The sequence below is a fragment of the Meriones unguiculatus genome, chromosome 3, assembly GCF_030254825.1.
Source record: "Meriones unguiculatus strain TT.TT164.6M chromosome 3, Bangor_MerUng_6.1, whole genome shotgun sequence".
Classification (NCBI taxonomy): domain Eukaryota; kingdom Metazoa; phylum Chordata; class Mammalia; order Rodentia; family Muridae; genus Meriones; species Meriones unguiculatus.
Window position 1 is genome coordinate 180,859,749 of NC_083351.1, and position 70,104 is coordinate 180,929,852.

Here is a 70,104-nt window from a genome sequence, read left to right on the forward strand (position 1 = left end):
TGAATCTAGTGTCTTTTTGATTTGCAAGCTCCAAGCTGGGTCCAGTTAGCCAGGTATGGTGGTATACACCTGCAAACCCAACAAGGAAGCTAAGGCAGAAGGATCACTCCAAGTTTCAGGCCAGCCTTGGCTATGAAGCATGATCCTGTTTCAGACAAACAGCCTTGGCTAGGTACAATTTAATGAATATGTTTTTCATCCCGTAACTAAATTAGAAAATCCTCTGACGGTTTCATCCCTTGGTCCATCCTATGGCCCCTGGCTCCCTACTATTCAGTTCCTAGCTTGGGGTGTTTTCGCTTTGGGAAGTGAAGTCATTCATTCATTCATTCTGTCTGTCTCTCTCTCATTTGTTTCTTTGGGACAGGGTTTCTGAGTGCTAGGATAAAAGGCATCCACCATCATCACCCTACCACTGGGGAATCGTTCCTTAACTGAAGCATTTTCCCTCCTTGAGTTTCCTGTTGAAGGCACTAAGGAAATCCAGGCAGGTGCAACCTGCCAGTTATACATCTCTTATTACTTTTAGTCTTTCATTTACTTTTTAAACGTTTTCAGCTAAAACACACAGAAAGAAATGTACATAGGGCTGGAGAGATGGTGAGTGTTTTAAGAGCACTATCAGCAATCCCAGAGGTCATGAAGTTCAATTCCCAGTTAGCTGCGTGGTGGCTCACAACCATCTAGAATGGGATGTGATGCCCTCTTCTGGCAAGCAGGTGTATAAGAAGATAGAGCACTCATACAAAAAATAAATACTTTGATCCCAGTACTCAGGGACGCAGAGGCAGGCAGATCTCTGTGAGTTTGAGACCAGCCTGGTCTACAAAGTGAGTCCAGGACAGCCAAGGCTACACAGAAAAGCCCTGTCTCAAAAAACCTAAATAAATAAATAAGTCTATATTAAAAATTTTAAATGTACATGTTGAGTGTGGTAGTGTCTTTACCCCAGCACTTCATAGGCAGAGGCCAGTCTACATAGCAAGTCCCAGGCAAGCCAGGGTTATGCTGGTAAGGCTCCATTGCCCTGTCTGTTGCTGTGCGATTGGCCTGTGAGGGGACTGGTGTTACCTGATAGGGAAAGTGAAGCAGGAATGACTGGGTTGGAAGAGACCTCGGGCAGCTGTGAGCTAGGTGAGACCAGAATCTCAGGGGCAGCTTTAGTGAGACAGCACCTTTAATGGGGAGTTGGGGTGGGGTGGGGGCAAAGGCTACTTAAACCTTGCAGGGTGGGTAGGAGCTTTCAGAGTGAGTGCCTCATTTGCAGAAGGAGGAATTCCAGGTGCTGCCTGATGTGATCTTAGAAGGGAGAGGAAGTTTAACCTGGCTACCTGGCTATGTGACTCCTTGGGAGGGGGTCAATAGCAGGGCCAAAGGGCTTCATGCTGTGTGTGCAGGCTGGGCGGGGGTGGGGGGAGGAAGGGAAAGAGAATAGTCCTACTCCTACTCTTCCAGATCTGTGAATAAGATTTCTGGGTTTTGGACACACCTAGACCCCACTCTTGTTCCAGGTTGGCTTACTCCAGTCCCATGGCTCCCTGGGCCCCACAGGGAGCTACATAAGACCACATTAAAAAAAATTAAATAAAAAGTATGTTTATTGAATTTTCACAATATGTATACCCTTGCAACTGCTACCTAGACCCCCCATCCAGTCTAGATGCCTACAGCATGTCTGCTTTTAGTTTCTTATCCCCCAAATGGTAGCAAGAATGCCCACCTTGCCTCTTCTTTTTGCCACAGGATCTAATATAGTAGCCCAGAACTATGGGGTTGCCCTATTTCATTCATAGCAATCCTCTTGCCTCAGCCTCTGAGTTCTGAGATACAAGCATGAGCCATCATGGCCCACTTCTTTGTGTGTGTGTAGGTGATGCTGGAACTGAACCAGGACCAGGCAAGTACCCTTTCTACCACTGACCTATATTCCATCCTTCTTCCGGTTTTTCATTGTAGTTTGTGAGCTCTGTGAACAGGACAATCCACCAGATACATTGTCTTTTTTTTTTTTTTTTGTTTCTGTGTTTTATTGAGGTCAGTCCACACCTCCCTGTGTGGCTGTCCTGTCTCATTCTCAGAATTGGAACATTCCATAATCTGAATGGAGCGCATCTCACTGCCGACAGACATTTGGGATGGTCACACATATCAGAAACTGTTATGTTCAGTTTCTCTTGGGTTGTTTTCCAACCTCTGGGCTTGTGAAGCTTCCATCTCAGTAGCTGAGGACAGCAGGCATGTGTGAACCTTCTGAATGTGTCCCAGAATACATCAGTATACATCACTGATAAGTAACAAGGTGTGGAGAGCAGGATGCCATCAGTATGTTTCATTTCACTACACAGCCAGTTCCCATGTTCCCCATTCTCAACAGGCATCATCTAACTTTCAGTCTTAGGGCTTAGGATATCTCAATGCCTCCCACCCCATTGGTGCAGAGTTTAATTTTGTCAGCTGTTGCTATGTTGCCTAGGATGACATTAACTCATGATCCTCCTACCCTCAGCCATCCAGCACTGGAATTGTAAGAATGTGCCACCACACTCAGCTAAGACTACCATCTTTGATTATGAGATGAAAAATGAGATATAACAGAGTAAGACAGCAGCTGAGATCAATCTCCCTGCCTGCACGAACTGGCAAACCAGCTGCGGGTTGCTTGGAGAGGTTATATATAAATGTATCAGAGCAGACACACAGCGGTCAGGAATTTTACAAGTTGATTCTTCCCACAATGGGTTCCATGGGTTAAGTTCAGGTCTGGGTTAGGTTCAGGTCAGGCTTGCAAGGCCCTTCTACCTGCTGAATCATCGCACCAGCCCCAAGAAGTAAATCTTTAAAACTACTGTTATTCTGGCTTCTTATATTCACTAATCCAAATAGAGGATGAGTTTACAGAGACTGTTGGGTCAGGCTTGAGGAAGCAACAGGTCAGCTGAGATCAGAACATAAAAGGAGAGATTTAGGGGAAAAGCATTCCAGGCAAAGAGGACATTGGTATGAGAGCCAAGGCTTTGTCAGCCTTTTATGTAATGGGGCAGGTGAACCGTGTCACTCATCTCTGTCCAGTTCAGTGGGTGAGCCAAATGGTGGACATGTGACCTGCACAGAGCCATCACAGATCTCCAGAGCTGTTATGGTAGGGATGAGGGAGAATGGGTTTTTTGCCAGAATTACAAATCATAGGGGTCATTTCAGCAGCTATGAGGATCATATTGTTGGCTGGGAAGGCTTATCTAAAGTCTACCCAAGGCCAAGAGATAAAAAAGCCTTTGACCTGTGGACACACACACCAGACATCATCAAGATCTTGGCTTGAAAATCAGTTGAGTTTCTTTTTCCTATTGAACTGGGTTTTAGACCCTGCAGGCAAGAGCACCCACAATCAGGCTTGCCAGTCACAGGCTCTTCCTGTGGCAGAACTGGCAGTCTGTGGGACAAGGAGCTGGAACCAGTGTTCTTCACTCCTAGGGAGTTAAAGGGACAAGCTACAGCCTAAACCCGCACATTTGAGGGGAATGAAAACACCAAGTCTCACTCATTTAGGGTTCCTGGACCACCACCCAGCTCAGATGTCTCGCCAGACTGTGAAAGTCTAAATTCTCTATCCCGGGATGGGGTACAGATCCACAGGCTGACTTCAACCCTTCCAGATAACTCTGTCCCTTCCTGCTTTTAAGAAATGATGTTCCTCTGCAGCTCAGGTTAGTCCTGAAAATCCTGCTTTAACCTCCTAGGTGTGATCCATGTTTGCCTGTGCCTGCTTTGTAAAGATGTATATGGCTGCCACCAAGTGGACACTTCAGAAGACAAGACCCTGGGGCGGGGGGGGGGGGGGGCGCGACCCACTCATACTATGATGCCTGAAGGAAAATGGGTGCCAAGGCCTTCCTCCCATACCAGTTAATCACACAGGACAGGGCAGCCATACTCTCGCTGTTGGTTAAAGACAGAGGCTTTGGAGTTGGGTTAGAATGCCACATCTGTTTTTATAGCTGTGGTTTAACCCAGTTCTGCCACAGATATAAGCCAAGCTAAAATAGCATTCTGGTCTATCTTGAATCTGCTTTCTCCACTAAATGGTCCACTTGCCACCCAGACAAGCAGTTCACCTCTCATGTCTAATTTACCTTCTAATTATATCCTAAATACATGTCCTTTTCTGCATCCCTACAGTCACTCTAGCCCATGCAATTCAAACATCTCATTTGTACCATGCCATGGTGTTACTAAGAGAAAAGAAACACAATATAGTCCTTCCTCTGCTGACATCCTTGAAGTACCCCTTGATCTTGGAATAAAGTTAGAGAAATGTGGTGTCAAAGCCCCTGCATGTTTTGGATTGAAACTCCAGTCTTCGGACCACTCATTCTTGTATCTTTCCTGTTGTGCCAGCCACACCAGCCCTGTGCTCATCTAGCTCCTTTTTGGCCCCAGGAACTTTGCACAATGGTTTTTTTTCTGGGACATTCCTGGTCAATTATGTCTCAGCTTAGTTGCTCATCCAACACTGATCCTTCAAAGGTCAGGACATGGTGACCTTTACATTTGCCATTGTGTCTGCTCAATGTCTACCATTTGTCCCTGGACACGTCTGATCTGTGGTCCCCGCAGGGCAGCATGTCTCCTGCATCTCTGAACTGGCTTAGAGATGATGGTTCTGATGGTCTAGAAAAGCCTTCTGTAACACATGAACCATTTCAACTGGAGAGCTCAGAGGCTGTGGAAGAGGTCTGGGAAGCCAAGACAGTTCATTTCTAGTCTGGTATACTCCTGGCCTGACGATGGCATGTCTTAAACCAGTGACCTGGGCTCTAGATGTTAGATTTATGCTCAGCCTCCCAGAAAGGGACGGTTTAGGACTGATTTGATTCTGGTAGAGACCTTTCAGAAGTCTGAGAAACCAGGAAGATCAGCTCTTAAGGTGAATTAGTCACAGCTCTAAAGCCACCAAGAGTTGGAACCAGTCTGATTGCAGGAGCTGCCAGTTAGTAACTCTAATTCTGCAGTTTAAAAATGACACTGTTCAGAGTCTGAGCTAAACTTGCTTTGGGGCTAAAGTAGGGAGTCTAACGTCAGGTGGGCTTGCAAACTGGCCCTAACTTATATGAGTGGCGGTATGGGTGTGGAATGTCAGATGAAGGAACTGAAACCAGATGGGCAACTTCAGAAACCCACAAAGACAACCTTACTCCATCTTGTTCCCTTACTCCCCTCCAGCAAAATCTCTAGTCTTGTCTCTGTAACATCTCTTGAAGGACTAGAGGTGTAGCTCAGTGGCAGAGTGCTTGCCTGGATGCGTGAGGCCAGGGGTTTAGAACTTAGTGGAGAAAACCAAACCAAACAATCCAAAATCTTTAAGATGGCTGCCTCTCAGATGCAAAACAAAACCTCAGTTTCTGCCAGGATGGGGAACTAACCATCCCAACCTCCAAACTGTTACCACCTTCCTTTTGCCTGTCTCCAGCCCTGCCAAGCTCCTCCTACCAAAGGGGTCTCTGAGCATGTCTCCTTGTCCTCTTTGTCCCTGAGGTCTCAACTCAGGGGCAGCTTCTCTGTCTTGGACCTTTCCAAGACACTTCAACTGCCTTGTTACATCTTATCTGACTCCCTTTTCTCCATATAAATTCTATAGAGACAAGCTGCTACATGTCCTACTGTCCAAACTGCCCTGGACAGAGGTTCTCAGGAACTTTCTTATTCAAAAAGACTTTTTGATGCTGACATCTCCTGCAGGCAGGATTTCCTGCTGCTTCTGGGTTTTGATCCTCATTAACAAATAAGTCTTTGAGGATCAAGATCTAACTGTTCTCTTGTCCCAAAGCCCTAGGCCTGCCCTTAGGGCTCTTGGCTTCTGCCAAGCTGAAGCTACACCTCAGAAGAGCAGGGAGGTGGGCCTCTGGGCTGAGCCAGGGTGGGAAACTTGGAGGGCCTGTGAGGATGCAGCTGTGAGTGGGAGTTTAGCATACTGGCAGAAACCACCCAGGGCGCTGCACCCTGCCAGCAACGTGGGCAGGAAGAGGGCACAGGGCACAGTTCTAACAGCAGCATTTACTTTGGTTTTCACTTCTACAAGGCCTAGAGAGCTTTGTCAAGATCAAGTCCTATACACTTTTCCATCACTCTTCCTTCAGCCACTTCAACAGCTGGGGTGCAAAGTAGGTGATGATAATGTCAGCACCTATGTGGAAAAGAGAAGGGGGAAGGATGTGACATCAGCTACCAGCGCAATTGGAAAATGGGGGCCAGACAGGGAAAGACCACTATGGAGAGGCACAGCCTGGTGCCACAGCCGATGGTGCTACAAAGCCTGTCTGTAGCTAGCTCCAGACACTGAACAAGTCATTCTCTTGTTCTGGCCCGTGATTTGCTGGTGTATGACATGTGCAGAGAAAGAAGGCAGCAAACACAACCTCAATGCCCTGCTGGTCTGGCACCAAGGCCCCATGATGCACTGAGACCAGACTATAAACTCTACTTCTGAGCTGAGGTCCTTTCTTCTCCTGCCATGTCACTGTGGAGACCCAGCCAGCGCTGACTTAATTTAGACCCCATCTCCCCACAGGTTTCAGTGCTGCACTACAGTGTCCAATTTACTTGTTTCTATGGACCTTTCTGGGGAGTGGGGATTACAGGTGTCTACTGTTAAATCCCTGGCCCTGGTTTCTGAACCACCCGACAACCAGGATATTAACAAAATCTGCTCCTGTTTATGGAGTGGTAAGCAGACATTGCATACTGTCTCAGGTAATCCTCAGGACATATGGACCAGCTATCTTGTCCCAGTTGATGGACAAGGACCCTGAGATTGACAGCAGTGGCTTGCTCAGCTTCTCACAACCAAAAAGCTATATGGGGGTCCTGTTTTTGTCATTGCTGTACATTTATTCTGTCCTTCTACATACTCTTTTCTGTCTGTGCCTAGAGATTAGAACTTCCAGGCAGAGAATCCAGGCCTCTCAGACCTTTGCTTTCCTACTTGGGCAGAGTTCCCATCAGTCCCTGTGACACAGGTCATGAACCCCACCCCTGCTTACCGGCTCTGCGGAAGGCCGTCATGGCCTCCAGTACAGCAGTCCTGAGATCAAAGGCCCCGGCCTGGGCTCCATGCCATAACATGGCAAACTCTCCAGACACCTGGTATACTGCAAGGGGGCGCTCAGGGTGCTGCGGAGATGACACATGTGTTCAAGTGACTGTCCCTTCCTCCCTGCCCAGTCTGAATATTCAGGGCCCCATTCTGAAGTGCTACTGCTGACAGCCCAGCTCATTCAAAAAGTGTCCAGCCAGAACTGTTCAAAGGTGCCTGTGTGCCAGAGCAGAAGAGACAAGCTAGCACCTAGGCAGGGATGGGAGGAGAGGGCCCTGTTCAGGGGCATACTGTTTCTGGCTCAGAGACAGAGTCTCAAGTCCCTCCCTTAGGGTCCAGTGTCGGGACAAACTCTCCCACCCTCCATTCTGTGCTCACCTTGTCCTTCACTTCCCGCACCACATCCAGGTAGGGCAATCCCGGCTTCACCATGAGTATGTCAGCTCCTTCCTGAATGTCCCGGGCCTATGAATGAGGGTGAAGTGTGGGCAGTGCTGAGACAGGAGCAGGACAGCTCAGGGAGTGTAGATATGGGGCTTAAGTTCTCTCTCTCACCACTGCGCGGAGGGCCAGACCACGGGCTCCAGGAGGCAGCTGGTAACAGCGGCGGTCTCCGAAGGCTGGGCTTGACTGAGCAGCATCCCTGCAACAGAGTATCACAATGCTGGGGGCCAGCTCCAGGTGAATGGACCAGCACCGTCACAGACCACTGCAGGCACCACTCACCGGAAAGGGCCATAGTAACAGGAGGCAAATTTGGCACTATAGCTCATCACCGACACCTATGGGGAAGACAGTGGAGTCTAGGCTGAGTTAGCCCTTCCCAAATCCCAGGGTGAAGTGACAGGGATAGGTCCCAGGCAGGAAGCAGAGGGCTTATGATCCAGTCTCCTCCAACACTTGGCCTTAATCGCTCTGAGGTTGGGATGGTCCTCAAAGGCCTCATCCAGTGTTGCTCTCAATGTTGTGAGTGTGCAAACTGGGCTCATGTGCGCATGCAGGTGTGCGCGAATGCACATGGAGCTTAGATCTCCAGCATCACTCCTCAGATCCACCTGCCTTTTGTTGGTGACAGGCATCTCACACTGGCCTAGAACTTTACCAAGGGTAGGCCGGCTTGCCAGCAAGCTCCACCTCAGCAACACTGGATTACAAGCATTTACCACCATGCCTGCTTTTCCCATCGACTTGTGGGATCCAAACTCAGGTCCTTACACTTCCAAGCAAGTGCTTAGCGGACTAGCCATATTGCTAGGGTTGGCCAAGGCACTCTCCTCCCATCCATCCTCACGCCCCTCCCTGCCCCCATCCATACCCTGTTGCCAAGTCCATGTTTTAGCAGGGTAGCCTTGATGGCCTCAACACGTCCATCCATCATGTCTGACGGAGCTACAACCTGACATCCTGAGGAATGAAGGGTGGCCTTCAGAGATCCGATCTCTCCTGCCCAATTATCGCACCTCCCATCCCTGCTACTAAGGGCCCGCTCACCTGCCTTGGCGTAGGCCAGTGCCACCTCTGCCAACCGCTGTCGGCTTTCCTCTGCTAGGAATGCTCCATTCTCACTCAGGAGGCCTGGGGGACAAGATGGACGGATTTGGGAGTGCACCTTGGGTTCTTGCCTGTGCCCACCCTGGGGAAAGCGGGGCTTGGGGATGAGGGCGGGAGGCAGCTCACCACAGTGACCGTGGGAGGTGTAGGGGCACAAGCAGACATCACAGGCCACCAGGAGGGTAGGGAAGGTTTTCCTCAACAGACGGACAGCCTCAATGGCTGGGGAGTCCTCCGAGTCAGCTGCAGAGCCCTGCTCATCCTAGAGGCAGGGGAAGGACGGGGTGGTGTGTTTATTACAGACGCTGTTCAGAAGGCATGCTGGTTGCCACTGAAGACCACAGCCCAGATCTCTCTTCCACCTCACTGCAGACTCTGGATGAGGATGTACTGGCCTGGCCCCATTTTCAGAGAAGAGCAGAAGCCTGGAGAGGGGGCTTGGCTCACCCAGTTAGGGTGTTGCAGTCCTACCTATGAACTTCCTGACTTCGAGTCAAAGGCAGAGCAAACCCAAAGACAGTACTGGCCCTCAAAGCCTGCACAGGGCAGAACAAAAAAGCAGTAAGCATGGCATGTTGGTCCTTTCTCACTTTGTCTTCCTTTTTATTTCCTTCATTAACATGTATACATGTGTTCATGTGTGTGTGTGCACATGTGTGTGCATAAAAACCATATGTCAAAAAAAAAACCTGAATGTCTTCCTCAATTACTCCCCATCTTATATTAAGTGCTTTGGAAACAAGGTCTCACTGTGTAGCTCTGGCTGGCCTAGAACATGCTGACTTTGAACTCAAGAGACATCTGCCTGAACCACCCCCAATTCCACACCGGGATTAAAGTTATATACCACCATGCTGTAAAAGGAACTTTTATTGGCCTGAGGTAATTGTTGTCTAGGAGACTTACTGCCTCTATCTGATTACCTAGGCCTAGTCCTGGATGCTTCCAGCCTCCTTACAATCTAACGTAGGCCTAGAATGTTTTCAGCCTCTGAGACTTACTGCTGATAAGCTCACCCTTGTTCTTACTGAGCTCTGGGCTGGCTGGTTCAACTCAGCTGTTCTGGCTCAACCTCCTGCTCTAACCTCTTGGCTCCTCATTCTCTGGCTCATTTGGTTTTCACCTGAGTTCTCAGTCTCTCTCGGAAACCTGGCTCTCTATACTGTCCTGATAAAAACTGCCTCTTTACTCTCTGCATTGCCTCTTAAGTAGCTTCCCTTTCCTCTCTCTTCTCCTGAGAGTTGGGTATATCCTAATCTGTCAAATCTTTCTCTGATTCATCACTGTTTTTGCCACTCAATCAGACATCACTTTCAAACATGAGTACTTCTTTCTACAAACTATCTTTACCTTCATTGTTTGGGATTAAAGGCATGTACCACCACACCTGGATATAAGCTTTTACCTGAAACTCAGATCTGCTTGCTTCCGTTTCCTGGATTAAAAGTGTGTTTGTATTCTAGACAGACCTCACAGACCTAGAAGGTCTCTGGATGTGAGCTCTTGCCCGGAATAGCCATGTTCTGAATTGACATTCCTCTACACCATGCCACAGGCCCTCACTTAGTGTGGAGCTCCCCAATTCAAACAGACCGGCTGTTCAGCAAACTCCAGGGATCCATCCCTGCATTTCTGCCTCAACACTGGGATCACAGGTGTGTAGTGCTCTGCCCAGCTTTTCACTATGGGTCTTAGGACTGAGCTTAGGTCTGAAATCGAGCCGTCTGCCAGTCCTCATCTTTCCTTCTCAACCTTTCCATTTTTCACCTTGGGAACTCTGCTGGGGACACCAAAGATCAGGACACAGCGCAGGCCTGCTTCCACCAGGGGTCTCAGCATCTCCTCCAGTTGGTTTACGCCATACCTGGGGGAGGTCAAGGAAGTGCGTATTGCTGAGGTAATAGGTTCCCTTGCCCAGGCCTCCACCCCTTCAAAACAATGCTTCTATTAAAAGCTAAGCTACAGGCTGGTATATAGCTCTGTGGTAACATACTTGCTAGCAGGTGAAAGGTCTTCAGTGCGATCCTCAGTGAGGAGCCAAGCTGTGCAGGTACCAGGAGGGCACAAGGACCACAGTCCAGGGGCAAGTATAATATACCCACCACAGAGGTGGGCAAACTGGGTCACAAACAGCAGAGCTATGGAGTTAGCTGCAGCCGACTCCTCCATGGCTTTTTCTCAAGTCCCACCTCAAGCTCCATTCTTACCTAGAACAGCCTCTGCCATGAAGTCACCCTGATGGGATGTCTGTTACTTTCTGAGGTTGCCTGCCATACTGAACTGGCTAAACAGCTTAGCACATGCTTCTATCCCCTAGCATTTGCATCATGAAATCTCTCCTTGCACCATGTCCTCGCCACCCACCATGCCTACCTGGCCACTCCCGGGAGGCTGGCAATAGGCTGGACATCATCGGGAACATCCCTGCAAGAGCGGAGAAGGGCTATGGATCGGTGGCAGTGGGAAGGGCCAGTAATGAGTGACTAGGAAGGACAGATGGGAAGTTGGGAAGGGATATGGGAGGAGAGATGGAGGGAGGGGGTAGGATCCCATGACTGGGTCCCCTGCCTGGCCAAGCCCAGGGTCTGAAATCATAACAAGAACAGTAATAGTGTGACAATAAGAGCCACTGTACCAAGAACAGGAAGGACTTGCGACTCTGAAGTCAGAGGCCCTTGTGTCCCAGCCTAGGTACATTTTGACAAGCGACCTTGACCTAGTTGTAGCATCTCCTTTAGCCTCAGGCCCTTCACTGGATCCCATGAAGATGGATTTCTTCACCCAGTGAAAATTTACTGACCACTTCTTATGTGCTGTGTAGCGTGCGAGGCACTGATAAGAACAATGAGCCAAACCAGTAACAATCCTCACCCTCCAGACTTGAGACACAGGAGGATGCCTATCTCTCCCTGGTGCAGAGGCCAGGACTGAGTGAGGTAAGGCATACAGGTGCTTAGCACAGCCCGGGGTCCACAGCGAGCACTCCGCAAACACCTTCCGTGGTTGCTAACTGCTGTAATGCTTGACTGTTTTTAATGAGCACCACCTAGGCGAGCGGGGCTTGACCCAGCCTCTCCCTCTTCTAGTGTTAACCACCAAAGCTCAGAATGGCAAGAGTACTGACTTTACAGATGGAGTCACTGAGTTCTTTTCAGGGCTTCTATGTTCCAAAGGCTACCATTCCTAACCCCACAGGCCACTTGTGAAACTTCTTTTCTCGCTGACGCCCACTTCAAACCTCCATCCTTCCTTCTCACTACCAGTGTTGTCCTCCAACCCGAGGCAGATCCAAGGCCTGGCCCATTTCTGGGGACTCACGTGACAAAGATGGGATAGATGAGGTTGGAGGCACTGACAGTGGAGGCCGCGGTCTGCCAGGCCCGAAGCAGTGGGTGGAAGTAGCCACTATGCAGGATGGACTGGTGATTCATGGTGTAGGCCGTCTACTCCGGGGGGAACCAGACTCCTGGGGGGTCCGCTGCAGGCTCAGCTCTGTAGGGGGCACCCAGAAGCATAAGACACAAGCCCACGCCCAGGGTCACATCTGGAAGACAGCCCTTCCGGGTTCCTGCCTCTTCTCTCCAGCCTCTGCTACTCATGACGTGGCTTTGCTGACTGTTGCCCCCCCCCCCAAGACAAGGTAAGGCGAGGCTACCTGCAGAAGCTTTGGGGGGCTTTCAGTCTAATGACAGCCTCTGGGCTGTAGCGCACAGGGCTGCTAGGTAAACAACCAGCTTTCTAGCAACTTCAAATGGTATCTTAGCAAAGAATCCGAAAACTAGGACCAAAAGAGAAACAACCAATTCTTCCTTGCGTTTATTTTGAGAAGCACTGATCATTGCAACATTTAAACAATCCCTCTTCAATAAAAGTTCTCTGTGGCACTGGCTTTTCTTGCGCAGAGCTTCAGCAGGGCATGGGCTGTGTCGAGTTCATTTCTCCCTCCCCCACACAGACCCTAGCAGAGAGCAAATATTTCACCACTCTGAGTACAAGACAGTAACTGCACGCCACATAAGTGACATAGGACTGAAGGAAGCCTGGGTGCCACACGGTTTCAGGGGCATCTACTGTGTGCCGGCCCGCAGCAGCACCCTCCCAGGTGCCTTCTGGAAGTCCCTGGAGGCACGTATGAGTGTACTACAGAACCTGGCAGCCCAGGCCTGCATGACCCATGGACCTGGAGAGGAGGGCAGAAGATCTTGTGGAAGACAGGACTTGGGTTCTGCTCTGCAGGCTGTGCGGATCTGGAGGGGTAAAGAGACAGTGCTCCCTCAAAAAAGTGAATGAGGATGGTTGTGGACTGTTCTGAAGCCTTAAGGAAGGAGCAAGGGCCATGTGGAAGGCGTGGAGGGAATTTGACAGGGGCAAGCTCTGAGCAGCAAAATAGGACACTGGCCTGGCCAGAGCCTAGCTTTAAGAGAACTCTGTGGCTGAGGAGAGCAGAGAGGAAGCAGAGGAGCACAGGAGCAGTGGGAGGCAAGGAGGCGGAGGAGGAAGGGCCATCTTGAGGCAGCCAAGAGGCTGTCTCTCAGAGCGGATGCTCTGACCCAAGGGGCAACCAAGACAGGATGGAGCAGGAAGAGCGTGGCAGGCTGCAGAGTTGGACAGCTGGCTCCATTTTAGACACTTCCTTTTGGAGATAACTTTTGGCTACTAAGCAGCCAAGTAGTAAAAAAAAAAAAGCCACAGACAATATAGGCTGGAAGGCTTAAATCTCTGGTCCTTCAACAAGGGGGAAGTCAAGGACCAGACAGACAGGTACTTACCCAAAGTCCTACAGCAAATTAAACATGAAAACAAGTGCAGAACCCTGGCTCCTTCAGTGCGCCTGGCTGTGTGGCTGCTATTTCTCAGTCTCCTTCAGCTTCCTCCCAACCAGCTCAGGGGCCCATCTTATCCCAGCCTCCTCCTTGCTGAGGTTGAGGTTATCAGGAGCCACACAAGGACCAACCCTATCACCACACCTCTGGGTGGGCCAGCCTCATCATAGGACACAGGGAGGCCAGGCCTCCTTAGAGAGGTTTCAACTCCTAAATGCACATATGAGGGTTTATCCATCCACTTTGTGCAAAATTTGGCTGTCGCGTGTAACAGAGGTACCTGGAGACGTAAAAGTATTTGCCCATGGCTGGTTAGTGATAAAGCCAGAATATGAATTTGTGCTGGATTCCACTTGGTCTCCCTCTACCTAGACTGTTTCTGATGCAGTGAATCTATCATGTGCAGGCACTGAGGAAGTACTTTATCTCATAGCATTTAGAGGCTGCGGAGGCTATGGAACTTGCACAATGCCATTTTGGATTGGAGCCAGGTTTTGAAACCAGGTGCATATTTGGAGTCATCTGCCCAACAACCATCTCTGCAGCAGGACCTGGCTCCTGGATTCATCTGCCCAACAACCATCTCTGCAGCAGGACCTGGCTCCTGGACTCATCTGCCCAACAACCATCTCCGCAGCAGGACCTGGCTCCTGGACTCATCTGCCCAACAACCATCTCTGCAGCAGGACCTGGCTCCTGGAATCCACACCTGCATTCCCTGGCTTTCACTCTTCTCCTTTAAGAGCTTAAGGGAACAACTGATAGGCCATCTGCCTAAAAGTAAAACTTGGAGGGCCACCTAAGAGCTGTGCTTTCCAAATTCTATGTTAAGGTAGCTGGGAGAGGTAGGAGGGGAGAATGGTGAGGTGTGTGTGGGGAGCGCTCCCGCTGCTCCTGGTTTCTTCTCCTGGGTCTGAGCTCCTGGACCCTTGTGCTCCATCGCTGAGCTGCCTCCCCAGCCGGAACGTTCAACTGTGACTTAGGTTTTTTTGTTTTTTTTTTCTAACTTTTGAAGACTTACTTGATGGCTAGGAGTGTTTTGTTATAAGCATGTACACGCACTACAAGTCTGCAGTGCCCGGAGTTCAGAAGAGGTTGTTTGATCCCCTGGCGCTGGTGTTACTGATGGTCGTTGGGCCAACTGAGCCCAGGTTCTCTGTGAGAGCGACAAATACTCCTAATCACTGAGATAGCTCCTGCCTGGATTTAGGTTTTTATCTTGGTTACCAGACAAAACTGAGAGAGATGTCAGTGCAAATTAAAAAAAAAAGTTCTATTCAGTCCCTCACATTTTGATAGAAATGAAGGGATGGAAGGCCACAGGACTTGCACTCACACAGTGAGTGAGCAGAGATAGGGGCTGACCCTGAGGCCCCTGACTTCCTCCAGTCCATGCCCTATACTACAGTCCACTACAGCAGCTGTTTAATTCATTTCCACAGAGTGGAAAGGCAGCCAGTTGCTTCTGTTTTATAGAAGCAATTCTAGATCAAGGTTCTGCTTTGAAAGAAGTCCCTAGGAGTCTGGAAGACTTCCAAACATGGGCAGGACAATTTCCCCAAATTAAGGGGTTTTGCAGATTTGAGCTTAAATCCTGTGTCTGACACAGGAACACAAGACCGAAGGGGCCCAGGCCACTTTCTCCCCCACTTTCAAACAGGTTCACTTTGCTGGCAAGCTGTACAAGGTGGTGCCAGAAGAACTGCTTCTGGGTCAAACAACCCCAGAGCTGGCTCTATAACTCTGGGCAAGGCCTTTCAGATCCCTTTTTTCAAAATCTAAAATGTGCTGGTATTATGAAGCCTGCAAGCTGTAGAGAAGATCAGATAACAATGAGGTGTGTCTGACAGGGAGGCAGCAGCACAGTAATGGTAAATCCATGGCGAATGCTGAGTAACCCTGTGTACTGTGTAACCCTGCACCATACCCTAGGAAGAAGATTCATTTCACCTGGGGCATGAGGTGAGGGGACGGGGCCCTGCAGCAGCATGTGCTGTGCAGCAGAAGTGCTGGACAAGAAGGAAAATGAGCAGTCTGGAGAGTCAAGGGTGGTTTCACAGAGACAGTGCAGGGTACCATTTCTGAAGACTAAAAATCTTGCCTTCCTTAGGAGGGCAACATCCCCCAACCTGGGAGTGAGACTGCCACTAGGGGCGGTTGAGAAAGAGCTTCAGGGCCTGGGCTTCCAGACTGTGCCCCCCACCCCCACCCCCACCCCCGTGGATTCCAGAGGCCGTGCTCTTGGCACAGATAGTGGTGAGCGGCTGCCAGCTCTGGGAGGCTCTGCACTGGCTGGGGAGGAGGCACGTCAGGAGGGCCAGCTAGGTAGAAGGTCCAGAGCTGGGGGAATCTGAGGCCCAAAAGGCCCGGGAAAGGCAGCTGTCCTGCAGCTCTGCAAAGGGATTGCCTGTTTGCCAAATACTCTTTCTGCCACCTGCCACAGTGTTGGAAAAGGAGATTAAAGACGAAACTGGACCTTGTCCAGTGTGCTGGTTTTAACCTCCCTTGCCTGGGTCTAGCCATTTCAAGTCAGGAGTTGCTTTTCTATAGATTGCTAATAAAAGTTCTAGCTGAGAGCTTCTCATTAAAAAAGGGTAAAACTGAACTCCAAGAAGGGCAGGTACTGACTCATGCAGCAGGTCAGCTGTAAATCTGGTCTAAAATTCGGGAGTCCAGCAGACCTCAGTTCTCACCTTGACCTTCGGCACTGGAAAGACAGAGTTCACACACTGTATTTCCAGCAGAGATGAGCCAACGGAGAGCTCCAGCTGCGTGTACGGGAGGGAAGGGGTTTAACTCGGACCTGGCCACTGCTGGTAGCAGCATGGTTAAGTGACTTTCGGATCTAAAAGGCATTGGGGACTAACTCTAGTTTCCATCTGCGTGACCTCTCATCTCTCAGTGGTAAACTGGGGCTTGGGCTGACCTCGATGGGTTGTTGTAGTGACTGAATGAGCAGAAGTCGACCCCTAGCACGAGCTACTCTCTTTGTTTCCCCCTAGTTCCCCAGCCTGCTAGACAACTCGCGCTCTGCAGACACGAGACTACTCTTGGGGCCGCAGAGAAAGGGAGCGGGTGGAGTCCAGCTTTGCGCCCCCGAGCCGGTCTCGGCAAGACCACGTAGCAAGATCGCCGTCCACTCTAGAGGGTGCACCGGAACCCCGTCTCCGCTACAGCGTCAGAGCTTCGGGAGCACAGTGCCATCTGAGATGCACCTCGCCTCGTCCTGGTGTCACCATCCCAACCCGCCCCTTCCCAGAGGCCGGCGCCCGCTCACCTGCCAGGGACGCCGCTCGCCGCGCCGCGCCGCGCCGCTCCGAGCCGCCGCTCTGGACACGGCGCTCTCCCGCTCGGAAAGCGCCGCCCGCCAGGAGGCGGGGCCGGTCACCCGGAAGCGGCTCTCCCACTGCCCGCCCTACGGGGATGCGGCCGCTGCTCCCCGCCCTCAAGTCCCCGCGTCCCGGGTCGGCTCACCAGGTCCGGCCCACGCGTGGCGGGCTGGAACCTGGGCCTATCCGGAGTTTCCGGGGAGCCCAAGAACCCGCCCATCCTCCCACCCACCCTGCGCGGGCCTCAATTGCGGTGGGAAGGCCCGAGGGGTCCGCCCCTGGGAGGATCCCTGTTTTGCAATCACGAACTCATCCCAGAGTTCACTTGACGGTCTTTTTCTCAGCCTCGAGCCAAAACTGGATTGTTACTCTTTGGTAAAAGAACAATTGGGTGTCATGGACGTTAGAACACCACGGTATTGCCTTACACAAAGCAGATAAATCCATTTTGGCCGACCGAGCGCTTTAAAGTTGAGCTCAGCAGCAGACTGCCCATTTCAGACAAATTTATTCCAGTAATTAATTGTTCAGCCCCCAAACTGTCATGCGTTGAGAGATGTGAAGATATAGACATAAAAAATTTTTTTTTAAAGAAAAAAAAAAAAAACCCTAACCATCCAAATGTGATAGGGTTATCAGGTTTGTCTACAATGAGTACGTTAAAATCTCACCAAAGGGAGTGGAGTTGGTGGTGTACACCTTTAATCCCAGCAGTGGGAGGCTGAGCCAGGTGAGTTTGGGGCTAACTTGGGCTACAAAGTGAGTTCCAGGCCAGCCAGGGCTACTGTATAGTGATGCATTGTCTCACCAAACAACAAAAACAAACTAAGGTTTATGGGGCTTTGACAAAGACTAGTGGTGGATGGTAAGGGCCTTGAGTGGAGGAGGCATGGGGAGTGACTGTTTACTGGGGAGGAGGTGATGAGATTATTTTGAAGGTAGAAGTGGGTGGTTGTGTAATACAGTAAATGTCCTAAGTGCCACCAAATCTTCACTTTAAAATGTTTATGATCTGTGAATCTCATTTTGGATTTTAAAAATTCACTAGAAAATTTTCACTTAGAGTTGTAATATGAGAAGTTGGGTGAAGGTGTGGGAACTGCACTCACTGTAACTTTTCTGTAAACCTAAAATTATCCCAACCATTTACAAAGTTTACTAAAACAAAACCAGAAAGCCCAAGGCCACTGGATCTCAGTAATCATAAGTTACTAAGGAATTTCTAAAGAGCCTCAACTTCCCAAAGGTAAAAATAGGGGGCTAAAGCACAGGCGTATGGATATTTTGCCTGCATGGAAGGCTATGTACCACCTTCCTGCAGTGACAGGAGGCCAGGAACGGCACGGATCCTCTCAAACTAGCTCCAGAAGTTGTTGGCTGCCACATGGGTGCTGGGAACTAAACCGCACTCTGGAGGCACAGTCATTGCTCCTAACTGCAGAGCCATTTTCTTCAGACCCTCAGAGTAGTTTTGAATAGACAAGACCTCTTCCACTGACCAGACCCAGGTTAGTTTCTGTTCATGAAGCACTCATAAAGAGATGAAAAACTTATCTTAGTCTACTGGAAAACCTTCAAAATCCAGATACCATTATGAGATGATGTAGAGTGATTAGGAAAAAAAAATAATCTTGGATTATTAATCTCAAAGATTTTCAGATGTTGAATTCTTTATTTTTAAATCCAAATCTCCATTCCCAGAATGGTTTATCTTAGAAAATTAAAATTTATTTAAGGGATTGGGTGTTGTCTTGGAGGCTTTCTGCCTGTCTGCTAAGTTAGGCCTAGTCCTGGAAGCTTCTGGCCTCTGTACAATCTAATCTAGGCCTACAATGTTTACATCTCTGAGGCTTACTGCTGAATAATCTTACCCTTTCTAGCTCTTTCTGAACTCTGGTTGGCTGGTTCAACTCAGCTGTTCTGGCTCAAACTCCTCTCCAAGCTGATTCAGTTTGACTTCTCGGCCTCTGACTGCTTTGCTTGGCCTCATACTAATTTTGGCAATATGTTCTAATCTTCTGGCTCCTCATTCTGTCTTACTTGTGCCTACCTTGTTTTCTCTTCAACCCATCTCTATAAAACTCTAATGGTAAAAACTGCCTCTGAATTCCATGAACTGAACTGCCACAAGCTCATCTCCACTGTACTGTCCCTCAGTTCATTGACTCAACCAAACCACCCAAAAAGAACTGACCAGAACTCAGAGATCTCCATGCCTCTGTCTCCTGAGTGCTGTGTGTGTACCACCATACGTGGACCTAAGCTTTTCTTTACCTGAAACTTGCGATATACCAGGATGGCCTTGAACTCAGAGCTCTATTTGCCTGTCTCCTGGGATTAAAGGCTTGTCTATATTCTAGCTGGAACATACAGACCTAGGTCTTTGTATATGATCTCTTGCCAGAGCAGCCACATTCTGAATTAACATTCCTCTACAGTTGAGCAGGATGAACAGAAAACATGTGGAAGAGTTTGCTTCTTTTGTTTGAACATGCTAGGCAAGTGCTCTGTGACTGAGCTCTTTCCATTCATGAACAGCCTTATGGTAGAGATTAGATGGTAGGGTGCGCCCTTCTTACAGACGCCTTGAAGAACAGGTTTAACTATGGATTTGATCTCATAGAAAGCAAAGTTATATTCTAGGATGCTCTACTTGGTACATAGTGTACATGTGAAATTGAGCTCAAAGGAAGTCACAGGATTCCAGTTTGGACTTGAAGGCTGGTCTAGCATGGTACTCATGGGAATTAAGAATGTTTCTGCTGTGAAGGAAAAAGCTGAAAAACCAAACGATCACTGGGGTTATTTGTGAAATTTGATTTATAAGTTTGACTATGACTTAAAAACTATGTATATTGAAAAATTAACATAGAACTGTGGTTAAGAGCTAACAGATAACAGCAATGCTGCTTAATAGGAGTTAAAATTTAATACTTGAAAGAACATAGAACAATGCTAGACACAGGAAAGGCTTAAGAAGTGGGAGCTAGGGCTACAGATACGGCTCAGAGGTTAAGAGCACTGGCTGCTCTTTCAAAGGTCTGAGTTCAAATCCCTACATGGTGGTTCACAACCATCTAACATGAGATCTGGTGCCCTCTTCTGGCGAGCAGGTGTACAGTGAGGCAGAACACTATATACATAAATACATAAAAAAAAGTGGGAGCTACTGAGTAACTCTGAGAATCACAGAAAATATTGGCTGTGGTTAAGAGCAGTGCCCTTAGTTGTGAATGCTCATTTATCTAGTGGTGATCCAAGGAGCAGCAGGATCCAGTGTGTGTGTGTGTGAGACAGCGAGAGAGAGACAGACAGACACACTGACACCTTGGTGAGTCCTTTCCAAAAGCACACTGGATGAGTCATCATTTTAAACAAGAATGTTCTTTATTTGTATAAAGCATTAAATCTTCTCAACAGTCTCCAGTCCTTCACTATGTTCGACTGGTTAACAGTGTCTAATTCTATATTACATTACCTGTCCACCTCAAGTGCTCAACTAAGACAAAGAAAGTGCTTGGAGCACTAAATGGGGAAAAGGACGAGCCAACATATTCAAAGCTTACAGCGGTGGTGCTAGATTCCTGAGCAACCTTAACACTTACCTTAAGGTTCAGAGGTGTTGCACATAACTAAGGAATCTGAGGAACTTGCACTTTGGGACATTACATAGCTTATCAAAGTTCCTAGACTGGAAGATGAAATAAGGAAAAGGAGGAGAAAGTGGCCCTGGGAAGCAGATGCAGGAGAGATGGAGAGAAAAAGCTGTGCCTGGATTTAATAAAGTCTCTGGAACTTGTCATGAGTTCAGGGAATGAAAAGCAGCAGCCACAAGTCTGGAAGATGGAGTAAAGAAGAGAGAATCTGGAATTTTATACCTTTCAGGAGCTGGCACTAAATCCTACAGTGGCAGGCACTGAGTTACCTCCAGGATTAAGCCCCCTGGTTTTAAGAATTGGCACCTTTTTGACAGATTCCAGTGAACACTGACAGATTCCAGTGAAGAACACTGAGAACTGGAGTGTATTTCATAGGGGTGCAGCCATCCCAGCAGGCTGAATATCTGCAGTCAACAAAGGACTACAAGCTAATTAAGTCTAGAAAACAAGAACCCAAGCAAGTAATGCTACTATCAAGTAAAGAGATTTCCTTATTTTCCCACAGCTTTTTAGTTATTTCCTAAAAAGCAACCATTCTGACCATTAATACCTATTGCCCAATACTGTACAATCAAACAGGGTGACCATGATCAAAGCCCCATTTTTTCCTCCCTGAGCCTTTAGTGCCTCTGTGACTTGGAAAACAGCAGGCAACATGGAAGTTATTACTTTTTTTGGAGGGGCAGGGAAATGGGATGAAAAGCTAGTTAGCCAGCCATATACTTAAGCAAACAAGCAATAGCAAACTATGTAGTCATTCAGAATCCCTTACACTAAAATGTCAGAACCTCGACTGGTGAAGCAAAACAGGATTCTGGAACTCAGATGCTGTGTCTGGGAAGAGCAGGCTTTGATCTTTCTGGTCAGTTTTTATTTTGATCTCAGGCACCTGTGCAGATGGCTCTGCCTTGCAGGGAGGGGCTTCACATAAACACATCTCGGCGGTCAATTCCACCGTGCCAGTCTGCCCACTCTCTCCATTCAGTTGTCTACTTCCTCCTCTTCATTCTGTTCTTCCTCATCTAGTCTTTCTTCATCTTCATCATCTTCCTCCCTGCTTTTGTCTTGCTCTTCTGAATCTGTTTTTTTGTCTTTGTCCTTCTTCTTTTGCTCAGAGGCTTCCTTCTTGCCTTTCTGCTCCCGCCTGTATGCTGTAGGGAAGCAGATCTTTGTATAAGTAGACCAACCGAGGCATAGGCGGAATAACCAGGCCCACATCACATATCTGAGATGGTACCAACCAACCAGAGTAGAATCAGGATTACTGAAGGGGACAGGTGACGAGGGAACGAAGGACGAACATCTTTCATACGGTTTACGAAACAGAAGAGCACACGGATACCTTCTAGAGCTTCTTTCAATGGTGTAATGAACCGCTGGAACTCCATCTCTTCCATGGCTGACAGCACATCGCTGGCATTCAGAGTCTTGCGCTTCCCTTTCATTGCAAAGTTATTCGCACTGAAAGAAAGAGCAAAGCCCTTCAGAAGCTTTCAGAGTGGGTGGGCCATGAGACACCCACAGGTGTGGTGGGAAAGCCCACATTTGCCTTATATGCATGAGTTTTTGAGTGACACAACTCAGTTCATTCCTTCCCCATACGGAAACCTTGTTTAACCTGCTTCAGCATTTGTGAGAACTGGAGAAGAGCTGTGAGTCAATCGCTCTCTCTACTGAGGCAGGGAATAAGCACTGGGGCCAGTAGGCTCCGGTCCACGAACTCGGGGTCAGGATCCCGTTGTGCCTCCCTTCCGCCTCAGCTCGGCTCACCAGGATGTGGCATACAGAACGAAGACACTGGCGGCGCGGGAGATGGCGCTCCGGGCCTCCTTGGAGATGTTGACGCCGTCCGGGAGCTGCGAGGAAGGTGGAGATTCTGTTAACCTTTTGCCCACACGTCCGCCCTCGACCCTTTCGCCGGCCCTCGAAACTCACCGCCTCCTTGATGATCCTGGTAATGACGGCGTTGGGCAAATTTAGGTCCTCCGGCCTCTCCGCCATCGCCTCCGCTGGGGCCCGAGCCTCCTCCGCCTCGGGCCTCCTCTTCAGCCAATTCTGTTGTCCGGACTTCCCGCGTCGCTAAGATCTGACCCTCGGCGGCTTCCGTCCCAGCCCACGTTGCCGGTGTCCCACAGTGCTTCGCGCAGCCCCCACCCCCTTCCACTTCAGCCACGCCTCAAGGCGCGGGTGTAGCCACGCTTTCCTCGTCGCGATGGTGTCGGCCCACGGCGGTTTCCGTCCGCCTCCACCGTTTCCCTGACGTTCTTCCCCAGGCTTGTTTCCTCACTACACACTGTGTTTATCGCTGGAGCTCTCGCACCCAATTTTTTGACTCTCTGAGGTTTCTGTCCCAGCGTGCCCCGTGCCGCTGCTAGGCAACGGGGCGGCCCGGTGCCCGGCGTGAGAGGAAAGGGCGTTGATCGAGCCGGCGGGGCGGCGCTCGACGGACGAGATGGGCGGGGCCTCTTTGGGAGAGGTGGGCGGGGCCCTCGGGGGGGGAGGTGGGGAGGTGGGCGGGGCCAAAGCCTCGGCCATCCTAGCGGTGTCCCCCGTATCTGCTTTGGTTCTGTGGAGTCGCGGACCACTGACGCTTGAGTCTCCCGCTTTCTTATTTTTATTTTTATTTATTTTTATTCCTTTTGGCTCGGAACTCAGTATAGATTTTCTTTCAAGTCTACAGCACCGATGTCCATCTTGAATCCTATTCTTCTCACAACTTTGTGATAATTGTATTAAGGATAAGTGTTACCTAAATTTTCACTTAAAAAAATGCCACTACTTTACCAGGACAGCTCTAGTGACGCGAATACCGAGAGACGCCTGATGAGACCTCGGAACTCAGTTTCTTCTGGTCCGGCGCTGAAAAGGCGAGAAGCAACTGATTGTAAGACTAATGCATCGCGTGTTAAAGTTGTATTTTTTAAAATTCATTAATTGATTCATCGTACACATTCCCTATTAAAGTCATTATCCAATTTTACATTTCCAATAGCATTTCAAGTCGTATAATTTTCATATTAAGTACAAAAAAATACTCGTACTGAGGGCTAATTCTGTATTCTTTTTCCTCCTTTCTCTCTATCAAAACATGTTGTTCCCATACTTGTTTTACTATTTTTAAAAAATATCTTTTTAAAAAAAGATTATTCGTTTATTATGTATACAGTGTTCGGGGCACCGGATCTCCATGCGAGCCACCATGTGGAACTCAGGACCTCTGGAAGAACAGCCAGGGCTCTTAACCTCTGAGACATCTCCCTAGCCCCCTTGCTTTCCTATTTTTGATGGAGACATGATTACAAAGAAATATTTCCGTATTGGGAGAAAAAAACAAAACAATAGGGCAGATAGAATGATGAATAGTGCTGAGGGATCGTTGTGATGAAAAGAACTCTGAACTTAGAACCTTATGATGGTTTAAAAACATCATAAGCCTTAGTTCTAACGACTGTTTAGCTGGAACTGGGGTTGTCAGGCATTTTAATTGAGAAGAGAAGCCAGAAATCTAACGTTATGGACCATTTCAGTTTTAAGATACTGGCTCAAAGTGCCTGGCAGGCTAAATTATTCTTAGGCCCGGTGCAGCCCAGGCCAATAGTTTCTTATTTCTCTCTGATCTAAATTTTAAGCAGTTTAGAACAGGGAGTTTGTTTATTGCTGTTCTCCCTGCCCCAGTCAGATCCTCTCACATACTTGGCAGTCAATAAATGTGCTGAATAGAAGAGGAAATGGGCAATGTCCTTAAAAAGCTAAAGGGACCCAGGTGGTTGTGGATAAGCAATTGGTATGACCTCCCCTAGGTAGACTGTTTCTTAGATAGCAGCATTTCTTAGTTACCTGTGGTTCTTTGTCTAGGCCTGAGGCTTCCTGAGCTTTCCTTATTATGTCTAGTGCTGTCCTGTTCAGCTCATGTTTTGGCAGTCATATTGGTGGGACTTCATGGGTGCAGCTTCTGACATTTCTAGGAAACAATCTCACAGCAAAACCCCTGCTCCTCTAGCTCTTACCATCTTTCTTCCCCTTCTTCCACACTAATCCCTGAGCTTTTAGATGTAGGAATTGTGTTGAAGATGTATCGGCTGGGCCTGGGCTCTGTAACTCTGCATCTTGATTGGATGTTGTTTTCTGTAATGGCCTCCATCTGTTGCAAAGAGACGTTTCCTTGAGGAAGGGTGAGGACTCCACTTTTCTCTGAGTATAAGGGCAAATATTCAGGGTGTAGTTAGGGATTATGCTGGTCTAGTAAACTGAAGGTTATAGGTTCTCCTTCAGGATCTGTTATTGAAAATAAAAAGGCTGGGCTGGAGAGATAGCTCAGCAGTTACGAGCACTGTCTGCCAGACAGAGGCTGGGAACTCAGAGGTCCTGAGTTCAATTCCCAGCAACCACATGGTGGCCAACACCATCTATACTGGGATCTGTGTCCTCTTCTGGCGGGCAGGTGTACGTGCAGATGGAGCACTCATCTACATAAAGTAAAAAATACATTAAAAAATAAAAAGGCTATTAATAGCCTATAATTATTACAGCGGTTATTATTTATACTACTACCATATCAACAAATGACAGACACTTGGTAGATTTTTAGTAAGTCTTATTTCACCTGGGGCTGGGCAGATATTAACTCCCTAAACTCCCAGTCCCACATCCCATGCCATTTGCTCTAATCATTCTTTCTGGGCACTTCCTATCCAAAATAATGTAAATGGTTGCACATAATTCCCATCTGGGCTGCTGCTTTCTGGCCCCATTGGTCCTCAGAGTAAATCCTCTGGCCAGGTGGATCTTCTTTACACTAATCCATGGTGGTCTTCACTCTACCTTTCCTCTCTTATATATGTCTCTCCCCTTCTTGTGATCCTTCTGTCTTCCAGACTCAGGGAACCTCATTATAGCTTTGCCCAGATGTAGGCATTTTATTAGTTAAACAGGGATTATAAACAGGGAAGCAATGTTACATAGCAACATTTGGGGTATGTGATAGTCTGCTGTAAAACAACAGAATCTCAGAGAGTGAAGCAATTAACATCTTAATACAAAGCACCAGACCATGCTGTAACAAAGATCCATGACTTCATTAGCCCTACCTGGGTAGCTGACAAGGTTTCCAGTACCAGGCATGATTTCCTCCTTGTTGAGCAGGGTCTTAAGTTCTATTAGAGAGCTGTTTGGCTGTCACCAAGGTACCACTGATGTAGCTCATAGGCATCATGGTTGGGTGGGCTATTGGTTACTTCCCTCTTTTGGAAGATTTCATTGCACCTTCTGGTACCATGAAAACTAGTCCTCAGGAAGGAGGCTTTCAGGATAACCTGAGCCCTGTGACTGAAGTGTATTGTGTCTTCAGTAATAGGGACTTACTTTTTCACCTTTGGGGGGTAACTGAGGGCAATAGCAATAGCCTATAATGATTTGGGAGTCTCTTAGACAACCCTGACCAACAATTAAAAAGAGGACTTCTCATACCTGGTGGTGTGGTTTTTGTTAGATGATCTGTGGCTTTTACAGGGAGCACTATCAGCCCAGATAGGAAAATTTCATTTAAACGCTATATGTATATTTATATACTGACTTATGTGTATTACAAGCATTTTTAGGTAGATGGTTAAGAGTATGATTCCTTGTGACTATTTTAGACACTCTACCTTTGTTTTAGCCTCCTCCCTTCTTCTGTATTTATTTCTCTCCCCTTCCTAATCAGAGCCCTCATTTTCCCATTTCCTCCTTCAGATCATTTGTGCCCTGATATTCTTTTTCTTTGTTGATATGTGTGTATGTTCCTACAATTAAAATTTTAAAATTTATTGTATGTGTATTAGTGTTTTGCATGCATGTATGTACCACATGCATACAGTATACATGGAGGTCAGAAGACGATAGCTAATCCTTTGGAACTGGTATTACAGATGGTTGTGAACCACCACATGGATGCTGGGAATCAAACCCAGGTTCCCTGGAAGAGCAGTCAGTTCTCTTATTAACTGCTGAGCTATCTCTCCAGTCCTCCTACAGTCTTAGGCAGGACCCTCACTCTCTTTTATGAAGAAATGGTCTGAGAAGGGTGAAATTCCTTGGTTAATGCCACACAGCCAATAGATGAAAAGCAAATGGCCATCTGATTTTCAGTTTGAACAAACCCATTCATGGGTAGTGGGTATTTTGTGATGATTATAGCATTTTGAAAAGTGAAGAATGCTTTCAAAAGGCTTGAGCCAGCTAAATAACACTTCTGTGACTTCATTGCTTTTTAAGCTTTTGTTGCTGGTTTCTTTTTGAGGTGGGGTCTTACTCTAGAGCCTTGGCCGGCCTGAAATGTGCTAGGTAGATTATGCTGGCCTTGAATTCATAGAGATCTGTCTGCCTCTGCCTCCTAGAATGCTGGGATTAAAGCTGTCTGCCTGTCTCTAATGGTTGTAATTTAGGAAGACTTTTCAAAGATGGTAGATAGCATTTTTGTAATGAAGGGGAAAAGGATGCTGATATTATTTTTTTCATTGTGTGTATTTGTAATGCATATGCATGTTTGACCAAAAGTCAAACATGGGAGTCTTCCTTAATCCTTTCTCCACCTTCTCTCTCTCTCTCTCTCTCTCTCTCTTTCTCTCTTTTTTCCTTCCTTTCTTCCCTCCTTTCTTCCTTCCTTTCTTTTTCTTCCCTCCTTCACTCCCTCCCTTCCTCCCACCCTCCCACTCTCCCCTTCCTGTATTTCTGTGTGAAAATGTAATATTCCCTGGACTGGAGTTACAGACAGGTATGCTCTGCCATATGTGTGCTGGGAATTGAATCCTGGTCCTCTAGAAGAGCAGCCAGTGCTCTTAACAGCTGAGTCATCTCTCCGGTCCCTCCACCTTATTTCTTGAAACAGGGTCTCACTGAACCTGGAGACTGCCAGTGCAGTTAGGCCACCAAGCCCTGGATCCACCTATCTGTGCCTCCCAGCACGGGGGGTTACAGGTGGACAGCTTTTATGTGGGTGCCGGGGAGCTGAACTCAGGCTCTAATGCTTGCAGTTGCACAGCCACTGAGCCAGCTGTATTTATTAATTTATTTTTGTGTGTGTACGTGTGTGTGTGTGTCTATGTGTGCTTGCGTGCGCACGTGTGTGTAGGCCAGAGAACAGCTTGTAGGAGTCAGTTATCTCCTTCTACCATGTGGATTTGGGGGATTATTGAACTCATATTATCAGGCTTGCTGGCAGATGTTTTGCTCACTGAGCCACTTCTCCGGCTCTGCTTTTGTTTTTTTGAGATAAAGATCCCACACTATAGTCAAGGATGGCTTATAACTATACATTATATAGTTATATTAATCAAACTCCTATTAATCCTCCTCCCTCAGCCTCCTGGAGTGCTGACATTGCAGGAATGAGCCCTTGGCTCTGATATTTATTTAAATATTAGATCAATAATTTGTTTTGTTTGTTTGTTTTTGAGATGACAGCATCTTACTATGTAATTCTGGCTGTCTCGGAACTCACTCTGTAGACTAGACTGGGCACCCCTCACTCTCTTCAACCTTCCCCCTACAACCCTAAAACTCACAGAGATCCAATTTCCTTTGCCTTTTGAGTGCTGGGAGTAAAGGCATGCTCCACCCTACCACACCCTGCCTTAAGCAAGTTTTTGGTCTTATTTATTTATTTATTTATTTGAGACAGGGTTTCTCTGTGCCCTGGAACTCTTATAGACCAGGCTAGTCTTGAACTCAGAGATCTGCCTGCTTCTGCTTCCCTGAATGCTGGGATTAAAGGCATGCCCTGCCACTGCCTAGCACTAAGCAAGTTCTTAAACATCTACAAACTAATTGCTATGGTTACTGAAACAGACTTGTCATTTTACAGATGAGGAGACTGAGGCTGAATGGATAAGTCTCAAGGCACTTGACTGCAAACGGCCGTGTAGGAAGGCTTTTGTGCATATGTGTCATTTGACCTCATGGTATCTTCATACTTGCTTGGTGTTTAATTCTCTATATTTTGTGTGACTACCACTTACGTACTTACGTGGATTCAATAAAATGTTTATGATTTCATTTCAAACTGAAATCTGGACCTTATGGCTGTCTAATGTGTAGAAATAATAACCCCTTCAGGCTGGAGAGATGGATCATTGGTTAAGAGCATGGCTGCTCTTCCAGAAGTCCTGAGTTCAATTCCCAACAACCACATGTTGGCTCACAACCATCTATAATAAGATCTGATGCCTTCTTCTGGCGTGTAGGTATATATGCAGCTAGAGACTCATATATATAAAATAAATAAATAAATCTTAAAGAAAAAACAAACAAACCTGTAAGTGTGTGGCTGCTGATTCTCCAGAGGGCTAAAACACTGCAAGACTGGGTTCCATCTTAAACTGTTTACAGCTATGAACCTGCCAAATGAGTCCCTGTGGGATGAAGCTGTCTGCACCTCAGCAGTTTGTCAGCACCCACAATGCTGGGCATCTCTCCGGCGGATCGAGAGGGGCCATCCTAGGATCCTGGACACACTCCACAAATCTCCCAGGGAAATTGAAGGTACGTTAGCTAGCTTCTGCCATATTTGTCACAAAGTCCCTTTGCGGTTTCTGTTTGGTTCTCGTTCTCCAAAATAGTAGGTTACATGTTTTGTTCTGGCCTGCTTTCTCAGATAAACTCCCGACACTCACCGTTGTAAATATCTCAGATACTTGCTTGTGGGCCAAGAAGGGGATGGCTCAGCAACAACCACCAGAATTTACCTTTCCCAGGGAACGGTCTTTAATGTTGAAACCAGCCTGCAGGAGTTACAGCAGGTAAATTGTCTTAGAATCTTTCCTTAGCAAACTGTGCCTCCAAACCCCAAGTCTGCACTTCTCTTGTCCACACAGATGACTGAGAAGATTAGATTGAAAACACTAAGGCTGGGAATAGAGCTCAGCATGTATGAGGCTTTGGTTTTGATCCCTAGAGTTACCAAACAGCAAAATGGAACCTACTCAAAGTCAAGTAACGGGGAGTGGGGAGCCCAGAGTAAGCAGCAAGCGTGTGGTCCAGGGGTAGGTGATGGGGCTACATTCGTTTGCCATCATGAAGACCATTGCCTGACTGGTGTAACTAATGAATTCATTGTCATGGAATTCTGAAGGCTCAAAATCCGAGATCAGGAGTTAGAATTAGTTCTTCCTTGGCCCCTTTCCTAGGAGATGGCATCGTGTCCCTCAGTTTTCTTGTGGGCCTTGTTCTTTGTGTGTTGTAACCATAATTTCATTATATATATATATATATGTATATATATATTATATATATGCTAGTCCTATTGGATAAGGACCCACCCACAGGACCTCACCTCACCTTGTTATCTTTTTAAAGACTCTGTCCCCAAATACAGTCACATTCTGAAGTACTGGGCTTAGGAGCTCGGTAAATGAATTTTAGGTGTTAGGGCACAACTTAGATGCATCACTGGGGGCAACCTTGTGAGGTTATGAAGGTCATCAGAGAACAGTGTCCACATGCCTCCCTCCCTCCCTCCCTTCCTCTCTTTCTTTCTTTCTTTCTTTCTTTCTTTCTTTCTTTCTTTCTTTCTTTCTTTCTTTCTTTCTTCTTTCTCCCTTTCCTTTTCTCTTTCTTCCTTCTTCCTCTTTCTATCTCTCTCTTTCTACCTATTTTTCTTTCCTCTTCATAGTCCTGGCTGTCCTGGAACTCCCAAAGTAGAGTAGACCAGGCTGGTCTTGAACTCAGAGGTCTATTTGTCTCTGCCTCCCAAGTGCTGGGATTAAAAGCATGTACCACCATGCCTGGCTAATGCTTGCTTTCTTATTTTTTAATTTTATATATGAAACTACTTGTAAACTCCTAGTCACTTTTTGTTTAATCTCTTGCAAAGCTTAGGCATTCAGTTTTTGCTGAAACATGAAACTGCAGTGCGTCTGGAAACTTCAGCATTTAAAATTCAAAGACAGCCTGGCAGTGTTGGTCCATGCCTTTAATCCCGGCACTCGAGAGGCAGAGGCTGGTGGAGCTGTGAGTTCGAAGCCACCCTGATCTACAAAGCAAGTCCAGGACAAAGCCAGGGCTCTGTGACACAGAGGAAAAAAAAAAACAAAAAACAACTTGTTTTGAAAAACCAAATAAGTAAATAAATAGATAAATCTAGATAGATAGCTGCCTATCTATGTATCTATCTAGCCAGCTAGCTAGATAAAATTCAAAGACCTTGATGCTCAGAGTCCAAGTTCTAGTGGCTACCTTTGAAGTGGTTTCTTTTCTCTAGTCCATGTAAGCAATGTGGTGGTTTTTTTCCTGCTTTCCTTCCTCTTCCCCAACACTTTTACCTTATGTCTAACAGGTTAAGGTTCTAGGAATAATGGTTCCTGACTCAACTCATTCCTTCTATTCTGCTCATTCTAGAGTTGTAGCCAGCTTGAAAATATGGCTCTGGCAGGCCTTGCCCTTCCTCCATTCCCTCTGCCTTGCTAAAAACTGTTACATTACATTCCTAAAGCTAGCCACCAATGCTAACTTGAGGCTGACTACCAAGATTGAACTATCAAAGTATTGAAGTTCAGCAATCAAAGCCCCCTTTGGCTCATGGAATTAATATGTCTAATCAAAATTAAACACCTTATTCTAACACAGGGTTTCCCCTTTTACCGTTATAAACTGTCATTTTCCTATGTGCTACGCCTGTCTCCTTTATCCAGAGGCAGTCATTGTCTCCTGGGACAAATACTTCCCCCCCTTTCCTTGTTCCCTTCTCTTTCTCTCTTGTCCTCTTATCTCCTGTCTCTGTCTCATATTCCCTGCGCTTTGTCCCTCTGGGGCAAATAAATCTCCTTTGTGCTGAGAACTTGGTCTTGGGGGCCCTGAGGGATACCAATCCTTTCACCTATGATTTCTGGGCTTCTCTCTAGTCATGGTCCTCACTCTCTGATTTCAACTTTTTCTTGGAGACAAACTGGCTTTTCTGGTGGTGTCTTGCTGTCTAACACTTAGCCCATGCCGTCTTCCTAACCTTCAAGGTTTCCTTCTCTCTGTTCTGCTTCATTAAGTCCTTGGTGTGGCTTATACTGCCACAGGAGATCCTGCATTCCTGGTGCACGTCATCTTGTGTATCTCCCTTCCTTGTCCAGTTGGTTTCAGCCATATTGTCTTTTCTGTCTATTACATACTCCACAGTTCCCACCCCACAGCTCATGCACCTAGTCTGCTCCCTAGTCTGCTGACTGGGTCACACAGTTATTACTGTCTGATAATAATAATAATAATAATTATTATTATTATTATTCGCTGTGTATCATTGGATGTCTAGCTGCATTCTTGTCTCTACCCACTGCAGGCCAGTACTATCTTACCTGCAGCTGTGACAACCTAAGACACATCCATACATTTCCAGATGTCCTTTGGGGGCAGTGTTGCCCATTTGAGAAAATTGCCTTAGATCTTGCAGCTGTTTCTTCCTTGTCATCCAGTTTGAATTTAAGAACTGCTTTTTCACAGAGGTGAGCAACCCATTTAAAATTTCCCATCTACACTGTTACCATCATTTGATTTAGCCTCTTTTGCCTTGCATCCCGCTCTGAGAAGCCTTTTATTGATCTGTTTGCCTTGTTGCCAGAAAAAAACATCTCTCACTTCAAAGGAAATACATGATGAGAGTAGTGGTACAAACTTTTAATCCCAGCCTTCAGGAGGCAGAGGCAGGTTGAAGCTCTGTGAGTTTGAAGCCAGTCCGGTTTATACAACAAGTTCTAGGACAGTCAGAGCTGTGGAGAGACCCTGCCTCAAGGGGAATATAAGCAACAAGGAGGAATATAAGAGCATTCATTCTTGAGCCAAATATGAGTGACCGTGGCCTGAAACAGGTTACAACAAAGCCAGAGTTCCCTGCGACAGGTCTTGGATGCTGTATGATGACATCCTTACTTAGTTTTTGGGTGGGTGAAAACTGATGATGTTAATACATCTCAAAGGTTTCACCTGATGGTTGCAAGTGTGTTAGGTCAGACACAGAGCCAGACCACAAGTGGTAATAAAGGGAATGAAAGATGGTGCAGGGTAATTTGACTCTTCATCTGTAACATCCCAACTCTCCATAATCACAGGGTCAGTCATTCAATACAGACTCTTTGTGGCTCTGGGAGTGGGAGTAGGCACATCAGTTCATAGTCTCCTTTCATTAAAATGTCAGTACTGGGGACTGGAAAAATGGCCATGGTTATGAGTACTGGCTGCTTTTTCAGAGGGTGCAGGATCGATTTCTAGCACTCTGCTCCTTTCCATGTCTCCCAACAGTGTGTGGTACAAGGTTTCTGTTGAATGAGTGAATATAGCCTCCAGGACTCTCAAATGCTGTTCTACCTATTACTGTTCTCCCCGTTCTTCTGAATTCTTCAAGCAGTAATTGTTTCTGCCATGCTTATGGATATATTCCAGCCCTAAACTATATTTGCTCACCTGGACTTTATTTTTATTTTTTTCAAGACAGGGTTTCTCTGTGTGTCATCCTGGCTGTTCTGGAACTCAATTTGTAGATCAGGCTGACCTCAAACTCAAAGATCTGCCTACCTCTGCCTCTCAAGTGCTGGGATTAAAGGCATGTTGAGATGAAAGGCATGGACCTCTGTGCCCAGCCTTAATAAACCTAAAAATGTTTTATTTACTTGATGTGTGTGTGTGTGTGTGTGACTGAATACAAGCATGTGGGCACAGAGGTCATGTGGAGGTCAGAGAACAACTTTTAGGAGTCTGTCCTGTTTTCCAGTGTGGGTGTCTGGGACCAAGGTTAGCTTGGCAGGCTTGCACAGCAAGTACTTTACCCTGAGCCATCTCGCTGGCCCTTAGGACATTGTTATTTAAGGTGTTGGACCTAGTTTTCTATAGCTAGAAAGAGGCATAGGCTGTCGATTGAATTTGATGAGGTAGTTAAAGTGCAGTATAGGATATCCATGCAGGAGTGAGTATCTGTGTTTATTTGATTAGTATGAAATCCAGGGCCTTCATAGTAAGTAGATAGGTTTTCACAAGAGCATGAGCTTTGTTATTCCATTGACTTTTCACCTTTTTGTCTCTATTTCATGCTTTGAACTCATATTTTCCAGGTCTCGGAAGACTTCATTTGACAAAGATATGACCAGCAGTTATTCTGCTAGAACTCCCAAAGTAAGTCACGGTTTAAAAAGTTCTTTCCTCTACATTTTCTCTTTATTAGTGGGGATATTTTGCCTTTGGCATTATTGTGTCTTAAACATTTTTATTCTCTGTGTATATTGTTTGGCATGCATATATGTCTGTGCACCATGTGTGTGCTTGGTGCCCTCCAAAGCCAAAAGAGGGTACTGGATCCCCTGGAGCTGGAGTTAGAGATGGTTGTAAGCCACCATCTAGGTTCTGGGAATCAGGCCTGGGCCTTCTCCCCTTGAGCTCTCTCCCCAGCCCCCACCGCATTCTTCATGACTAGTCTAGTCTGAATGAAGAAGCCGATAGCATTATCTAGGGTTGGGTCCCTACTGTGTGCTAGGTTCTGTGCTAATAGCTTCACATGCTCCACTGACTTTAGAAAGCCCAGAGTGGGAGTGAGCTGTGAATGTTTGACATAGGAGAGGATTTTCTCCCTGTCCTGTATAAAACATGTTCAGCTTTTAAGTAGACATTCTCATTTCATAAGCAGAGAACTTAGATTTATGAAATGTCAGGCTTAAAATGGGCCTTAAGGTCATCTAGTCTGATAACTTTCTAACTTTAAAAACTGTGATTCATCGCTAAACATGGATTCTATATACATATATGAAAATGTCATAATGAAACCCATTATTTTATATGCTAACTAAAAAAAATAATAAAAAGTTAGCTTTTGCAGTCAAAAGTGCATAGAATAATCTTTACAATAGGGGAAATATTCTGATATTTTCTGTCTTGATCTTTCTTTCTTTCTCTTTCTCTCTCTCTCTTTCACTTTCTTTCTTTCTTTCTTTCTCTCTCTTTTTCTCTTTCTCTCTCTTTCTTTCTTTCTCTCTTTCTTTTTCTCTTTCTCTTTCTTTCTTTCTCTCTTTTTTTCTCCCTCCCTCCCTCTTTCCCTCCCTCCCTCCCTCCCTCCCTCCCTTCCTCCCTTCCTCCCTCCCTCCCTCCCTCCCTCCCTTCCTCTCTCCCTCCCTTCCTTCCTTCCTTGTCTTTTGATATTATATCGCCCTGCCTGGCTTGGAACTTACAATGTACATTAAGCTTGCTTAGAACTCACAGAGATCTACCCGCCTCTGCCTCTCTACATCAGTCAGTTCTGATCAACAGGCAAAACTATTTTTTTTTATAACTTTGAAAAAAATCTTAAGGATTTTCTTGAACCCTAGTGCTGTGTGATCTCAAGGGTGGGAGAAACTGACATGATAACTCATACGGATGTCTGTAATTACAGACAGGGTGACTAAAGGAAGGAAGGAACCTTGATTACCTGTACTCCGTATGTCTCTGCTTCCAAAATGCAGGCTGCCTTTACCTGCATGGAATCTGAGTCTTCGCAGAGCAATGGCTGAATGAGTAGTGTTCCTGAGGTTGCCTTCAGACATCCTCATGTGACATGGGTTGAGTTTTTCTACACTAATGTCATGAAAAATTGTTTAAAAATTCTTTCCCTAGAGAAGTACTTGTATTGGTATCTGACACAAGAGGGCATATAGAAATATATTAAGAATACTGTGAAGATGATTGTGGGGACTAGAAATGTCCTTTTTCTATTTAATTTTTTAGATCTACTTATTTTATTTTACACGTACGAATGTTTTGCCTGGGTGTGTGTGCATGTACTGTGTTCCTGCCTGACGCCTGTGGAGGACAGAAGAGGGCAGCAGATTCTCTGGAACTGGACTTAGGAACGGTTATGAACTACCATGTAGTTCATGCTGGAAACCAAAGGTTCTCTGCAAGAGCAGCAAGAACTTTTAACCACTGAACCATCTCTCCAGCACCAGAAATATCTTTTTTAAAAAATAATTTTCTGAATCACCAATATTTTGGCGAACTTATCACAGTGTCACAGTATTTGTCTGGTAGTGAGTACCAGCAGGAGGTTGGGTCCTCAAACAGTCCCATTACACATCTTTTTCCAGCTTTCAGTGTTGAATTTGAACGAGGCAACACTTCCTTTCTCTGAAGATGTCGGAAACATGGTTGTAACCTGGGTTCCAGAAGGGACGGAGAAGAACATGAGGTGAGCAGCTTGTCTAGAACATAGAGGCCTCGATGCCCATGCTCTCTAAATTCCCTGCGGTCTTCTGCACATTCACCCCTTTTTGTGATCTTTCTTTTAGCTATCTCATTGTTAGCAGCAGTAGGTCAAACATAGAAAGTGATCAAGGCCTCTTACTGCACTGGAGTTATGTTATAATATACTGTGAGATGCGTGTTGTGGGAATTCTATACTTCAAATCTATATGGAAGTAAATAGCACATAGACAGGGTGGTCCAGTTTATATACAACACATATTTGTTGTATATAAATGTGAGTTATAGTAAATAAAAAAGAGTGTTGGGCTATATATTATTTATTATTAGCCCTATAATTATTGTGGTGCATTACTTAACCTGCTATCACAAACAATAAGACACAGACTCCTGTTACCTGGGCCAGGCAGATAGTTCTACCTGTGCTGTTTGAATAACTGCACCATTCACTTCCCAGTTGCATTCAGTGCCATCCATTTAACCATCCTCATCTGGGCTACCTTTCATCCTAATCTTAGAAATACTTGCTTATCTTTTCATCTTGGTGTTTTCTCCAGCCAAGCCATCCTCTGAGTCCTTCCTCCCACCCCACATGGTTCCTTCCTCACCATAACCCATCATGGTATCCTCTTTTCTCTTCCTATCCATCTGTCCCTCTCCCATGATTCTCCTGTCCTCTAAAGCCCAGGAACCTTAGCCACACCTACCCCATTCTGCCCTGCCCAGGTATAGGCCTTTAATCAACCAATCAGGTATAATGTCTTAGGCAGGGTTACAAAACAAGGAGAAGTATTAGGGCAGTAACCCGATCTTTGCAGTAATTTGCATCAAAGTAAAGCATCAGAACAACCCCCAACATCAGTGCGTGCATTGGTGTGTCACACACAGGTGCAGTGGTCAGAAGACAACTTGCTAAAAAGTTGGTTTTCCTTCTGCCGGGTTGGATGGAACCCAGAGATCAAACACAGCTTGTTGGGCTTGGGCATGACTTGATACCTCTTTTTAACATTTATTTAGTAATGGGGGATGGGGTGTGCGCAGGTGCCTATGGGGAAGTAAAGTCAGAGGATGACTTACGAAAATCAGAGGATTTGCAGTAGTTGGCCCTCTTTCCCTTTCACTACGTGGGGTCCAGGGATCAAACTCAGATCATCAGGCAACTTTACCTGCTGGGACATCTTGCTTTCCTTCCTCCCAGAGCTACATTTGTTTATGAGGTTTAAGAGATAAGTGCTGGACCCATGGGATGACTTAGCAAGTAAGGACACTTTCCACCAAGCCCAATGACCTGAGTTTCATTCCTCGAACACACATGGTTGAATGAGAGAATTGATTTTTAGTGTTTTGTCACCTACCAGAATCGACTCCTTTGATTCCCATATTGTACTGTGGCATGTGTAGCCTCAGTCCCTTAAATAAATACATGTTTAAAAAAACAAAAAACAAAAAACAAAAAAAACCCTCTCACTTAAAAAGAAACACATTTGGTTTTTTTCTTAAATTTTGTTTTGTTTCCCCTCAAAAATGAGAAAAAGAGCCCTTAGTAAAACGCATGAAATTCTGATCTGAACCCTGAGACTTAGGGCAATGATACAGAATGAACAGCTTATAAGACTTGTATATAAGCAGAGGGAAGGCCCAAAGGCTTGCTGGCATTGACAACTGTAGGAATGGTGTTTGGCTTTTCTTTAACAATCACTGATGTTTGCAGTGCTTGTTTAGTGATTAAATTAAAACAACAATACCAAAACAAACTTCTCATTTATAGCAACCTTCAGAATTTCTTTTTCATTTTCTCTTTGTGCCCAAATAGTTCTTTTTTTATACATGCATTTGTGTGTGTGTATACATATGCTGTTAGCAACAAGACCCGTAGAAACTGGTTTTCTTTCATGTAAAGGAAGTGTGGAGGTAGGTGGGCCAGGGATAGAATGGTGGATGTAGGAAAGAAGCTGAAAAATTCCTGCTATCTCCATGCTTGTCATGTAAAGATATTCTTAGTGCTTCTATTTAAAATATCTGGGAATGAGTTCTGGTCTTTTTTATTTTAAGATCAGTTGGAAAGTCTAGTGTTTCCAGTTGGCCTGGAAAGAAGAGAAAGAAACTGGGAGAGGTGAGTTCCATGCTTTGTGATTCTTTAGGGTTAATGATTTTTCCTCTTAGGTTTCTCCACCCCTACCTCAGCCCTCTTATATGAATGAACAAAATCCTTTACACAAAAGGGTAAAAGAAAGCCTTTCTTTAGGAACAGCTACAGACTTCTTCAGACCCCTTCCTCTATGTCCTCTCTATAGGAAGGTCAGGAATACGTTGAAGAGAGGACAGAAGGAAGCATTGGTCATCAGGGGGGACTTTTGTCAGTTGAAAGCTAATCTCCAGTGTGATGGGATAGTATTCCAATAGACTAGAAGTTATTAAGATCTGGGCTCCCAACCCCCAACCTGCCTTTCTGGTAAATGTGATCTTGTGTCCCTCAAAGTTGTTCCTGTTCCATTTCCTTCCTTAACCATTTCCTACTTCAGTTTTCAGTCTGGCACCTAATTAGATGGTTTTTGTTAGATTGTTCAGTGGATAAATGAATGGCCTGTCCAGAAAGACAAATTGATCCCGGCTTGATCTCAGTGGAGCAGGATGTTAGAAGCCCAGCAAGGGAGAAACTGGCGTCCCTTCATGGTGGTCAGGAGGCGGGAAAGGTTGCAGTTGCCCTGTCTGTTATGTTGTTGTTGTTGTTGCTGTCAACAAATTACCTGAGAGAGCAACTTCACAGGAGGAAAGATTTCTGTTGGCCCACAGTTTCAGAGGGTTCACGCTACATGGTTGCTTGGCCTCATGTACGTGGGCAGAATATTGGGAGAGCAGGAGCATGTATTTTGGAATTTTGGTTTCTTTAAAAATACAGAACTATTATAAAAATATGTTTTCATTTTAATACCAGGGGATATGGGGCTGTTTTGCAGCAGCTGACTATGATTTATTTACCTCATGCTCTGGTGGGAGGGGCCATGATTTTGCCAGCTGCAGATAGTTTCTGCAATTGGGTGATGTTTGGAATTCTGAGGGCATATAAATGTTAGGGCCTCAGTAACAGGGTGGGTTGTTGGTTGGTTGCTGATTGCTGGTTGCTGTTTACTGTTTGCTGTTGGTCGCAGTTTAAGTAATTGTGCACAAAGAAGAAACAACACAAGAAATTAGATATCCTGATGGTGAAGATCAAACTTGCTCCAAGGACCTCCACTCCCTTAATCAGCAGGAAGTAGCAGGAAGTAACATTTATTCCTTTCTGAGCCCTGACTTTATTCAGGGATCTCCCCCCCAACCCCCCGCCTTTCTCATTTCTAGTGTTCGGGCATTGAGAGGGAAGAAGAGGGGTGGAGGAAGGAAGAGCCCACAAAGTAGTCAGTGCTGCCCACAGGAGCTGTTCAATCCTTGGTAGACCGGGTTCGAGACAAGGAAGTGCAGGAAGAGTCTAGGGAAAGATGTAGTCTCTAGGCCATGTCTCCAGATGTCTACTGCTGCCAACCAGGCTCCACTTCTCCTTTACTACTTCCCAATTATACCATCACATTAGGAATCCACAAAGGGATTCATCCACTTGTCACATCAGTGGCTTCATGGTTTGATCATTTCTGGACTCCTACAGACACACCCAGAGGTGATTTACTGATCTCTTTAATGTTTTTATTTATTGTTATTGTTACTGAATATGTGTGTGTGTAAACACATGTGTGCCATAGTGCAGGTGTGGAGATCAGAGGCCAGCTCTTGGGAGTCAGTTCTCCTTTCATCATGGGTTTCAGCTAGTGCAGCAAGGGCTTTTTACCCGCTGAGCCCTGTTGCCTGCTGCCCTCAGCATTTTTTAATTCAATCAAATTGGCACTCACTGTCTGGAAACATGGAGTTTCATTTGTCAGGGTGGAATACTGATGGGAAGAAACAGGCTTGAGAAGAATACTTCATAGAGTTCCTTGAATTGTTTCTCTTCCAGAAAACCAGGTCATCTCTGTATTTCTCTGGAAAGCAGCATGTATCAACACACTTGAGAAGTCCAGGGGTGATTGTTCCTCCTCCCTCCCCAGTGCACTTATTTGACCAGTTAAATTCTGATCCCTTACCACTGTGGGCCCAAGTAAGCATGCTTCATCCGGATCTACTGCAGGAGTGGTGCGTATTATGGAGTCCTGTGGGGAGAGCCAGAGTCCTGCTTCTCAGTGAAGCTGAGGAAAAGCAAAACCATGTGCTCTGAGGAGAATAGATAGCAAGCTAAGACCCTCTTGTTTGGCTCTACTAACACTCAGGGTGACAGTCATCACTGCCACCATTCAGCAAGCACCTACCATCTACTGGGCTTAGGGCTAAGCACATTATGTGGACTTTCATTTGAAATCCTGTTATTTTTTTCTTCATAGATTAATTATGGACGTTTATCTGTTTGGGAGGCAAAATGGTGTATGTGGTTTGGAGTGTGACAGATCTTGAATTGCACATTGAAATATGACTGGCTTTGTGAATATTGGTAACTTATTTAGCTAATTTCTGCTTAGCTTTCTTCATCTGCAAAATGAGGAGGATGATAACTCTGCCCTTGTGTGCTGTGAGGGGCTGGTAATATAAAGCACAGGAGCCTGGCATGGAGTAAGCCCTTAGACTCAGCCGTGGTCCTGCTAGTTGAGAGGGAAAGGTCTGATCAAGGGCCCAGGCACACCTTTCTAGAGCCAAAGTGGAGATTTCCTTACATCTGAGCCTTGTTTCTCTTTCTCAGTAGCCACACTCTCTGGCAAGAACTGTCCTGAATGTCTGTGTGTCTCTGTCTCCTTTAGCATTTTGGCACATGAGAAAACCATAGCTTACCCTGAAGTGAAGATAGAGTTGTCCAAGATGAGGAAGGATCTTCCCATGAAAAAGAGTCGACCTGACAGCGCTATCTCTTCTACCATGTATCTAACTATCCACCGCCTCACCCTGCAAGTAAGAGGCCCATCTGTCCTCAAGACAGGAAGAACTGGTTTTCTGCCCTGTCACCCAGGCCTTGTAGAGCAGAGGGCTGGATTGTATGGAAGTGAAAGCCAGTGAAGGGGGAGGGGCTAGGGAACAGTGCCTCTGCTTCTTCTGGACTCCCCTTCCACCTCCTTTCTCCTCATCCTCGAACCTTGCTACCGTGCTGCTGCCAACCGTATTTCTCAAAGCATGTTTAAAGACCAGGTTGTGTGTACTTGGGGCAAAGAAAGACCCACAGAAAGGCTTTTTGTTAATTTTTTTTCTTTCTATCAGAGACCATCGTTGCGGTACCCTGAACATCAGAAGCTGCAGTACAACCTAAAGAGAGGCAAGGGGACTGCTGGGACGGGATCTTCGGGTATCCTCCCCTTTGCCACTGCACAGTTCTCTCATGTCACTTGGTCCCTGTTCAGTTGTGTTTCTTGCCAGTCACACAGGGTCACATGGAGAACTCAGGAGACTCTAGGTTTGAGCAGCCTCTTGCTTGGTTCTGGCTAGGGAAGGAGAGTCACCATGGTGGGGCAGGTCACAGTAGGTAGCCCAGCAAAAGGTGTGGGCCTTCAGTGAAGAAGGGCACTGAACTATCCTCTCTGGTTTTCAGGTCACAGGAAGCAGCAGAAGCAGCAGAAGCAGAAGCAGCAGCAGCAGCAGCAGCAGCAGCAACAGCAGCAGAAGCAGCAGAAGCAGCAGTACCAGCAGTGGCTGCTGCGGCAGCGGCTGCGGCTGCGGCAGGGGAAGGGGAAGGGGAAAACCTCTAAGGAACAGGTAGAGTAGTGAGAAAATCCTGTTGGATATGGGTGCAGCATGGGGTGGGAGGGGTAGCTAAGAGGAGGGGTTTGCCTCTGGTTATTGGTTGTGGGTATCACATTACTATCTGACAGTCATTTTAAGTTCTTTCTTCAAAGTCCTAATTCAGTTCCTTCTTATGTTGGTTTCAGGAGGCTAAGAAGAAAGCCAAGAGTGAGGTTGAGCTCGAGTCCAGTATGTGTACATTGACATTTATAACCCTCCCTTCGCTCAGTCAAGGGATAGAATCCTGAGGTGTAGCTAAGGGCAGAAGTCAAACATGCTTTTGTCATTTAGAAACTTGCCATTGTCAGGCATGCTGAACTGTTCTGGAAAAGCTCAGTTGGGCTGGCTGATCTACCCTGAGTCATCCTTGAACTAAATAGTTTCTAAACAAGCACATTAGGCCACATGTCTGCTTCACATGGCGTTTGAGAAATGACTGACTCAGAGTTACGTTTTCTTCAGATCCTGACTTATGAAGCATGGAGTGAGAACCCAATGTAGTGATACATGCCTATACCAGTATATAACAGGTTGAAAGCTGGAGGGTTCTGGGGCTCAGCCGGCAGTCAACACTTTGTAGCAACAGCAGCACTGGCTTTTTTGACTGATGTTCATGTTGAAACCCAGAATAGCCCCCTGTTTCCGGAGCTCTGCTCTCATGTAACTGAGGGATACATGTAGCATTGTCTGGCTGACTTCTCAGCTTGATTGCAGAGTAGGAAGGACCAAGGAAGATTCTCCCTGAATCTTGTAAGGTTGTTCTGCCTTGCTCAGACTGTGTGCTGCTGGCTTTACTCTGCAAATAGTTGAATTCTCAGACTTTGCTCTGGAATCTGGGGTCCTGAGAGGAATCAGGTGATCTGTCCCTGAGAAAGGCGCTGTCCTCTTGCTTTGCTTCACACCACGCTGCTGTCTCTGGTATCAGCAACATCCATTAGCCGGAAGGTTTACAAAGGGTCCTGACCTTCTGTGGGAAGTGGAAGAGTCTGAGGTCCAGGGTAGGAGATGTGTCTAAGGTGAGTTCGTATCTAGAGTGATCATTACCACTCTCATAACTCTACTCTGGTGCCTTTATGTTTCATGATGTTCCCAACAAGAGCTGTTTTGCTTGGGGGACTGGACTGCTTCTTTGAGCTAGGCCCTTAGAGCAGTGGCCTACCCACCCTGAGTTGAGAAGGGCTTTATGGAAGAGACGACTTGTGAATTGACTCTCGGATATGTGTGGCTTCCTGATATGGGAAAACTTTTTTTTTAGAACCAACAGTAGCCTGTGTAAGCACTAGTTTTTCAAATGCTACCTTATTTGGGGGTCTTTAAAGCTTATACCTCCCTTCCAACCCCCCATTCCCAGATAGGGGGAACGAAGGTTGTAAGGGAAAGGGAGAACATAGCCCTTTTTTACCTCTTCCTGCTGGGTAGGGTTGTAGGATTCTTTTGGGATCAATACCAACATTAGTTGTCAGGAAGTCCAGGTAACCAGCAAACACAGCAAGCAGTCCTCCTCCAGCTCCTCCAAGCTGCCACACATCTTTCTTCTGGGCTGTCACCCCCCCCACACCCACACACCCACACACCCACACACCCACACACCCACACACACCCTCAAGGTCCTCAGAATTTAACTAATTTCAGCTGGCAAAGACCACACTCTGAAGGAGACAATTAACAGGTGTGGACAAACTAAAACCTCCCACTTGGGATTATAATAAAAACATAAACATAAATTTATATATCATAAACCAAAACATCCACAACAAGCCTGTGAGGAGGCAACTCAGAAGAGTGTGGCTGCTTAGCATGTCTGTGAGGATTTAAGGGAGAATGTGGAGAGCAGGGCCTGCACGGACTGTCTGCACGAGTGTTTGGCCTTTATTTTCCATGACAGTAAGTTCCACCCTGATGTACATTGAAGCCAAATGAGAAGCTTTTAAAACTCTTAACAAGCACCCAAACCCCACATGTTTTGGAACAGGATTTCTGGAATTGGGAACCAATTCCCAGTGTCTACTAAAGCTTCCTAGTGTTTCTGATATGAAGCTTAGGTGAGAACCAGTGCTTGTAGGGAGGAACACTAGTGTTCTGTTCTAGCAGAATTCTTAGAGGCTTAAGAATTGTCTAGAGAAGACTGAGAAAGGAGGGGTTGGCTGCATTCATGCTGTGGCTGGGAAAACTGTGTAAAAGGAGCAATGAAGACCCTGTATTCAGGGTCTGCTGGGGTGTCACCAGAGGAGGGCAAGTGACGTTCTCAAAAGAGGGGTAGTAATGGCCAGAAAACAGAGTTAGCAGTCTCTTGATTCCTTTCTGAGACAGGCTCTTACTATGTAGCCCAAGCATGCTTTGGAACTCACTGCATAGATCAGGTTGACCTTGAACTCTTGATCCATCTTCCGTCTAAGCACTGGGATGCAGGAGTGCACTACCATGTCTACCTACAGCTCCAGTTTCTTTTGCTGCTGCTAACTGCACTTTGTACCTCTTTGAGGAATCCTGGGTCTCTTTGTTGTTGTCTGTCTGTCTCTTTTATTGACCAGTTTTGAATGCAATTTACATATAATATTTCTTTCTTCCTGCATTTTCAATTGCTCCTTTGTTTTTGCTCTTTCCTTTCCTACATGGTGAGATTTGGCTTTTGATTTCAGAATGTTTTTGCTGTCTTTATCCAGCTTTAGCCTGATGATGATACCTTGCTGGGGCGAGTGCCCACATGGACAGTTGTGCCATTAACTTTTATTCATTCTACCCATTCAGTATAGATGACACATTTCTTCCCAAAAACCTGGGCTGAGGTGCCAATTTGGTGACTTTTGAGGTGTCCTCAGAAAGCATGAACTTCATTATCCTTTCCGATGGACATAGATTGAACATTGTACTTCTGTCACAGATCTGTAAAGCAGGGAACACACGATGTTCCCCTGAAGGTGCAAAGGTACATTGAAATGCCTTTACTGGTTTTTGTTTTAGTCAGAATTTATGAAGGCATTGGGCTTTATCTGGTTCCTGCCACTCCAGCAATGGCCATAAAAGGGCCTGGGTCTTTCTTTTTTTTAAAGTTAATATTTATTTTATGTTTGTGTTTTGCATGTTTGTCTGTGGACCATGTGCATGTACTGCTCGAGGAAGCCAGAAGTAGGCATCAGCTCCCCCAGGACTAGTGTTTCATACGGTTGTGAGCTGCAGTGTGTTTTCTGGGGTGTGAACCCTGGGTCCTCTGGAAGAGCAGCCAGTCCTCTTAAATACTTCGTCACCTCTCCAGCCCTCTCTTGTTTTTAAAACAGTAAAATCCCAAACATTCTATTTTATCAACAAAGATTCAGGAGCTAGGTATTGGGGTGAAAACTTGCCAACTCAGAGAGGCAGAGAAAGCACCCTGCTGATCTTCCTACTCAGCCAACGTCCCAGAAGAAAAAAGCTCTTCCTCTTCAGCTCACATCCTAGAAGGAAAAAGCCAAAAGCCGTTTTCCTCCACACTGACTTAAATACCCTTCTCTCAATGTCCCTCCTTTTTATGTAGTCCCTGTCAGCTGGCTACTGTACCTCTTGCCCTTAGGGTTAACTTTATTTAATCCTGTTTACAGAAAGCTCTTGGATCAAAGGTGTGTGCTAGGTCTGAGCAATACTATAACTACCTGTTTACAATAGACAAAAAGCTCTCAGATCACAGGAAGGTGTGTGCTAGGACTGAGCAATACTATAACTACCTGTTTACAATAGACAAAAAGCTCTCAGATCACAGGAAGGTGTGTGCTAGGACTGAGCCATTGCACAACTAGGAACAAGTTTTTACAGTTCACAGTATTGGGGTTCACAATGGGATCAAATAGCCTGCAACCCCCCGACCCCTGTTTTGAGGCAGAGTCTTGCTGTGTAATCCCAGCTGGCCTGGAACTCACTGTGTATATCACGCTGGGCTGGAACTCATGGAGATACACCTGCCTCTGCCTCATGAGTGCTGTGTGTACCACCACTGCTGGTGCTGGGTCTCCTAGTATATGTTTTATTTCCATTTTTAGTCTCTAGCAGAATCAGTTACAGCCTAGGTAAAAAGGATCACAAATAGAGCTCAGAAGGCTTTCTATGGGGTGTGCATATTTTGAAACATTACATGGAAGTTCATAAATAGGTACAATTATTTTACGCATCAGTTACATAAAGGATACTCCTTGGCAAAAAAGGAATTCAGAAGGCTTTACTCCCTTTCATCTACCACCAGGGTTTATATTGTCCCAAATAGAGGGTTACTCTAGGGGTCAACTAGAATTCCAGCAATGGGACATGAAGTATTAATAAGAAGAGGATTGAACTGACTTTGTGTTACTAGATCACAGAATTCTCCCAGAAGAGGAAAGTGTGCAAACGCATGAGAAGGAGATAGAGGAGAAAGAAGCCACCACAGTACCTGTGAGTGTACACCAAGGCCCCTACTAAAGTCTGGTTTTGACGACCTTCTACTGCATAGCAAACTACCCCAAAGTGCAAGCAGAAATAATGTTCTTAGTTTTTTTTTCTTGGGGCAGGATCTCATTATAGAGCCCAGACTAGCCTAGAACTTGCTCAGTAGCACAGGGTGAGTTCAGACTTGATCTTCCTGCCTTAGCCTTCTAAGTACTGTGCTCATAAGCTCATGCATGCCACTATCCTTAGTTCATAATGTGTTGTTTCTAATAAGCCTGTGGGTTGACTGAACAGTCATTCTCCTCCTCGAGGCCATTCAGTGCCACTGGGCAGGGGCTAATAGTCAAGTTGCTGGGGTTCTCCGCTATGACTTCTCTCTGTGTGGTTTATTGATGCTTAATGAGAGACTAGTCATTTTCTATCTTTGAAAAAATACATTTATTTTCTGTCTGTATGTATTGCTACAGAGAGAGAAAGAGAGAGAAAATGTCGACTATGGATGTGCAGTGCCCACAGAGGCCACACAATGGCATCAGTTCCCCTGGAACTAGAATTGCTTTCTGCTGTGGTTGTTGGGATCTAAACTCTGCCAAGAGCAACAATTGCTCTTGACTGCTAAGCCCGAGCCAAGTCTTCAGTCTGCCTTTTTCTTTAATTATTAATTTTTTTCTAGTCGTTCCTTAAGTGATGGACTTAGAGCTAAAACAGTGTTACTTTTTGCACCATTTATTAGTCGAAGAAGCTACCATTTCACTCACATTCCCAGGCATGAAAATAGACCAAATCTCTTGATGAAAGAGCAGTGGCTGTCCTGGCAGCCACCTCTGAAAGCAGGCTTCCGTTGGCTGGCTTTTCAAAATGGGGAGAAGTGGGCCCTGGCATCATCTGGGCGGCCTGGAAAGTAAAGAATGTATGAGTGGACTTGCTTTCAGTTCTAGGAGATGGGTCTTTATCCTGTCTTAGATATTAATTTCCCTAGAAAAGTGTGCTTTAGAAAGCTCTTTTAGTTTGCTAAGGTCTAGATTCACATTTCTTCTGCTTAACCCAATGAATTTTAGGATTCCGTAGCTCAACCGGTGTCGTTTGACTTCGACAAATTCTACAAGGACTATTACAGCATGCTAGAGCGTAAGTGGAAACGGGTTTAGCAAGTGCCCGAGGATGGGCAGAACTGACCCTGTGCTAGCCAGGATGACTTACTTTCCGGGGATGGGGCCTGGGTTTGTGTATGAGCACAGCCCTTATCCTTTGGAGGGGTCCTGAAGTATTTCCTAACTCTGGCTGGGTCTTTTTTTTTTTTTTTTTTTTTTTTTAGGTTCGGAACAGTATGACCCAGAGAGTGATGTGGATGACGCTCCGATGGGAATTCTGAGTTCCAGGCAAGAGGATAGCTCCCTCGGCCTTCCCGGAAGTCCAGACAAAATGGACTGGAACCCTGAGCTCAAACTGCTGAGGATTCTTCAGTCCAATGTGGAGGATGATGAGAACAATCTCTCTAGGACACACAGTGAGGCATCTCTAGAGGCGAAGGATTGACGCTCTTACCTGGGGCGTCCTTAGCCAGAGCAGTTCTGGGTATTCTAAGGACAACAACCTTGGATGTAGGAGGGAAAAGGGGAGGATTTTGTTCTCTGGATCCTCCATCAGGACCAGGCTTAGAGACAATGCTTTCTTCATTACCTTTAAAATGAATGAGGAAGAAAGCCCTAATCCCACAAAAGATAGGCAACTTTCCCTGGGCATTTCCGGGGTATTTCCAGAATTAAATAAAATCCCTTCTATCAAAAGACTCATTCTCTGTTTCTGGGAAGAGCGGAGGTACCGCTCGCTTGTGTCTGTTTTCTGGATCCCCTTTGTCTTTTTTTTGGAAGTGTTTGCGGTGGTAGGAAGCTGTGTTTGGCTTATGGGAACCTCCACAATATCCCTAAATGTGCCTGTCGTTCCCTGGAGATGGTTTCCTTTGGCGATGGGCCTGCACCATTATCAAGTGGTAGTCACTGTGTCTGACTTCCACCTATCGATACATTGTTTGAAGAGAAATTCATCTGATCTACACATAATTCAATATGGATCTCTACAAGAAAGCACTAAAAATCTAAAAATGATTTTACCCCACAGAATTAATACTGACTGCTTGATTTCAAATATCTAAGCCTATTCAAATTTCCATGTCTTTTTAAATTTTTCATTTGTTTACAGTTTAACATCCACATTAGAATTCAAACAAGGTCCATAAGTTGCATTTGCTCAGTATGCTCTGGTCTCTTTTAGTTAGCACACTCCTCCTTCTTTTTCTTTTTCTAGAATTTATACCAACTCTGAAGAGCTTAGCTTTCCAATTTCTGTGAGATCTAGTCTGCAGAGAAACTCAATGTTCACAAAGACCCAGAATTCCAGAGTCTCAGGAGTATCCTAACTTGATTTTTAGACAGATTTTTTTTTCCCCATCCCCTGAAAACTTTTAACAGGACAGTGGTGGTACACACCTTTAATTCCAGCACTCACGAGGCAAAGACAGGTGGATCTCTGAGTTGAAGGTAAGCCTGTTCTACAGAGGACAGCCAGGACTACACAGAGAAACCCTGTCTCAAAAAATCAAAAAAAACCCTGCTAACCACAACCAACTAAAAAAAATTCCTCAGAAATCTTTTAAGCTTTAATATTTCAAAGTTGCATAAAAAGTAAAAGGGAATAAAAAGGGAATATAATATTGTATGATACAAATATACAGCAAAACTCCAAAGCTCACACTACTTACGGCTTTATTAAGAAAGTCCCCTGGTATTCAGTGAGCACTAGATGTGTTTAAAGGCTAGTAAAGCATGTGAACAATCTGATGTGCTCCCTGCTTGTCACAGCTACATGTATATGTATTTGGCCTTAGGAAACACTGTCTAAGCCCTTATCCCATGTGCTTCTACTTATTAAATACTTGGGGGTCCAGAACACTCTTGACATACTTGTTTAAGAAACTGGATGTTGTTGTTGAAGGTAGTTTGGTTTCTGAAGTACTTCAGAAGGTCTGAAGAGTTGCACATGGCCATGTTTGTAACTACATCACCCCACAGAAAAATTGCACAGCTGTAGGTGGTCACATGGAGTAGGCAAGTCCATGAGACACACTGTGATTGGCAGCTTACAGCTGAGACCTGATGTCAGTGCTAGAGAGCTATGGCATACAGGGTACAGCATTAGCGCTTACAGTGAGTGCACGTCCACCCAGTCCACTGCTCGCCTAGTTCCGGGGATGCTTATAGAGCTCCCGGAATGCACAGTTTCACTTAGTTTGCGTAATATCTCTGAGTATATTTCTTTTTTCTCCATTCTTAAATGAATTTTCACTGTTGGCACATTTGAGGCTTAACTAAGAAACTTAACACTGGCATTCTGATTTTTGCATATATTGTAAATGTGGCTGGTATTTACAGCAGAATACTGTGTATCCTTTTATGGGTAAAAACAAAAGTGAACATTGCATGCAAGTAATGTGGTGAATTTGTAATTTTGGGGTTCTCTGGGGCTTCTGTGACCTTGGATGTTTACATTCAGATCTTAATGTTGCTCTAGCTACCATGTTTCCTTCTGATGTATATAGTCAACAACTAATCTTTGCTTGTTAAAAAAAAAAGCCCTTGGACCATGCACTAACTGGACCTAGGCCTCCTACAAAGATGTAGCAGATTGGCAGCTTAGGCCTCATGTGGACCCTCTAGTAAGGGAAGTGGGGACTGCACTGGACATAGACTCACTTGCCAGCTTTTTGATCACTTTCCCCTGGAGGGACTGCCTCGACATGACACAGGGGAAGAGGACATTCTTAGTCCTGATACAACCTGATGAGCTGGGGTGGATGGAAAAGGGAGCTCCCCTTTTCTGAGGAAGTGTGGACAGGGGAAGGGGGAGGGAGAGAAAGTGGGACTGGGAGGGGAGGAGGGAAGGGGGATGGAGCTACAACCAGGATGTAAAGTGAATAAAAAAATAATTAACTAAAAAAAGAAAGGCCCTTGGTTGAGTTTAACACATACCTTAGAAAGACCTACTTTTTTCTAGCTAATGTTGTTCCTCATCAAAGGAGAAGTCTGTAAGGCCAAGGATAAGCATATCTTCTTTTAAAAATGTAATTCTTAAAATACTTTGAGAACTTCATAATGCACACAAGTGTACTTTGATTATATTAACCCTTGCATTTCCCAGCATACCTTCTTGAAGTCTCATTTCTTCTTTTGTATTCAGCCACTGGCATCTGGAACCCTACAATTCCCTGACTAGATGGTCTCACACTTGCCTCTGTGGCCTCTGCGTGGCTCTTTCTGAGACTGAGGTCTATGTGTGTACTGCTTGGTTTGAGGTGGTTAAGAGAGAGTTAGCTAGATGGGATGCTTCCAGACATTGGGCAGGGCGGTTGGGGTATCTGCAAGTGTGACTACCTGATCAGAGTGGGAGCTGGAGATGTGAAGGATGGACCATGGGACTTAGGTTGGTTCTTATTTTGCATAGGATGTCAGGTGTGGCATCTCAAAGATTCGTGATGATGGGCTTCTAGTTCATGAGGAAACTGGTTTCTTAGTTACTTTTCTATTGCTGTGATAAGACACCACGTCTAGTTGGGTGTGGTGGTGAACACCTTTAACCCCAGCACTTAGGAGACAAAGGCAGGCAGATCTCTTTAGGCTTAGATTTTTCACCAAACCTACTTTATTTAGGGTTCCTAAACACCTTTATCTCCCTTCTGTTGTAGGAAAAAGGGTTGTAGACCTCTTTTATCTACTTCATGCTGATTAGGGTCAATGGGTCTTTAGGGGATTACCAAACTCAGTCGTCAGGATACCAGCAGTCCAGTCCAGAGGCCAACACCAAGCAGCAACGGGAGTCAGCATGACAAGTCAGTGAAAGCTGAAAAACTCAGTGGGATTGTCCCAAGAAGTTCTCTGGAGCCTTTCTCTCTGTGAAGTCAAGCATGAAGATCAGCACAGCAATGTCTATACAAAAAGGGATGCCTCCCTGTGCTTGGTCCTTTATATACCTCCTGTTCTCAGAGTCCACTCATGTATGTTCTCAGCTGGCCAAAGTCATGCCCCTCGCACAAGAGAGCTCACAGCAAAATATCACATGATAAAACTGAATCTTCAAAGAAACCAGAAACTTCCACTTTAGATCTTGTGAGTTTGAGGCCAGCAGGGTCTGCATAGTGACTTCTAGGACAGCCAGGGCTACACAGAGAGACCCTGTGTCAAAAAAAGAAAAAAAAAAAAAAAAGAAACACCATGTCTAAGGCAATGTATAAAACAAAGTGTTTAATTGGCTCTCAGTTTCAGGGGCTAAGAGTTCACAATGATGGAGTGAAGGCATGGCAGCAGGAACCACTGAGAGCTGACATTTTGGTCTGAAAACACGAGGCAGAAAGAGAGAGCACTGGAGATTCTGAAAGTCCTTTGAAACCTCAAAGCAAGTCCCCAGTGACACACTTCCTCCAATAAGGCCACACCTCCTAATCCTTCCCAAACAGTTCTACCAACTGGGGGCCAAATGTTCAAATGTATGGGCCTATGGGGGCAGGCAGAATGGCTCAGTGTGTGAAAGTGCTTTGCTGTATAATACTGAAAACCTATGCTCAATCCTCAGATCCCATGGTGGAAGGAGAGAACTGACTCTTGAACTGTCCTCTGGCCTCTGTGTGTGACATGGCTCATACCTGCTTGCGCTCATTCTTACAAACCACAAACACACAATAAATTAAGATTTAAGAAAAAGTGGGGGTTAGATTGCACATACTTTCTGTCTTGGTAGTATAATTTTCTTCACCTTGAGTTTTTATTTATTGATATATATGCATGCTCTATCTGCATATCCACCTGCATGCCAGAAGAGGACATTAGATTCCAGTATAGATGGTTGTGAGCCACCATGTGGTTGCTGGGAATTGAACTCAGGACCTCTGGAAGAGTAGCTGGTGCTCTTAACTGCTGAGCCGTCTCCCCAGACCCCTGTCTGGTAGTAATTTTAAGGAGGGATAGTTTAATCCCGTAGCTTAGCCATCATGTGTACTGCATTTTAAAGGCGAGGACCTTGGAGGCCAGAGAGCAGATGTGTCTGGAATAAGATTGTCAACTGGAGTGATAGAGCAAACACTCTGGTCTTCTAGTGGAAGGTCAGGCCTTCTGCACTCTGCTTTTCTTCCTCCAGTCTCCAGCCTGTGTTAAGCTGTTCATCACTGTGTCCAGCAGAGGCTGACCTGTTCCCCTTCCCTGCGGACTTCTGTCTTCCTCTGTGATCGATCTGAGTAGGCCCCAGGGGTAGCAGCCCCTATGAACGGTCAATCTTACTTTTATTCTCACTTTTCACTAGGTTATTTATTCACAAATACTTCAATGTGTCTCTAAAAGAAAAGCCTTAAAATAAAAAAAATTTCATTCTACAAAAATTAATACTGGTTGCTTAATATCAAATATTCAAGCATTTGTATATTTCCAAACTCAGTGGGTTTCTAAAAAATTGTTGTTGTTTTTTCGGTTGTTATCTTCACAATAGAATTTAAACAAGGTAGGCTGGAGAGATGGCTCAGTGGTTAAGAGCACTGGGCGCTCTTCCAGAAGACCTGGTTCAATTCCCAGCACCTATACGGCAGCTCACAAGTGTAACTCCAGTTCCAGAGGACTGCACAGTCTCACACAGACATACTTGCAGGGAAAGCACTGATGCACATGAAATAAAGATAAGGCGAGATGGCTCATGCCCGCCTGCACTCATACTTGCAAACTACACATACACAATAAGAAAGAAAATTTAAGAAAAAGTTGCAAGTCCTGTACAGAGAGCCTCAGCTGCTTTGAAGTCAGGAGCTGTCTGGCGTGGGTGCTGGAAACTAGGCTTGGGTCTTGCAGTGTGCACTTCTAACCAGAGCCATCTCGCGTCTTTAGTTTTCTTTTTATATGTATCTAAATATATATATATACACATATACATATATATGATGTATATATATGTATCTACATATATATGTATCTATTATGTATATGTATATATATGTTATATATATATATTTAGATACATAACATTTTTAATTATAATTATTTTCAGGAACATAAATTTTGATTGATTGATATTTTTAAAAATTTTTTATTAATTACACTTTATTTACTTTGTATCCCCACTGTGGTTCCCTCCCTCCTCCTGTCCCAATCTCTCCCTTTCTTCCCCTTCTGCACGCATGCCCCTCCCCAGGTCTTCTTTACCTTCCTTCTGATCCTAGTCTATCAGGTCTCATCAGGAGTGGCTGCATTGTCTTCTTCTGTGGCCTGATAAGGCTGCTCCCCCCTCAGGAGGAGGTGATTAAAGAGCAGGCCAATCAGCTCATGTCAGAGGCAGTCCCTGTTCCTATTACTATAGAACCCACTTGGACACTGAACTGCCATGGGCTACATCTGTGCAGGGGTCCTAGGTTATCTCCATGCACGGTCCTTGGTTGGAGTATCAGTCTCAGGAAAGACCCCTGTGCTCAGATTTTTTGGTTTTGTTGCTCTCCTTGTGGAGTTCCTGTCCTCTCCAGATCTTACTGTTTCCCACTTCTTTCATAAGATTCCCTGCACTCTGCCCAAAGGTTGGCCATAAGTCTCAGCATCTGCTTTGATAGTCTGCAGGGCAGAGCCTTTCAGAGATCCTCTGTGTCAGGCTCCTGACTTGTTCTCTCTTTTCTCCTTCTTCTGATGTCCATCCTCTTTGCTTTTCTGGATAGGGATTGAGCATTTTAGCAAGAGTCCTCCCTCTTGATTAGTTTCTTTAGGTTTACAGATTTTAGTAGGTTTATCCTATATTATATGCCTATATGAGTGAGTATATACCTTGTGCATCTTTCTGCTTCTGGGATAGCTCACTTAGGATGATCTTTTCCAGTTCCCACCATTTACCTGCAAATTTCATGATTTCCTTGTTTTTTATTGCTGAGTAATATTCCATTGTGTAGATGTACCACAATTTCTGTATCCATTCCTCTGTTGTGGGGCATCTGGGTTGTTTCCAGCTTCTGGCTATTACAAATAAAGATGCTACAAACATGGTTGAGCTAATGTCCTTATTGTGTACTTGAGCCTCTTTTGGGTATATTCCTAGGAGTGGTATAGCTGGATCTTGAGGAAGCGCTATTCCTAATTGTCTGAGGAAGTGCCAGATTGATCTCCAGAGTGGTTGTACAAGTTTACATTCCCACCAGCAGTGGAGGAGGGTTCTCCTTTCTCCACAACCTCTCCAGCATGTGTTGTCACTTGAGTTTTTGATCTTAGCCATTCTGATGGGTGTGAGGTGAAATCTTAGGGTCGTTTTGATTTGCATTTTCCTTATCACTAAGAACGTTGAACATTTCTTTAAGTGTTTCTCTGCCATTCTATATTCCTCTATTGAGAATTCTCTGTTTAGCTCTATACCCCATTTTTTAATCAGATTACTTGATGTGTTGCTGTTTAACTTCTTGAGTTCTTTATATATACTGGATATTATTAGTCCTCTGTCAGATAAAGGGTTGGTGAAGATTCTTTCCCAATCTGTAGGTTGTCGTTTTGTTTTGATGATGGTGCCCTTTGCTTTACAGAAGCTTTTCAGTTTCATGAGGTCCCATTTATTGATTGTTGCTCTTAGAGCCTGTGCTGTTGCTGTTCTGTTCAGGAAGTTGTCTCCTGTGCCAATGAGTTCAAGGCTCTTCCCTACTTTTTCTTCTAAGCGGTTTAGTGTGTCTGGTTTTGTGTTGAGGTCTTTGATCCACTTGGACTTTAGTTTTGTGCAGGGTGATAAGTGTGGATCCATCTGCATTTTTCCACAGGTGAGTCTTTAGTTTTCTTTGTCTAACTGCTCCAGCTATGCCATCTACTACAGTGCTAACAGAAGTGGTGAAAGCAGACATTTTCGTCTTGTTACTGATATTAGGAGGGAAAAAATGCCATCTTTTACCACAAAGTATGTTGTTAGCTCCAGGTTTCTTTTTATATAAGTATTTATTAGATTAATTTTTGTTCTATCCTTAGCTTGCTGAGAATTGTTTTGTTATTTAACTGTAAAAAGACATTGGCGTCTTTTTAAATCTTTTTGTTTTTCTATTGTAATGATTATATATTTTTGGTTGTTTATTCTATTAATATATTACATTAATTGAATTTTTTGAATGTTAAACCAACCTGCCTTCCTGGGATAACTTTTACTTGATTGTGGCATATGGCTATTTTTGTATGTTGTTGGAATCAATTTGCTAGGTTGTTTTGTTTTAAGACAGGTTCGTACTGTGCAGCTTGGGCTGGTATGGCAATTACTATGTAGCTGAGGCTAGCCTCAAACCTATAGTCCTTTCGCCCTCTGCTTCCTGAGAAGCTGGATTGCAGGCTTCAGCCACCGTGCCATACAGCCCTGTTTGGCTGTAACTTTCTTGTGATGGCCCTGGTTTTGGTATCAAAGACTCATAGTAAGTTGGGAAATTTGTTTGTTTGTTTGTTTATTGATATTGGTTTTTGGGGAGCATTGGTGAAGAGAAGGCACTTAATGTTTTTAAAAACATATCTACATATCACCTATCTAATTTATTTGTAATGCATGAGTGCTCTGTGTGCATGTACAACATGCATGCTAGAAAGAGAATCAGGTTCCTCTATATGGTCATGAGCCGCCATGTGGTTGCCGAGAATTGAATTCAGGACCTCTGGAAGAGCAGTCAGTGCTCTTAACTGTTGAGCCACCTCATGGCATTTAATTCTTTAACTTTTTGTGGAGTGTACCAATGAAGTGTTACGGGGCTGGGCTTTTCTTTTGGGGTGTATGTATGTGTGTGTGTATGTGTTGTTGTTTTTGGATATTTGAGACATGGTTTCTCTGTGTATCCTTGGCTGTCTTGGACTCACTTTGTAGACCAGGCTGGCCTTGAACTCAAAGAGATCTGCCTGCCTCTGTCTCGCAGACAGCTGGGATTACAGGCGCGTGCCACTGTGCCTGGCTTTGTTTGTTTGTTTTGAATTACTAACTCAGAGTATGCACTTATTGTTATTTTGGTGTTTGAGAGTTTTGTCGGCCTGTGTGCATGTGCACTGTGTGCATGCCTGGGGCCTTTGAAGGCCCTGGGACTGGAGTGTCAGATGGTTGGAGCCGCCATGGGGTGCTGGGAATGGGACCCAGGTCCTCTGGAAGGGCAGCCAGTGCTCCTAACTGCTGAGCCATCTCTCCAGCTCCTTATTTCTTTTTCAGTCTGTTTCTGTAGTTTCTAAATGTTTGTCCATTTCATTTGAGTTCTCATTTCTTAGCATACAGTTATATATGTCATTTCTTATGATCCCATTTATTTTTGTAAGGTTGGCAGTAATGCTTCCCTGTTCTTCCTGCCCTGCCTTTCTTTCTGGTAAGATATGTTTTAGGCAGGCAGTGATGGTGCATGCCTTTGATCCCAATACTGGGGAGGCTGAGGCAGGTAGATGTCTGACTTCCAGATCAGCCTGGTCTACAGAGAAAGTTCCAGGTCAGCCAGGACTACACAAAGAAGTCCTGTCTTGAAAAAACAAAACAAAACCAACCAACTAACTAACTAACTAATTAATAAAGTTTTCCATTTTGGCCTAGAATTCATATTCTTGTAGCCAGGGCTGGTTTTGAACATGAAATCCTGGGTAGCTTCCTAGTAACTATAAAATCTCTCTCTCTCTCTCTCTCTCTCTCTCTCTCTCTCTCTCTCTCTCTCTCTCTCTCATAGACTGTGTGCCACCTGGCCTGGTGGGCTTCTTTTAAAACACAAGTACAGGGCTAGAAGGTTCTAAGTCCTAGTTTAGCATGAACCATACGTTTACGTCCCCTGATTTTCATTGATCTCAAGTATGTTGCTATCTTCCTGACAATTTCTTTTACTTACCAGCTATTTAAGGGTACATGTTACTTGATGTCTACATATTTGTGACTTGCCCAGATTTTCATTTTCCCCACCTATGTATACATGTATTTGGGAAAGTTTCTGAGCCCAAGTGGTGGCAGGATAGGGTCAGTGATGTGCTTCTCTGTGTAAGAGCTGAATGATGGGTAGATGTGAGTGGGCACACTACGTGCAGGTCTTGAGACTTTGCCTACCTCTGTTGGCTTCCTTCACAGCCATGGCAAGGCCACCCAGGGCCCCACAGCCATGGCAGGGCCACCCAGGGCCCCACAGCCATGGCAGGGCCACCCAGGGCCCCATTGTTCTTAGTGGTACCAGACCCAGAACAGAGCTCATATAACAGGGCTTGAGTAGACAGAGGCAGTCTACACTTAAGTAGGTTGTACTAACCTGGTATTTAGTCTTGGAAATGGGTATCAGGGAACGATGTGTGGTACCCCCCACCGGGAACTAGCCCTCTGATTTGTTGCTGAAGGTGAGACAAACATGCATTTTGGGCTTCAGTAGACTGGAGTATAGTTTTTGTCTCTCAGAGGACTAGATGCACAGAAAGTGTGTATTTTTGGCCACATACCATAATTTTTGTTAATTTTCTTTTTTTCCAATTTTTAAATTTTTATTAATTACAGTTTATTCACTTTGTGTCCCCCCTGTACCTCCATCTTTCCCTTGCAATCCCACCCTCCTTCTTATCCACCCATGGCCCTCCCCCAGTCCACTGAAAGGGGAGGTCCTCCTCCCCTTCCTTCTGATCTTAGTCTATCAGGTCTCATCAGGAGTTGCTGCATTGTCTTCTGTGGCCTGGTAAGGCTGCTCCCCTCTCAGGAGGAGGTGATCAAAGAGCAGGCCAATCAGTTCCTGTCAGAGACAGTCCCTGTCCCCATTACTATGGAGGCCACTTGGATAATGAACTGCCATGGGCTCCCTCTGTGCAGGGGTTCCAGGCCATCTCCATGAATGGTCCTTGGTTGGAGTATCAGTTTCAGAAAAGACCCCTGTGCCCAGACTTTTAGGATCTGTCGCTGTCTTTGTGGAGCTCCTGTCCTCTCCAGGTCTTACTATCTCCTACTTCTTTTATAAGATTCTCTGAATTCTGCCCAAAGTTTGGCAATGAGTCTCAACATTTGCCTCAATACCTTGCAGGGTAGAGCCTTTCAGAGGCCCTCTGTGGTAGGCTCCTGTCCTGTTTCCTGTTTTCTCCCTCTTCTGATGTCCATCCTCTTTGCCTTTTGGAATGGGGATTGAGGATCTTAGCCAGAGTCCTCCTTCCTGATTAGCTTCCTTAGGTGTATGGATTTTAGTATGTTTATCCTATATTATAGGTCTAGTATCCACTTATGAGTGAGTATATACTGAGTGTCTTTCTGCTTCTGGGATACCTCATTCAGGATGATCTTTTCCAGTTCCTGCCATTTGCCTGCAAATTTCATTATTTAAAAAAAAAAAAAAAAAAAAGTAAATAGGGCTGGAGTGGTTAAGAACACTGGCTGCTCTTCCAGAAGAGCTGAGTTCACATGGTGATTCACAACCATCCAGAATGAAAGCTGATGCCCTCTTCTGGCATGCAGCAGAGACAGAGCTTTCATACATACGTACACACATACAAATAGATAACAAACAAACAAACAAACAAAGAAATGGGCTGGAGAGATGGCTCAGCAGTTAAGAGTACTGGCTATTTTTTTCAGAGGACCTTGGTTCAAGTCCCAGCACCTTTGTGGTATCCCACTACTGTCTGTAACTCCAGTTCCTGGGGATCCAGTACCCTTATACAGACATAAATGCAGGCAAAACACCAATGCACATACAATAAAAATAAATTATTTTTTAAAGAGGAAATACTAAAAAAATTAAGTACGTGCATGTGCGTGCGTGTGTGCGTGTGCATGCACAGGCCATGGCACTTGTGTAGAGGTCAGAGATTTGTTTGTGGGATTTGGTTCTCTCCTTCACCATGAGGATCCCTGGGATCAACTTGGGTTGTTAGACTTGGCAGAAAGTACCTATTCTCACTGAGCCATCTTGCCTGCCTGCTTTTGGATATTTTCTTGAAAAAAAGAAGTTTTTTTTCCCTTCTTTTTCTAAAATATTTGGTTTATTCCATGTCTATGACTGTTTTGCCTTCAAGTGTGTATATGTACCTGGTGCACGCCTGGTACCCACGGAGGTCAGAAGAGGTACTCAGACCCTTTGGAAACAGAGCTGCTATGTGGGTGCCAAACGTGAGGGGGTTTTGTTTGTTTGCTTTTAAATAAGGGTAACAAGTGCTCTTAACTGCCGACCCAGCTCTCTAGCCTGTTGAATAAGTGTTTCCTGGCTGTGTGCCTTTATGACTATTCTCGAAGACCCGAGATGAAGTGCTTTCTTATTGGAAGAGGAGAACAGTGGGGCTTCTCGTATCCTGTGTCACCGAGGAACTCTGGGCTGAGTCTGAGATATTGGAAGAGAAACTTTCATCAGTTATTTTCTTATCCTAAGTATAGTGTGATTGGAAGAACAGATTAAACATGGTCTCAAAACAGAGCAAAGTGGAGGTTGCCTCCTTGTTCTTTCCATCAGCATTGCATGACATCACTTGTGTTACTAGCCTGAGCTATATTTAGCTGACCCTCCACGGCAAGAGAAATCAAAGAGGTGCTATGTGGCCTGCTTTCCTGAAAATAGCTCGTTCTCACATGTAAAGTGCAGAATGCTTTTTGTGGGCTGAACTTTCTAACTTTCCATTTCTTAGCCTGATGATAGAAGACATCTATCATCAGGCTCAATCCCATTTCCAGGGGTGAGAAGTAAGGACGGGACCCACTAACTTTACTGAAGATTCATACCTAGAAGAGAAGGCCTAATTTTTGTGTTTTCTGTTTGTTTGTTTGGCTTTATAAAAAACGAAACAAGCATTTCTTTATTATGTATATAGTGTTCTGCCTGCATGTATGTATGCCTGCACACCGGAAGAGGGCATCAGATTTCATTATCGATGGTTGTAAGCCACCATGTGGTTGCTGGGAATTGAACTCAGGACCTTTAGAAGAGCAGTCAGTGCTCTTAACCTCTGAGCCATCTCTCCAGCCCTTGCTTTGTTTTTTGAGCCTGGGTTTTTCTATGTACCCCCGGCGCACTTTACATCCTGGACTCACTCTGTACACCAGGCTGGTTTTTAACTCAGAGATCCTCCTGCCTCTGCCTTCCAAGTGCTGGGATTAAAAGCATGCACTACCACTGCCTGGCTTAGAAGCTTAATTATTTTATAACTAACCCAAGCACTTGGTGAAATAACCCTCAGAAACTACAATAGTCTTTATATTCTTAAAAAAAAAAAAGTGTGTGTGTGTGTGTGTGAATGCAGACCCCTGTATGACACTGTGGACATCTGGAGATCAGAGGACAACCAATGGGAGTTGGTTCTTGCCTTCCACCTGTGGAGTAAAGGTCTCTCTTGTTTCTGCCGCTCTTGAGATTTCTGGCTCTCCTGTCTCCTGTCTCACAGCCAGAGTGCCTGGACCACAGAGGCACAGCACTATGTGCATTTTACACGAGTTCTGGGGAATGAACTCAGACCATCACATGCAGCAAGTGCTTTTCCTCTGCTAAGCCCTCTCCTAGCCCCTAGAAGATTCCTGTAAGTCCTGCGAACGAGTCCGAGGTTACCGTTTGAATCATGACATTTTGAGTGAGAAAATACTGTCTGAGCACTGGCCTTTTCTTTTCAAAGGGGGAAACCTGTGCAGGCTGGAGCTCATTCCATTCCTTCCCTATCAAGCCTTCATGGTAGGATAATCACAAAGAGAATCTTGGGAAATATAACCCACATAGCATGTTTGCTTCAATTGTGGGTAAACACCCCCCCCCCCCCCACTATTTTGGGTGGTTCTTTTACCAATTCTACAGATAGGTCTTCATTTTATAGACAAGGTTCAGAATACAGGGCCGATGAGAGGTAGATGAAGGGATTTGCTCAAAATCAAAGGCCAGTAAGAAAAGAACTGGGTTTAGCACTGAACTATGTTTCCTTGTCCTCTGGTACCTTCTTTGACTCTTCTTACAAAATATATTTTAAAAGACATATTTAATTTTATGTGTAGCTGTTTGCCTGCATGTATGTATGTGTATCACATGCATGCCTGGTGCCCCTGGAGGCCAGAAGAGGGCATCATATTTCCCGGAACTAGAGTCACAAATGGCTGTGAGCCACCATGTAAGTGCTGGGAACTGAGCCCAGACTTTTGGGCAAGTGTTCTTAACCATTGAACCACTTCTCCAGCTCTAGACTCCCTTTCATTTTTTTACTTTTTCAAAAATTGACAACATATTTGTATAGAATACACTGTGACCTTATTCCTAGCTTCCCCCACTTCCTCTCTCATCACACCGTAGTGGAAACTCTGGACTGGGCCCAAGAGATCTTTGAAGAGAAACTTTCCCTCATCAATTATTTCATTATCCTAAGTATATTTTGATTGGGAGAACAGATTGAATATGGTATCAAAACAGACCAATAATAGAAAGCCATATCTGCTGCCTCCCCGTTCTTTCCATCCACATTTCATGACATCACCTGTGCCCCAGCAGGCATCACAGCTGCTGTGTGTTCATGATTGCAATGGCCACACCTGATCAGGAAGGCAGCGGCCCCTCTTCCCTGTCGTCTGGTTCTCACAGTCCATCCACTCCCTCTTCCCTGAAGTCCCTGGGCCTTGGTGTCATAGATGTATATACCATTCAGACCAAGCCCTCAGCAGTTTGTTCTCAGTACTGTGATCAGTTATGAGCTCACACTTTGACCATCACCCACAGCTGAAAGAGGCTTCTTTGACCAAGGCTGAGAACTCACTAGTCTATGGGTATAAACATGTGGATGCAGAAGGCAATTAACTATATGTGCATTCTGCAAACCATCAATAGTAGATTCCTTCCATAGTGCCTGCGGCCTCTCTCTGGCTCTTTAATGTAAGCCGAGATAGGGACCCTAAAGCATAAAGAAAGGATAAGGCTATATAAACAAGAAATGACAAAGGGGGTCGCCACCCTCTTAGAGCCTCTTCCTCGGCCTGGCAGTGTTCTAACCATGGAGGATGCAGGTAACTGTTGCTAACTGCCACTTTCCATCACCGGGGCCTTTGAGAAGCAGAAGCAAGCAGAAGTAAGGCTCAGGCTTGGAGATTAGCTTTCCATAACCTGACAGGGGAAGCTGGAGTTTAGTCTGTTGAAACATTGTCGCAGGAGGCCAATATTTCCAAGACAGTAGTCATCAGTCCTCTTGTCGCCTGCCCCCTCACGATCCCCGCTAGAGACAGGCTAGTTGATTTGGTTCACTTTATTTTCTGAGTGTGCTTCCCGGTGACACAGGGCTCAGGCTTATCTGTGTGTAGAAGCAGTCATTGTAAGTACCCTCAGACAGGCTACGTTCACACTGTCTCTCAGAGCCAGAGTCCAGACTGGGTGTTGTCCTGGCTACAGGGGCCACAGAATCTGTTCTTCATTTTTGGATTATAAAAAACTCACTGGGTTTGGTGGGAAGAGGTCAGGGTTTCACCAGTGACCCTTAAAAAATCAATTTATTCAAATATGCCTACAAGAATTTCTTGCTAGATTAGGAACAGAAATATCCCTGGCCTTTAATGATTAGAGGCCCTTTGGAGCTTAGAGGAATCTGAAAGAATTTGATTTTTTTTTCTTTCTGTTGCCATAAAGTACCAGATTATGAAACTAATGTGTCCTTCTGTTATGCATTAACAAATGCTTATTTAACACCTGAGTACCTGTTAGGTGTTACAGCAGCAGGGATTCTCAACCTGTGAGAACCACCCTTTTGGGGCGGGTGGAATGACCCTTTCACAGGGGTGGAATATCAGATATCCTGCACATCAACGTTTTATATCATGATTGCAAACAGTAACAAGATTACAGTTACAAAATGGCAATGCAAATAATTTTATGGTTGGGGTCACCGCAACATGAGGAGAACAGCATGAGGAAGGTTGAGAACCACTGTGTTAGAGGATTAACTACTAGTTTATCTTCTGTTGTTGATTTGAAGCAGTCTCTGTAACCCTGGGTGGCTTCAAAATCATGGCAATCCTCCTGCCTCAGGCTCTTAAGGGCTGGGATTACAGACACTTGCCAGCAACTGTCCATCACTGAGGGAAGTCAGCAAAAACTCACGACAGGAACCCAGAGGCAAACCTGAAGCAGAGGCTGTGGTGGAGTGCCGTTTTCTGGCTCACTCCTCTGGCTTGCTCAGCATGCTTTTTTATACAACTCAAGACTCCCCTGTGGGCTGGCACATCCGTCATCAACCAAGAAAACTTCCAACAGGCTTGCCTACAGACAATCTGACGGAGGCGTTCTCTCAGTTGAGCTTCTTCTCCCTAAATAACTCTAGCTTATGTCAAGTTGACAAAAACTAACCAACACAACACCATCTTTCTAATTATCTAGAAAAGAAAGTGGTAGGAAGTTATTGCCTGGAAATCTAGTCTGCGGGGCGGGGGTGGGGGGGTGGAATTTCCTGATCACGGTCTCACTGGTTGTGACCACTAGGTGGTAGTATTACATTGTGAAAATGACATCATTTGAGGGCAACGTCTGTACAACAAAGGCATTTTTCAAGAGTAAATGAAGGTAAAGATACGTTTTCTAATTTGTGTATGAGGGCCATTTTAAATGCTTGAGGGGACTGGTAGTTTCTTGCTGCTGTGACTGTTGTCATGGTTACAGCCTCAGGTTACAAATGATAAATAGGAGACAGTGAATATATAGCTGACAAATGGACATACCTCAGTAACAGATTATCACTGAAAGGACCATTTCAGGGATGTGCAGAATTCTGGAATCCAGAGGCCTTGGATTTGGGGAAGTTGGAAGCTATTGATGACCAGACATCATCAGGACAGACTCAGGGAGATGAAAATACCAAAGGCAATCCAAAGCACTAATATTCTCTCTCTCTCTCTCTCTCTCTCTCTCTCTCTCTCTCTCTGGGTGTGAGTGTATAGGCTGGGGTTGTTGCCTGTCTCACGATTATTAGCCCAGGGTTTAAGTCTTAGCACCACAAGGAAGAAAGGGAAAGAAAGAACCAAGTCTATTTGTGTGTGAAACATTGAAACGGTCTTGCATACAGCCTACCCAGCCTCTCCTTTGAGGTCCTTCCTGCCTCTGCTTCTCAAGGGCTAGAATTACAGGTGTGTGGTACTAGCATGGGGCCTGTGTGTTGGGGCCCATGTGTTTTTGACTAGGCTTCAAATGTTTAAAGATATAGGGAATGGGCCGGTGAGGTTGCTCAGTGGGTAATAAAGGCCCTTAGCACCAAGCTTGAGAACTTAGGTTTGATCTCCAGGCTCCACGTGAAAGAAGCGGAAAATTAGCCCTTGCCCTCTTCCAGAGAGTCAGTACTATGGATAAAGGTATTTCTGCCTTAGAGGGGATTGCTAAAAGTCATCCATTAATTTTCTCTGCCTCTCATTCACTGATTTGTTGTAAAGTCATTAAGGACGCAACATCTTGCAAAGATTTGTGTGTGTCTGTTTGGATGAGTCTACGCACACGTGTGTGCACTGGTGCACGTGTGAAGGCTAGGAAGAGGGCACTAGGTCCCTTGGAGCTGGGGTTACAGGTGAGAAGCCTTGCTTGCTCTGTCGATGCTGGAATCTGGACTCCAGTCCTCAGAACTGTGCAGCAAGTGCCTTAGTCCCGGAGCTAGCTCACCCGCCCCCACGGCACAGTGATTAGTTGGGAAGCTGTTGTGTGTAAAGCACTGGTCTGGCTAGCTTCTCTGGTCTTAGCTTTCCTTGTCCCCGGCCCTCAGAGTGCAGTCAGTCAGCCAATCAGCTCAGCTGTAACTGAGCCCTCCCACTCTGCTCTGTCCCTCCCCGGTGCTGCTGCCCCTCATTCTCTTGTTTCTGACTGTGAGCACGTTGCCTCACATCTCCCCCTAAACCCTCCCAGCTTACAGCGTCACAGGGCAGAGTGAGGCCTCCTCCTATCATCACCTGTTCCCACTTTTCTCCGAACCTCCAACCAGGCTTTTTTTTATTTTGAGTTCTTCTTAGGAGCCATGCCCTGTGCTATTTTTAGGCTTAGAAATTTTTGGTACTTTCCATTTAACCTGGAACATTGTTTTTTCCTTCCTGTTTGGCTATTTCTATTCATTTTTAGACCTCAGCTTACATGTTCCTCAATTTGGAAATAAGCCTTCCCCCACCTGATCATTGAAAAAATGAGATTTCCCCTTTTATTTGTCTTCTTGTGGCCCCTATGGAGCACAAGTGTCACAGCTTGTCTTGCTGTCACCCTCTCCTGCCGTATGAGTCCTGAGAGTGCTGCTGCCCGTCTCCGGCACACTGCAAGTGCCCAGTAGTGCGTGCTGGAGGAGTGAATGGACGAGATCTCGCATGTCTAACATGTCTTCTTCATTATTATTGTGTTGGGGTTTGTTTTGTTTTGTTTTTTTGAAACAGTGTTTCACTGTGTAACTCTGGTTGTTCTGGAATTCACCATGTAGACCAGGCTGGCCTTGAGCTCACAGAGATCGGCCTGTCTCTGCCTCCCGAGTGCTGGGATTAAAGGTGTGCACCATGTCCAACATTTCTTTCTTTTCTTAAATTAAGAAAACTACGTGTTTGGGTGTTTTGTGCATGCATGCGTATCTGTGCCCCACCACGTCAGTTCCTGGTTCCTGAAGAGGGCAGAGGAGGCACTAGAACTGGAGGGACAGATGGTTTTGTGCCACCACGTGGGTGCCGGGAATCCGAGAGAGCAGCCAGTGCTCTTAGCTGCTGAGGCATCTCTCCAGCCCCTACATGTTCTTTTCTTTAGCACAGCGCATGAGTTACAGCATACAAAGGTGGAGCCACAGTTGGCGGTGGGATGTCATCATTGGGAATTGGATTTCTGGTGGGTGACATTTGAGGTATAGGAGAGTGATGTAAGTGTGACAAATTTGGACAATAGGCAAGGAGTAAAATTCTTCTGGGAAGAGAAGGCGGTAGGGCTGAAGATAGCTTGAAACTAGGTTGTACAGGACCTGGATGCTAGCAGCTAGTCAATGGAGAACCAGTGACGGCTCGTGAAGTAGACTCTGATAAGACTGAACTACTGTTTCAGAACAATTTGATCCAGTGGCCATGTAAAACCTGAACTGTTAGCGGGACCAGTGACAACGGTTAAGAGGCTTTCCTGGAAGTCAACATGGGAGGTGGTTAGGGCCTGGATTAGTGGGTGGCAGTAGAGAGTACAAAGGGAAAAAGAGTGAACATGAGAGGAAATGGAGAGGGAAGTTCATTTTTTTTCAGCCTGATTTCCAGGTGCTGTCACTAGCAAAAAGTCAAAGTTATGGGGAAGATCCAGTTGAAGGAAAGAACTCATTCATCAGGCCTTTATGCGGTGGAGTAAAGGCTCCATGTCACTTGTGGAAATTCAATCAACGTGTGGGTTTAAAAAAAAAAAGAAAAAAGCACAAGTGGGAGGAGGAAGCAGCGGAGATAATGAGTGCAGCAAAGGGAAGCTGTCCCAGTTCTCCCACTCCACACAGGACCTCCAACGGGAGGCCAAGGTGGGAAGGGAAATTCACTGTTCCCCCTTTTATTTGTAAAACCACGTGGTTTTATGAGTGACATAAGGGACTATTTGAGGGCAATTGTGGCTATTCACAATCTATGTCGTATATGCTGATTATAGAATCGAAATTCTTGGCAAGATTTAGACGCCCACTTACCCCACCCCACCCCAGTTCCTGGCAGGTGCTAAATGGGCAGTAGGCAGCTATGAAAACCCTCTCAGTCACTGGACCGGGGTAATTCACACTCTGAGTGGAAAGCTGGTGTGCTGGCTGGATCTATGTCAACTTGACATAAACTGTAGTCATCTGAGAGAAGAAAACCTTGCTTGAGAAAATGCCTCTGTAAGATCAGGCTGTGGTCTAGCCTGTAGACCATTTTCTTAATTAGTGATTGATGGGGAAGGGCCCAGACAATTGTGGGTGCTTCTATCACTGGACTGGTGGTCCTGGGTTCTATAAGAAAGCAGGCTGAGGAAGCCATGTGGAGCAAGCCAGTAAGTAGCACATCCAGCCTCTGTGGCCTCTGCACCAGTTCCTGCCTCTAGGTTCCTGTCCTGTTTGAGTTCCTGCCCTAGCTTCCTGCAGTGATGGAGTACAGTATGAAAATGTAAACCCAATAAATCCTTTTCTCCCCAATTGATTTTTGGTCACGGTGTTTGTCACAGCAATAAAAACCCTAAGACAGGTGGAGAAGCGAACAATTAGGTCTCAGGGTAGGCGAACACTTGGAAAGCTGGGCACACAAAGGAAGACTGGTGGCAGGTATGCCAAGGCCAGGGTGGCCTGGGGGCTGGGATTGGACATCGATCCTGGACTCACCAGAATAATCAAGAATAGCAGCAAGAGTGTGTGACATGTCAAAGGGAGAGGACTCAAGCAGCACGTTTTCCCTGGAAACGTAGGAAGAGTCAGTCATTCCAGAAAGCAGTTAGAGAAATGGAGGCAAGGTGGGACAGCCAAGGACAGAAATATAGCTTTCGTAAGGGAATTGGCGGTGACTGTCAAATCAACAAATAGCCTCACTTGAGAGGAAGTGGCAGGAAAAGCGATGGATGAAAATCTGGGAGCAAAGGGAATCCATGTCACTTTTTTGTTACAGCTCCAGTAAAACCGGCCTCCTGGAAGAATGGGGTCCTTCCGTACCATGGCCTTTCCCCCTGCTAACCTGCTGTGGCCTGTGGAACTGCATCTCTACATCTCCTAATGCAGAAGCAGGCTCTACCTCAGCCTTAAAGTCCATCTTGCGTGGGGTCCACCTCTGATGTAAGCAGAGGTGGTTGTGCTTTCTATTAATCAAATCTGCAGCATTTCTTCCATAGGTAGAGCCAGATTCCCAGACGGTTCTAGACACTAACTCACTAAGGGTTTCCCTGGAGTTTGCCCCTGTGTGGCCTCATCAGAGTCTAGATAAGGCAGCCTCAGCAGGAGCAGAGGGCCCTGGGTGTTTTCAGCCAATGGTTCCTTATCATGGTTACATTGTTCTTTAAAAAAGAGTTAAGTAACACCAAAGCCCTCTTTATACAAGCACACTTAATTGCCAGCGTTTCCTCCAGGCCTTTGAGCAGATGCAGATTGCAGTGTGGCATTTTCTCTCGGCCTGAAAGACCCTTAATATTCTTTTCCTCTGTATGTAGAAGTTGCGCTCGTTCATTCAGCTTTTGCAAATCTGAGAAAAAGACCTCATCTTCATTGTTTTGAAAGGTATTTCTGCTGGGTGGAAAATTCTGGTTGATGTTTTGTTTCTTTTCCTAACATTCCGGAGGCAGAAGAAGGTAGATGTCTTTGAGTTCCAGGCCAGCCAGCACTATCTAGGGAGACCCTGTCTCCAAACAAAGAACCGAGCGAAACAAAGCAAGCTAAACAAACCTCCCCAGAACCCAAAGAACAATGACAACAAAACCCCGATGGTCCCCACCTGCCTTCAGTGTCACTTCTGGTGAGGGGTCTGATGCCATTCTCTCTACACCTGGGCTGCTGAGAGAGCTGCTTTCAAGACCTCCCAGTTCACCAGCCTCAGGCATCTATCGTATCACGATGCTCCAGCCTAGGCCTCTTCATGTGTTTTTTGTTTGGGTTCATTGAGATGTTTGAATTTATGGTCTTAGAGTTTCTTCAAATTTAGAAAAACACAACCCACTGCTTCCTACTTCCTTCAGGGTTCTGGTGATAGATAAAAGGTTTTTTTGAAGTTTTCCTGAAGCTTCCTGATGCGCTATCTTTTTTTTTCTTCAGTCTGTGTGTGTGTGTGTGTGTGTGTGTGTGTGTGTGTTGGGGTGTGTGTGTGGGCTCATGCACTTGTATGTGTGCCTGTGCAAAGCAGGCTGTATATTTATGTGCCTTCATGTGGAGGCCAGAGGTCAGCCTCCAGTGTATTTTCTTAGGTGCTAACACCTGGTTTTTGAGGCAGAGTCTCTCAGTTGGCCTGGAACCGACCCAGTAGGCTATGCTGGCTGGCCTGAGGGCTCCAGCATTCACCAGTCTCCACACCTAATATGCCCAGATTACATGGTACCATGCCTGGTTTCATACAGGGTTCTGGGATCGAACTCAGTCCCCATGCTCACACAGCAAGCACATTAATGACTGAGCCATCTCCCCAGCCCTTGAATTTATTTTTTTTAATCTTCAGGTTCACTAATCTGCAGTGCCTAATACACTACTAATCCCATCCTGTGAAATTGTTTCATCTCAGACATCATGTTTCTCCACTTCAGGTAGTCAGTATTCCACTTACCTGGTTCTTGTTGATGAGACAAAATACCTGAGGGAATAACTTATAAGGAACAAAGATTTATTTGGCTTCTGTCTGTGGTTACTTGGTCTATGTTTCTAGGCTTGTGTGGTATGTCATGGTGGAAGGGAGTGGCAGGAGAAAGGTAGTCATTTCAGAGCAGCCAGAGGGAGGGAGAGGAAGAGGGAGAGGATAAGGAGAAGGAAAGGGAATAGGAGAGGGGGGAAGGGGAGGGAGAAGAAGATGGGGGCAGCGGGAAGGTAGCCGAAAGCAAGATATAACCCTTCAAAGGCAAAGGCATGCAGCAGTGGTCTTTTCCAAATCCAGTCAGGCTCTGCCTCCCATTCAGGATGCACTCATCAATAGACCAATCTACTGATGGAGTTAGAGCTTTCGTGGTAGAGTCACCTCCAGCAGCACCACTAGCAAGGCACCATGCCTTCAGCACATAAGCCTTTGGGGCTGTTTTATATACAAACAATAACACTGTTAAAGGGCTTCTGGGGCATGTAAAATACTGTAACACTGACTATTTTAATGTCTTTGTCGGCAAAGTGTACTAGTTGTGTTCTTCCCTGGGTTAATTTCTATTGATTGATGCTCTTTCTTGCCGAGAGTCATATTTCCTGCTTCTTTGCCTGCCTGGCAGCTTTTCACTGGACTTCAGACATGACTAGTACCTGGCTGTGTGCTGGATATTTTTGTATTCCTATAAATAAATTTGAGCTTGTTCTGGGATGCTGTTAGGTTACAAAGAAACAGTTTGATCTTTTTTTGGGTCTTGCTGTTCAGATTGTTTAGATGGGTCCAGAATTGTATTGAATCTAGGGCAGGAATGCAGCAAGACCCTTTTCGGCAGGCTGCACAGTGCCTCGTGAATGGGGGGAGGGGAGCTGTGCATGCTTCAAAGACTGTTCTCGCTAATCCTTTTAGGTAGCTCTTTGTCATCCATGGGGTACTTGCTTCATACCCAGGAGTCACTGCTGTAGCAGAAGGTTTGGGTAGGACCTCTGGCAGTCTGATCTCTGGCGCACTCTTGTGTGGCCATCTCCTCTCTGTTACCCGTGAACTCTGCTACCTTCGCTTCCCAAATGCTAACTCAGGAGTGGGAGTTGCCCTTGGGC

General features: G+C 45.6%; 3 protein-coding genes across 3 annotated transcripts; 1 reads left to right on the forward strand and 2 right to left on the reverse strand.

The window, feature by feature from the left end:
* Nucleotides 1-6,031: 6,031 nt before the first annotated feature.
* Nucleotides 6,032-16,879, reverse strand: Alad (aminolevulinate dehydratase). Its single transcript, XM_021648837.2, has 12 exons — nt 16,742-16,879; nt 11,960-12,133; nt 11,015-11,065; nt 10,409-10,505; nt 8,768-8,903; nt 8,582-8,665; nt 8,406-8,494; nt 7,817-7,872; nt 7,646-7,733; nt 7,469-7,555; nt 7,038-7,167; nt 6,032-6,181 (listed from the first exon to the last, which is right to left on the reverse strand). The coding sequence occupies exons 2-12, from the start codon at nt 12,070-12,072 to the stop codon at nt 6,120-6,122; spliced, it is 993 nt and encodes a 330-aa protein (XP_021504512.1). The 5' UTR covers nt 12,073-12,133; nt 16,742-16,879; the 3' UTR covers nt 6,032-6,119.
* A 3,282-nt stretch (nt 16,880-20,161) lies between these two features.
* Nucleotides 20,162-22,523, reverse strand: Pole3 (DNA polymerase epsilon 3, accessory subunit). The gene is made up of 4 exons (XM_021648831.2): nt 22,388-22,523; nt 22,223-22,308; nt 21,795-21,913; nt 20,162-21,603 (listed from the first exon to the last, which is right to left on the reverse strand). Exons 1-4 carry the CDS (start codon nt 22,451-22,453, stop codon nt 21,434-21,436), a joined length of 441 nt encoding a protein of 146 aa, XP_021504506.1. The 5' UTR covers nt 22,454-22,523; the 3' UTR covers nt 20,162-21,433.
* Nucleotides 22,524-22,789: 266 nt separating this feature from the next.
* On the forward strand, nt 22,790-47,595 carry C3H9orf43 (chromosome 3 C9orf43 homolog). The gene is made up of 15 exons (XM_060381166.1): nt 22,790-22,928; nt 23,240-23,336; nt 28,817-28,969; nt 29,082-29,226; nt 33,514-33,574; nt 35,515-35,615; nt 37,682-37,742; nt 39,615-39,790; nt 40,447-40,594; nt 40,898-40,952; nt 41,226-41,389; nt 41,563-41,605; nt 45,735-45,814; nt 46,867-46,936; nt 47,124-47,595. The coding sequence occupies exons 1-15, from the start codon at nt 22,905-22,907 to the stop codon at nt 47,342-47,344; spliced, it is 1,599 nt and encodes a 532-aa protein (XP_060237149.1). The 5' UTR covers nt 22,790-22,904; the 3' UTR covers nt 47,345-47,595.
* The last annotated feature ends 22,509 nt before the right edge of the window (nt 47,596-70,104 follow it).

Bases quoted from the DNA above. Each gene is read 5' to 3' on its own strand.
- Alad (XM_021648837.2), bottom strand. From the start codon at position 12,072: ATGAATCACCAGTCCATCCTGCATAGTGGCTACTTCCACCCACTGCTT. The intron at 8,495-8,581 runs GTGAGCGGGCCC...TTCATTCCTCAG, and splicing joins ACTGGCCTACGCCAAGGCAG to GATGTCAGGTTGTAGCTCCG. The intron at 6,182-7,037 runs GTAAGCAGGGGT...TTTTCCACATAG, and splicing joins GACGGCCTTCCGCAGAGCCG to GTGCTGACATTATCATCACC.
- Pole3 (XM_021648831.2), bottom strand. From the start codon at position 22,453: ATGGCGGAGAGGCCGGAGGACCTAAATTTGCCCAACGCCGTCATTACC. The intron at 21,914-22,222 runs GTGAGCCGAGCT...TCTTTCTTTCAG, and splicing joins GTTCTGTATGCCACATCCTG to TGCGAATAACTTTGCAATGA. The intron at 21,604-21,794 runs GTATCCGTGTGC...GCTTCCCTACAG, and splicing joins ATTGAAAGAAGCTCTAGAAG to CATACAGGCGGGAGCAGAAA.
- C3H9orf43 (XM_060381166.1), top strand. From the start codon at position 22,905: ATGGGCGGGGCCTCTTTGGGAGAG. The intron at 33,575-35,514 runs GTAAGTCACGGT...ATCTTTTTCCAG, and splicing joins ATTCTGCTAGAACTCCCAAA to CTTTCAGTGTTGAATTTGAA. The intron at 41,606-45,734 runs GTATGTGTACAT...TTGTGTTACTAG, and splicing joins TGAGGTTGAGCTCGAGTCCA to ATCACAGAATTCTCCCAGAA.